Raw genomic sequence first — 72,089 nt, forward strand, 5'->3', positions numbered from 1 at the left:
TACAAACCCAAAGTGATTGAGCATCACTGAAGAGATTGATCCTGCGTGGATCCGATGCTTGTTACCTTTGAAGACTGTGCTTGTAACGACCTGACCAGAAATCGGTCAAGTCTCTGTGTAGCTGTACCATCCCAAGATCATGCTGGCACACACAGTACATTGATGCAAAGATTCAAAGTTCTGTGTGTGCCAGCATGATCTTGGGATGGTACAGCTACACAGAGACTTGACCGATTTCTGGTCAGGTCGTTACAGAGATGGTATTCAGAGCACACGCTGACCGTAGGACGTAACCCCTAGGATCGAAAAGCCATAGGAAGAGACTATTTTATTTTATGTCCTTATCATTCTGTAATTCTCCCCTGTTCATTTCTGACTTCTCTCCAATTTTCAACATTCTAGATGGCCGCCGAGTTCACCCCAGTTCTGCTACCGGAGTTTTGCCAGCCAGATGAGATGATGCTTCTCGGCAAGAAGCTGGTTTAGATCGTGAAGAAGCTGAAGATTGCCTTGCCTTCAATCACCGGGAAGCCTATCAATGCACTTCCGACGGATACCCGCTACAGGATTATGGTGCACATTCCAGGGAGGACCTTCGGAGGACATTCAGAGCCCATTGACTTTGAGTTTACCGATTTCACTTGGATTCTCGGAAGAGACATGGCGATTTATCGTGCACTTGGACATCTCCGAGAAGAGTACAGGGCCGAGCTCGACCCATCAGACCTCGCCATGATTTCTCGCAGAGCTAGGAATGGAGATATCATCCGTACCGTAGAGGACGACTCCATTCTTTCATATGTCCAAGAGATGGAGAGTCTCATCAGGAACCGGGAAATCCAGACGCGCCGAAACTCGAAGGTACACAGGAGGTTGTTGTTCCGTGAACTGGAACTGGAGGAGAAAGCACGCGCGGACTTCCTTCAACATGAAGAAGAAGTCAAGGATTTTATGGAGAGAATCGAGGTCCGGGATAAATATATTGCCACACTGGAGGAGAAGATAGACCTGGGAGAAGACCTTTTTCCGAGTGGAGATGATGGACCTCTCGTGAGAAACCACCAGGATTATGAAGAGAGCTCCACTGAAGGAAGCCGCAAGAGGAGACGCTGCACCAGAGGACGCCGCACCGGAGGACGCAAGAATAATTGATGAAGACATTTAGTCGACCGCCATGTTATTTTATTTTTTTCGTCGATCAGTTAAGCCGTTATTTTCGATTAGTCGTGAGATTTTTTTTGTAATCCCAGATTGAACCTTGTTTGAGATGAATGAATAAATGATTGGTGTGATTATGATTGTGCATTCATATGGGTAGTGCGATTTTCTCATTAGACCCTTGTTCTATTCTAATTTCTCATCCACTCCAAAACACCAGATGCCTCCGAGACGTGACCCCGGTTTCAACTTTCCGCCGGAGCTCACCCAGCTGATCCAGCAGCAGAATGCCCTGATGCAGATGCTCATCCAGAACCAGAACAACAACAACAACAATCCACCGCCACCACCCCCTCTTGACAACTTGACCCGCTTCTTAAGGCTGAATCCGCCAGTGTTCTCTAGCAGCACTGAGCCGATTGTGGCCGATGATTGGCTCCGCAAGGTCGGAAGGGAGTTAGCCACTGCTGGATGCATAGATGCAGAGAAGGTGCGCTTTGCTGCACATCAGCTTGATGGACCCGCAGCTTCTTGGTGGGAGAACTACACCGCCACTTATCCGGCCGCCACTGTGACATGGGCTGAGTTCCAGTAGGCCTTCCGCACCACTCATGTCTCAGCTAGAGCCATGAGTCTGAAGAAGCGTGAGTTCCGCAACTTACGCCAGGGGAACCGTACTGTGGGGCAGTACGTGGATGAGTTCAGCAAATTATCTCGCTATGCCCCAGATGATGTGGCCACAGATGCCGCAAAGCAAGAGAAGTTTCTCGAGGGACTCAATGATGAGCTAGGAATGCAACTAATGGTGGCTACCTTCAACAACTACCAGGAGCTGGTAGACAAGGCCACCATACTTGAAGGCAAGCAGCAGCAGATTGATAGCCGCAAGCGGAAATATGGCCAGGGAAAGTACAACTCCGGAGCTCAGCAGAAGCCCCGCTATACCCCATACTCAGGAGGACATACCCATCACACCCATGGAGGACATAATCATGGAGGACATAACCATGGAGGGAATGGGAACAATCGCAACCACGACAACAACTCCAAGTCAGGCAATGGAGGCAATGGCAACCAGCACCGTCCTGCTCCGGCTCAGAAGGATCTAAGTCATATCACCTGTTTCAAGTGCCAGAAGACAAGACACTATGCCACCGATTGTCCGGAGGCCAAGCAGAGGAATGGAAATGGCAACGGCAATGGAAGCTCAGCAAAGAAGCCCAACCCTTTTTCTCGTGCTCAGGTGAATCACCTTGACGTGGAGGACGTCTATGATCAGCCAGACACTGTGGTTGGTAAGTTTTATTAAATTCACATCCAGTATTGGTACTCTTTGATTCCGGTGCAACGCATTCATTCATATCAAGGGTAGTTGTGGAAAAGTACGGGTTGCCCACTAGAACCCTTAGAACCCCGCTTCAGGTCACTTCCCCAGGAGGAGAGATGACGGCAGGCTTAGGCTGTCATTCGACCCTCAGCATCGGAAACCATGATTTTCCCGCAGACCTCATAGTATTGGAATCCCAGAGTTTGGATGTAATTCTAGGCATGGACTGGTTGACCAAGTTTGAAGGAAACATCGACTGTGCTCGCAAGACGATTTTTCTCACCACCCCGGAGCAGAAAAGGATCAAGTATGTATCCAGACGCACACCGATGAAGAATTGGGTGAATTCCCTCACGGGTGTTGTTCCGGAGGAAGTGCCCGTAGTGCAAGATTTTCCTGATGTGTTTCCAGAGGAATTACCAGGAATGCCACCGAACAGAGACATTGAGTTTTTGATTGAGTTATTGCCCGGCACAGCCCCAATATCCAAGAGACCCTATCGGATGCCCCCGAATGATTTGGAAGAGATCAAGAAGCAAATTAAGGAGCTATTGGAGAAAGGATATATTCGCCCAAGCTTGTCACCTTGGGGAGCCCCAGTTCTTTTGGTAGAGAAGAAGGATGGAACCCTGAGAATGGTTGTGGATTATCGTTCATTGAACGATGTGACCATCAAGAACAAGTACCCTCTGCCGATGATTAATGATTTATTTGATCAACTAGTTGGAGCCAAGGTATTCTCCAAGATTGATCTTCGATCAGGGTATCATCAGTTGAAGATTTGTGAACAGGATATACCCAAAACAGCTTTCACCGCCAGGTATGGTTTATGTGAGTATACCGTCATGTCATTCGGATTAACTAATGCCCCTGCGTATTTCATGAGCATGATGAACAAGGTATTTATGGAATATCTGGACAAGTTTGTCGTGGTGTTCATCGATGACATATTGGTTTTCTCCAAGAGCGAGGAAGAGCATAAGGAACATCTGCGTCTAGTTCTGGAGAAACTCCGGGAACATCAGTTATATGCCAAGTTCAGCAAATGTGAATTTTGGCTGAAGGAAGTCGGATTCCTCGGACATGTTATTTCAGGAGAAGGAATAGCAGTCGACCCCACCAAGGTCGAATCGGTCACCAACTGGTAGTCCCCCACCTCAGTCAAGGAGATCCGCAGTTTTCTCGGACTCGCAGGATATTATCGGAGGTTTATTGAGAATTTCTCCAAGATTGCCAAGCCCATGACTGAGCTGTTGAAGAAGGAAGCCAAGTACATTTGGACCGAGGATTGTGAAGCCAGTTTTCAGGAGCTGAAGAAACGTTTGGTTACCGCCCCGGTGCTAATTTTGCCGGACATACACAAGGATTACCAAGTATATTGTGACGCTTCTCGTCAAGGACTCGGAGGAGTGCTCATGCAGGAAGGAAAAGTTGTAGCTTATACCTCCAGACAGCTACGACCTCACGAGATGAATTATGCCACACACGATTTGGAGTTAGCAGCCGTAGTGCACGCACTCAAGACCTGGAGACATTTCCTTGTCGGAAACAGTTGTGATGTTTACACGGATCATAAGAGCCTGAAGTATATTTTCACGCAGAAGGAATTGAACCTCAGGCAGAGGAGATGGCTTGAATTGATCAAGGACTATGACATGAGATTGCATTATCACCCAGGGAAGGAAAATGTTGTAGCAGATGCCTTGAGCCGTAAAAGTTATGTGAACACCCTCATAGCTGGAGGATTACCTCAGGAATTAGCCGACGATATCAGAGAGCTCCGACTGGAGATAGTACTGAGAGGATTTGTCGCCACCTTGGATATACAGTCCACTCTGACCGAAAGAATCCGTGAAGCCCAGAAGACAGACAAGGGAATTGCAGAGATAAAGGAAAAGATGTGTAACGGAAAGGCGAAAGGTTTTCGTGAAGATGAGCACGGAACTTTATGGTTTGAGGATCGCATCTATGTGCCTAATGACCCAGAGGTCAGGAAGTTAATTCTTCAGGAGGCCCATGATTCACCATACTCGATTCACCCAGGCAACACCAAGATGTATCTGGATTTGAAGGAAAGTTTCTGGTGGACAGGTATGAAGAAGGATATTGCCGAGTACGTAGCAGTATGCGATGTTTGTTAGCGAGTAAAGGCGGAACATCAGAAGCCGGCAGGGTTACTTCAACCTTTGCCGATACCCGAGTGGAAATGGGAAAAACTTGGAATGGATTTTATCACAGGATTACCGAGGACCCGTTCAGGTTATGATTCTATCTGGGTAGTGGTTGATCGCTTGACCAAGGTAGCTCATTTCATTGTCGTGAAGACCACATATACCAGCGCTAAGTTAGCCAAGATATACATGACCAGGATCGTATGTCTGCATGGAGTTCCGAGGAGTATCGTGTCAGATAGAGGAACACAATTTACCTCAAAGTTTTGGAATCAGTTGCATGAAACTTTGGGTACGAGGCTGGAGTTCAGTACAGCTTTTCATCCGCAGACAGATGGACAGACCGAGAGAGTCAACCAGATTTTGGAGGACATGTTGAGAGCCTGTGCGCTAGATTATGGGTCTAGCTGGGATGACAACTTGCCATACGCAGAGTTCTCGTACAACAACAGCTATCAGACCAGTCTGAAGATGGCCCCTTTCGAAGCTCTATACGGAAGGAGGTGTAGAACACCATTGCTGTGGGATGGTGTTGGAGACCGAAAACTTTTTGGTCCCGATCTTATCAGAGACTCCGAAGAGAAGGTCAAGCTGATTCGAGATAGACTCAAGATAGCACAGTCGAGACAGAAGAGTTATGCCGACAGTAAACGCAAGGAGATAACATATGAAGTTGGAGACCGAGCATATCTCCGTGTGTCCCCACTTCGAGGAATCAAGCGGTTTGGTGTTAAAGGAAAGTTGGCACCCAGGTTCATTGGCCCCTACAAAATCCTCGAACGTCGTGGAGAAGTCGCTTACAAGCTGGAATTGCCGGAAGGATTGTCTGGAGTTCACGATGTCTTCCATGTTTCTCAACTGAAGAAATGCCATGCTGAGATGGCCGAAATTCCGTTGAGAGACACAGTGCCCCTAGAGGCCATACAGCTCGACAGTGACCTGACTTATAAGGAGAAACCCGTCCGAATTCTCGAGACTGCAAACAGAGTCACCCGCAGCAAGATCATCAAGTTTTGCAAGGTTCTGTGGAGTCATCATTCCGAGGAGGAAACCACCTGGGAGCGAGAAGAAGACCTCCGCCGAGACCACGCGCACCTATTTGCTTGCCAACCCGAATCTCGAGGGCGAGATTCATCTTAAGGTGGGTTGGTTTGTAACATCCCAAATTTTCAATTTGGAATGTTTTACAATTATTAGATAAGCATCTATGCATTTTGATTGAAATTGAGTGGCATTTGAAAATTTCAGAGGCAGTTGAGTTTGTGTCGTGAATTTGAACTTGATTTGGCATTGAAATTTATTTCAAATATCCCTGACAAATACTTGATCAAAAGTATGAGAGGAGCTAACATGACACTCCAAAAATGTCAGAAGAAATGTATTGCCAAAAAGTTTGAATTCAAATCTGAATTTTATTTGGGATTTCCAGAAATTGTTTTTTTTAGTTTGAGTTTTACCTCTGGAAAAATGTCCACGTTGTAGGATTAATTCCCCTGAGAATTTTGATATATATATGTCCTATAAAAAAATATATTTTTTATATTTTTCCTTCCCTCTGTTTCAAAAAAAAAGGGGAAAGCCTCAGGCGCCAGCCAGGCCAACCGGCCCAGCCAGCGCCGAGCGCAGCCCACCAGCGGGCCAGGCGCAGCCCACCGACGCCGAGCCGGCCTGCCCCAGCGCGCCCGCACGCCCGAACCCTCTCCCGATCGGTCGCCCGATCCCCTCTCCCTCTCTCTCTCTCACTGAAGCGCTGGCCCCAGCTCTTCTCTTTCCTCTCACGCACGCAAACGCCGCCCAGAGCGCGACCACCGCCGCCGCGGTTCCGATCCTCTCGGGATCGTAATCCTGAGACGCCCCCTCCTCCAAGTTGATGCCCTATAAAAGGCCAAGCTCGACCTTCCTCTAACCCCCTAAAACCCTACGCTCCAAACCCACCACAGCGCACGCCATCGCCATTCGCATCTCGCCGCCGCCGCCTCGGTTCGCCGCCACGTTCGCCGCCGGTGAGCACCACCTCGAACCCTCTTTCCATCCAAGCACTCCCCTCGCCGTTTCCCACCTTTTTGACAAGGTTTGGTCGCCCAGGAACGACCGAAGCTTCCGCCCCGAGCATCACCGCCCGCCGCCGGGGTTGCAGAGCACCAGGAGCCCCGCCGAGCTCGTCCCACTCGCCTCCGTCATCTTCGACCATCACCGAGACCACCCTCAACCTCGCCACGCTCCGCCGCATCTCCCCGACGTCGGCGTCGCCGCCCAGGACCACCGGAGCAGCCGCGCCGTCCACGCCCGAGCCGCCGTCGTCGGTCGCCGTCGTCGCCACACTGTAAGTCGCCGGAGCCGCCCTCCACCGTTAGATATGCAATCTACGGCGCAGATTAGAAGTAGTGAACAGTTAGGTTTTTTTGTTGTTGTTAGATTAGTTCGGATTTTTTTCGGTTTAGTACGGTTTATTTTTTTAGATCGAACCGGTCGCTTTTCTGCTTAGCCGCGGGCACCACTAGGTTATATTACGCCTGAGCGTTAGATAGCCCAGCAGCGCTAGTTGTTTTTTTTCAGTTTCTTTTTTTAGCAGAATAGTTCTGTTTTTGTTTTTGCTATTTCTTTTAGTTGGTTCATTATTTTTAGTTGATTCTTTTTTTTTGAGTTTGAAAATTTGTTGTAGTTTCTGTAGAAAATATGTTCAGCCATGTTTAAATTATTAGAAATAGTTTTATATTAGATTTAGACAGATTAGTTTTTCTGCCACAAATTGAGTTAGGATTATTATTTTTTAGTGATTCTTTTTGCTACTGCTTAGTTTCGACCATGCCTAGCAGTAGGAACTTGTTTGGGTATTTTAGATTTAATAAACAATTAGTTTTATGTCGAAATCAAGTTTTTCTTGTTTATTTAGCTAGCTGCTGTTTTCCTACTGTTCTAGTTAGTAAATTATTTTATTTTTATTATTTTATAGTTTATTTTAGATTAGTTTCTGTAGCTACAGAGGATGAACTTTTATTTTCAGTAGAATAAAACTTTTATTTTATTTTCTTTGCTAGGATTGTTTTAGGCATAATAGGAGTTCTATAATAGCTTTTGATGTGATTCTTTTTGCTCCTAGTTTGTATGATGTTTTTCCTTCTGTTAGTTAGCAAAACCAATGCTTAGGTTCTGTTAAGAAAAGTTTTAGTTGTGTAAAACTATTTCTTAGTTGTTGCTTGATATGATGAAAACCTTGATTTGCTTTCTCCGAGTTTTTCTTTGGTTTTGGTTTGAGTACGTGGGTGTTTTACTTCAACTTGCTATTATGTTATATTGTGCTATACTTATTTGTGCTATTGTTTGACTCGGTAGAATTTCCGGAGTGCGAAGCCTGCTATTACGAGTCGCTAGCTTTCGAAGACCGTCAGCCAGGCAAGTCATTTGATCATGTTTTTACAATACCTATGATTTTATTGCATTAGAGTTATACCTCCCCACCATGCATGCAGTAGGAGAATTTTGTTAAGTTATGTTCTTGAGTAGTATCATGTGGTAGGATGAACCCTTCTCCCTTGTTACCAATGCCCGGGACGATGTAGTTTATTTTGCTATGCTCGCAGACGGGGTTGGTTGAGTGATTCATAAGGGAGATGCGAGAGTCAAGATGATGAAAACCCCATGACATCAAGCTCAAGATGGACTTCAAAATTCACTACTGGGTGGAGGACGGTTGACGGGCACCCTGGAGAACCCAGCGGATGGCCGGGATGCATGGAGAAGCGCCATGACATCTTGCGGAAAGCTTCACCCAGCCACGAAGAGACGGATGGATACCCCGTTGACCGGAAGCTTACCTGTGCAGCCGCAAGCCATTATGGGCTCTGGCTTGGTCGACCTAGGCGTGACTCTGGACGGACGGTGCTACGAGATGTAGAAGAACGGTAGGATTGGATGGGCACTGGCAGTGGCCCAGAGGAACTCTTCGGAAGACCCTGTTTCGTTCGTCACGTCTTCAAACACCAGGCAGTGCGAAGACTTAAAGGAGGGAACGATTCTTGCGGGTAAAGTGCACAAACCTCTGCAGATTACAACCTAATCGATTAGCTGTGTCCCCGGTTATGGACAAATGAGCCTCTAGAATTGGAGTATTTCGGATATCTCAACACTTAACTTAATAAATTAATTGAGGGGGTTATTTAATAATTGGGAACGAGACATTGGTTGGCGGAACCATCTCAATAACTACCAACAATTTTGTAGTAATTGCAAACAAGTCCTTGTTGTAGGGAAAAGCCGGCTTTTTCGCAAAACAATGAAACTTAGAGCCCCACAGCCAAATTGCATATAGTATTAGAAATTTTATTGTTGTTCTCTCTTCATGACTTGCCGGCATATTCAAAATGCTGACCTACACGGCTGCAACGTCTTATGTTGCAGAGGAGTTTTCCGATCAGGAGTGAGGCTTCGATTCACGCTTGGCGATTGCCCTATGGAGTCGGATGGACTCGCTATTCGTCTACGCTTCCGCAGCTTTATTTAGTTTATTTCTCATGAGTTGGCCTTCGGCCGAATTTATTATGATGTAATAAAGACTCGATATGAGAATCGTGTAATAAATTCAGGTGTGATTGAACTTTGAATCTTTGCATCAATGTACTATGTGTGCCAGCATGATCTTGGGATGGTACAGCTACACAGAGACTTGACCGATTTCTGGTCAGGTCGTTACAGTGCTTCTTCCAGATGGTTAGGCGTCATGGTCTAGCATCCAAGAGGAAATTGTGGATCGCTGAGTGACCGAGTTTGTGAAGGTTTGGAAGTCACCTGAAGACTTACCACGAGTGATTGGACGAGGTCTGGTGACCTTAGTTCAAGGAGAATACGGTGAGGACTGTTTGTCCGGGACTGGGTGTCCTCAGGTTTAAATACCTAGCCGCTCCAACCAAACGTACAACTGAAGCAGCAGTTGGAACTGGTCTACCAAGTCATTGTCTTCACCAAGCCAACTGGTTCTATTTCCTCAACTCTTTCATTTCCTCATTCCTGTGTTGTGCACTTGTTCATATCTGTGTTTGAAGACTTTGACTGAAGACTTTCTCAATTTCCTCAGTTCAATTTCCTCAGTCTATTTGTCTTCATCCTGTGTTATCCTGTGTTTACGCTTTCTGTACTCTGTGCTTGTTTTCATTTCATCATGATGACTATGCTTGTGCTCTGCTATGCATACTTTTGAGTAATTATTCCGCTGCAAGTAGTTCTTCGCTAAGGAATTTCCTCATCCACAAATTCCTCAGTGAAGAATTTATAAAAATCGCCTATCACCCCCCTCTAGTCGATATTACACACTTTCAATTGGTATCAGAGCAAGGTACTCCCTTGTTCTGTGTGATTTTGGTTTAACCGCCTGGAATTTTAGTTATGTCGACCGCAGGTACGAAGAAAGTGACATGTCCCATCTTTGACGGTCATGATTATCCCAAGTGGAAGGGCATGATGAAGAAGCGCCTCATGGCAATGAACAGCGAACTATGGACCGTCACTGAGATTGGTCTTACCGATCTGTGCAAGACGGCGGAAGCTGATGACATTCGCAAGTTCACTCTTCTCAACCTCACGGCGAAGGGCGTCATCTGCTCCCGTCTGTCTCAAAATCAGTTCAGGAACGTTATGCATCTCGATCATGCGAAGCTTATCTGGGACCGTCTCTCTGATGTCTATGAAGGTCATCGAACCCGTCATGATCCTTGGTTTTAGGACTTCAAGGAATCACTCAAATCAATGACATTCGAACCAGAATCATCATCCTCCTCACCATGCCTTATGGCAGATGGTGAAAAGGTAACTAAATGCTATCAGTCTGAATCTAGTGATGATGAATCTGATGATGAATTAGGACCCAGTTATGTCAAACTTGTTTCCCTTGCCGCTAAACAACAAAGAGCTTTGGAAAAGGTTCAAAACATTCTTAGTAAGAGCGATGATATGTTGGGTGAAGAAATGGATCAGTCAAAAGCTTTGGCTGAAAGTCTTCAGAGACTTCATACTAAGTATGACACCCTTCAAGGTCATCATAACACTCTCTTGTCTTATCATGAGAAGCTTTCTTCTGAATTTCTTCAAAGAAAGCAAGATCTTGAGAAGCTAAGAGTGAGTTATGAAGATCTTCAGAAGGAGCGCGATTCATTACTTGCTCAACAAATTAGCGCTGCTCAGGAAGAATTTGTTCCTTCATGTTTGAAATGCATTGAACGTGAATCTGCTAATTCTTCACCTGAATGTTCAAATGCTTCTAATGCTACAAATTCCTCAACTGTCTCTGCTATCATTAATTCCTCATCTAAGGACATTGCTGGTATCACTAACGATGCTGGGCTGGAGGAATTGTACATGACAGACATGTACAAAAGCCTCAAAGGGCATTAGACTCTTTGTGATGTGCTTAAAAAGCAGATCCTCAACAGAAACCCTAGGAAAGAGGGTATTGCCTTTGAGAGGAAACTCAATGCTGATGGTACATATTGGAAGCCTGAGCAGTACCCCAAAACCTCATGGGTTGCTGCTAAGGGACCTCCAGTTGATCCATCTAATTTATCTGGCTTTACATGTGAATCTTCTCATTCTTCCGATGAGTCATTTGACTCCAACTACAAACTGTTTAAAACTCAGAATGGTGAAGTATTTGCTAGATATGTTGGCACTAACTGCAGGAACGGTTCCCCTATGAAGAAAATCTGGGTTCCCAAAAGGTGCCTTGAAACTCTTCAGGTGCATGTCCTAATGACACCACCTATGAAGAATAGGAACCCCAGATCAAATTCTTCATATGGACCAAATTCTTCATATGGATCCAAGTCCTCATACAGACCAAATTCCTCACATGGATCAAATTCCTCAAGAGGATCAAAGTCCTCATATGAATATCATCGTGCCAACAACTCTGTTTCGCAGGGAAAAGCCAAGGGCTATGAGTATGAGCATTATTCTTCTAATCATTATGTTCATAAGTCCTCGAAGAATTTCTCTGCTTATTCATATGCTTACCCTAACTTCTCTTATGTGAAACGAAATGGATTGGCTTCTATGCCACCTTTTTCATATGGAGCTCGCAGAGTCATGAACTCTTTGCCACCCCTTCAGATGTGGGTGGTGAAGAAAAAGAACTAATCTTTTATGCAGGGTCAGGTCTCCAGACGTGCTCAAACGTCTGAAGAATTTGCTGGAGACCTGAGATATGCCTGAAAGGACGCAGGCTAATCATGAAGAAATGAACTTTCATTTCTCACGTCCTCATACTGCTTTATCTGTTCTATTGCTTGATGAAATTGATCTGATGAATTGATGTCATATTCTTCACTGATGAAGTATATGAAGTTTGTAAGCTGCACTAATTCATCTGCAGGATGATCAACCCAAAGCCACTGAGTGGGTCCTCGATAGTGGATGTACAAATCACATGACTGGTGACAAAAATCTATTGATTATGCTTCGTTATCACCATCGCATCTGAAGCATATCATCTTCGCTGACAAAGGCAAAAGACAGGTATTGGGTCTAGGTAAGGTTGCGATCACAAAGGATCGACACATGGACAAAGTCATGCTTGTCGAGTCCTTAGGATACAACCTCATGTCTGTGTAATGCTTTATGATCTTGATATGGTAGTTATCTTTGGCAAGTATCGTTGTGTTGTGGTTATGGAAGCTGACAATTCCAAAGTCTTCGAAGGCTTTAGGAGAGGAGACCTGTATATTGTTGATTTCTCTACAGGACCGCAACCAGCCGTGTGCCTACTCGCAAAAGCTTCAGAAGGTTGGCTATGGCATCGATGACTTGGTCATGCAGGCATGAGGAATTTGCACACGCTTGCAAAGAAGAAGCATGTCATTGGCATTGAGAATGTCAAATTCCTCAAGGATCACTTGTGTGGAGCTTGTGGAGCTGGAAAGATGACCAAGGCTAAGCATCCAACGAAGACTATAATGACCACTACTCAACCATTTGAATTGCTTCACATGGACCTCTTTGGTCCTAACCATTACTCAGCTATCACAAATGACACATCTCTCTATGGCCTTGTTATTGTTGATGATTACTCTCGTTACACATGGGTACACATTGTTACTTACAAACATGAAGTGCAGGAAGTCTTCAAATGATTTTCCTCGAGGGCTTCAACCAACTTTGGTGTGAAGATCAAGCACATCAGAAGTGATAATGGGACTGAGTTCAAGAATTCTGGTCTTGATGACTATCTTGATGAGCTTGGTATTACTCATGAGTTATTTGCTCCTTATACTCCTCAGCAGAATGGCATCGTGGAGCGCAAGAACAGAACTCTTGTTGAGATGGCTCGCACTATGCTTGATGAGTACAAGACGCCTCGTCACTTCTGGATTGAGGCAATTTATACTGCGTGCCACATCATCAACAGGGTATATCTTCACAAATTCTTCAAGAAGACTGCCTATGAACTCCTCACTGACAAGAAACCCAATGTGAGTTATTTCAAAGTCTTCTGTGCTAAATGTTGGATTAGAGATCCTCATCACAATGCTAAATTTGCACCGAAAGCACATGAATGTTTTATGCTTGGTTACGGAAAGGACTCGCACACCTACAGAGTCTTCAACATCGTTCTTCACAAGGTTGTTGAAACTGTAGATGTGCGGTTCGATGAAACTAATGGCTCGCAAAGAGAGCACCTACCCTTTGTGATAGATGAACCATCACCTGAGGAATCTATCAAGTTCAAGGCTACAGAGGATGTCATTCCTACCGAAGAATCTGCTGAAGAATTCATTCCAGAACGTGAAGAACGTCGAGCTAATGCACCTGAAGAAATTGCTCAAGAAAATGGTGCTGAAGAAAATGCTGATCAAATTCCTCGACGACAACCTACTCATCCTCGCGTTGCAAAAGAAGTGCAAGTTGAGAAGATCATCGATGACATTGAAGCACCAGGTCCTCTCACACGCTCAAAAGCTTCACATTTATCTAACTTTTGTGCGCACTATGCTTTTGTCTCTATCACAGAGCCCACTAACGTAGATGAAGCATTTCTGGAGCCTGAGTGGATTCAGGCCATGCAAGAAGAATTACATCAGTTCGAGCTCAACAACGTTTGGGAACTGGTCAATCGTCCAGATCCTCGCAAACACAATATAATTGGCACAAAGTGGATCTACCGCAACAAGCAAGATGAAAATGGCCTTGTGGTGAGGAATAAGGCACGGCTAGTAGCTCAAGGCTACACACAGGTTGAAGGAATTGATTTCGATGAAACCTTTGCACCTGTTGCTAGACTTGAAGCTATTCGCATATTACTTGCTTATGCTAACCATCATGATATCACTTTATATCAAATGGATGTGAAAAGTGCATTCCTCAATGGTAAGCTTGAGGAAGAAGTATATGTTGCTCAACCCCCAGGTTTTGAAGATCCTAAGCATCCTGACAAAGTCTTCAGACTAATTAAGGCCCTCTATGGCCTCAAGCAGGCCCGTCGGGCGTGGTATGATACTTTGAAGGAATTCCTCATGAAGAAAGGCTTCAAACCCGGTTCACTCGACCCTACTCTTTTCACTAAATCATATGATGATGAATTGTTTGTATGCCAAATATATGTTGATGATATCATCTTTGGCTGTACTGACCAACGTTATAGTGATGAATTTGCCTATATGATGAGTGAAGAATATCAAATGTCTATGATGGGAGAGTTGAAATTCTTCTTAGGTCTTCAAATTCGTCAACAACGCAATGGCATATTCATATCTCAGGAGAAATACCTCAAGGATGTACTGAGGAAATTCGGCATGCAAGATTGCAAAGGTGTCAAAATTCCTATGCCCACAAATGGCCATCTGTGCACTGATGAAAATGGGATTGACTTCGATCAAAAGGTATACGCTCCATGATTGGCTCTTTATTGTATTTATGTGCATCTAGGCCAGATATTATGCTTAGTGTTTGCATGTGTGCCCGATTTCAAGCTAAATCGAAGGAATCACACCATAAGGCTGTGAAACATATTCTTCGATATCTAGCTCACACACCAACACTAGGATTATGGTACCCCAAGGGCTCGGCTTTTGATCTCGTTGGATATTCTGACTCTGACTATGCTGGTGATAGTGTGGATCGCAAGTCAACATCTGGTACATGTCATTTCCTCGGACGATCTTTGGTCTGTTGGTCCTCGAAGAAACAGACCTGCGTATCACTGTCTACTGCTGAAGCTGAGTACATTGCTCCTGGTTCTTGCTATGCTCAATTGCTGTGGATGAAGCAAACTCTCAAGGACTACGGCGTCAATGTGAAGAATGTGCCTCTCTTCTGTGACAATGAGAGTTCCATCAAGATTGCTCACAACCCAGTTCAACACTCGAAGACAAAGCACATTCAGATTCGTCATCATTTTCTTCGCGATCATGTGTTGAAGGGCGACATTTCTATTCAGCATGTGAAGACTGAAGAACAGCTAGCCCATATCTTCACAAAGCCCTTGGATGATAAGAGATTTAGCAAGTTGCGGTGTGAGCTAAATATCTTAGAATCTTCGAATGTTCTTTGAAAAGGACACTCATCCTAACACTTATGCAAAATTGATGACTTAGATGTGCAACACATGAAGAAACGTTTTTCTTCAATCAGTGAAGAATAACACTCTAAGTGTGAAGAAATTAATGAAGAATTTGATTCTCAGAACCCTACGACAATTGTACGCGGTGTCTGAAATCATCATTCTTATACGGTGGGTCACGCCACCACAAAAGTTGAAAATCTTCAATTTGAGTTTTTCCTCAGTTTTTGAAATTCCTCAAGTATTCATTATTCTTCAACTTTGCGAAATCTTCATTGTTTCCGTCGTTTTTCTTCATTGGCTATATATATATGAGTTTATGTCCTCTACAGCATTCACTTATGGCTAATTCTTCAAATTGGTTTTTCTGCTAAGTGAATGTGATCGGACCCTTACCCCTCTACGCTATACTCAACCCAATCTATTCACAAATTCTTCATGTGCGTTCCATTTGAAACTCATTCAAAATCTTCACTGTGTCCTTGTCAGCTGAGAATTTGCGAACGAAACTTTTAACTTATTTTATCCAAATTTTCGGCTTTGCCGCTCAAACCGTTCCTCTTCCCACGATAGACTTATCTATTCACCCACGATCTAACACGATCTCCACATCTCAGTACGTGGGTGACACATGTCATGCGAATGAGAAGGGTCAGGGGCACGTTCGTCCAATTTCTTCGGGCGAACCGTTTTTCACCGTGGATATAAATACTCCCTCTTCCCTTCCTCACATCTTTTACTCCGCTCGACCTCTCTCTCCAGTTCGAGCTTCTCAAACCCTAGCGCCGCCGCTACATCATCGTCGCCGGTGAGGAAGTGCTTCACTGCCTCGACCTCGTCGCCGCCGTACTCGCGCCGGCCGCGGAAATCTTCACTCCGCCGCTGCCGTAGCCGTCTTCCTCCGCCAAGTTAGGGCGTGGAAGATCTGCACAGACGAGCTTCACTTCTCCACATCCCAGTTCGTCGTGTTCTTCATTCAGGGTAATTAAAAGTTACTTTTACTTTCCTCTTTGATTCAAATGACTTCTACAAAATCTTCAAAGGTGTTTATTCCTCAATTTTTTCACACACTGAACACCTCACTTGTCATCTGTTCTTGATTTGTTTCCCTAAGCATCATTTTTCTTCAAGATTCCTCAATTGTGTGGATCTTCGATCTATACAACTATGGAACCTAAGACAAAGAACGCTTAGTGAAATTCTTCAAGACTCAACTGGTCAAATTCCTCAAACTTGTACTTTTTGAAAAACCTTCTGAGAATGCATATGACCTCTCCCAATTCCTCGCAACTATACTTTGTTCACAGGTACTCATGTCAGCTGCTGAATCACTAGGTTCTCATCAACTTAACTCATTTGCAGCGTTCCTCGAAGAAAAGTTGCATACTTCTTCAGAGAGTTCAATTGTTCAAATTCCTCAACTGAAGAAAATGGCTGATGGAAAGAAGCCACAGAAAGGAGGAAAGAGGCCCGAGGTCAATACTGCCTTTGAAATCCCTGAGGACATTTATGCTGGGTACTGCACACCCCCTGAGGAAGATAAAAATCAGCGCAAGGTGCGCATTCAGAGGATAGAAAGGAGATGGGCAAAAGAGTGGAAGGAGTACAGGTATGTGACTCCAAAATACATGAAGAAATTCGCTGTTACTCCTCCATGCTCAAGACCTCCATTGGCACCTGGCCAAGAGGCAGATCCCACTAGCATCAAGTGCGGTGAGGATTTTCCTGAAGAATGGGCCAAGCGCCAGGCCAAGTTGGCCAAACAGGCTAAGGAAGCAGTGAAGAAATTCAACGAAGATTCCACTGCTGCTGCTGCTGCTGAGGCCTCTGTAAGGCCGAAGAAATCCATGGCAAAGAAGCCTGTGCACAAGCCAAGTGCCTCTTCTTCAATGCCCTCACGGCCAATTTCCTCAGCTAAGCCCTCACGACCAATTCCTCAAGCCGCTCCTGCTCCTCCAAAGTCCTCAGGTGCTCCGACAAAATCCTCAGCACTTGTGCATCTTTCCACGTGCCAAAGGACTATAGGCATCTCCATTGCCTCAGGAGCTTCAGCTAGTTCCTCAGCTGCACCAAACTCTTCAACAGGACCCTCACTACTGAAGACTAAGTACACTTCTGGACGAGGCTCTCGCCCAAGTCCTCAGAAGAAGCAGGTTGCCTTTCAAGTGCCGTCTGAAGAAGACGAAGCTGATGATGAAGAACTTGCTGAAATCATCAGAGACAGGCAAGTCAGGGCTCCTAGAGCCAAGGGCACAGATGTGCCACTGCTTTTGGATCCAAAGTTGATCCTCGACTATATTGATCTCTGGCACAAGGACCCAAACACTCCTATGCCTGATTTCAAGTTGACACCTGGCCAAAATCACATGCTGACCCATTTCATCAGTGAAGAAAAATGGAAATATGAGAAGGCCAAGCAGCTCAAGAAAGCACAGTACAGGAAGGAGAAGTTCCTGAAGAACAACGTTGTCTCTATGACAACTGATGAACTTGTAAAGATCCAGTCCGAAATCAAAGTCCTCAGCGATGATTTCAACGCTTACTATGCTGATTGGAAAGGAGCCAAGGTCAGGTTCGTCAATCTGACGAAGACACTCACTTCAAGTGCCGCTGCCCCTGTGCATATTGAAGTCACTCCGGCTGAAGCATCTGCTCAGCCAACTGAAGAACATGCCAGCACCGCTGATGACAATCAGGCTGCTGAAGACAATGTGAGTTCCAAGGCTGATGACTGCATTCCAGCCACCGAAGAAATTCCCAGGGCACCAACTAGTGGTGCGCCTGAAGAAAATGAACCACATTCCTCTGCTCCTCCTACACCTACTCCAACTCCAATCCTTCCATCTGCATCAGATGTGAAGAAGACCAAGGCTGTAGAGCGTGCAGCTGCGAATAAAAGGAAAGCATCAGCTTCTTTAGCTCCGAAGAAAATGAAGACTATGACCAGCTCTTTTGCAAACCCGATTGATGCTGTTCCAATCTCAACCATGCCATCAAAGGACCTTGTTCCTTTTGATGAAGAATATGTGATCCCTAGCGGATCTGATGAAGAAACTCCTTCTGCTGCTACTTCAGAGCAGATGGATGAAGAAATTGAAGTGGATGAAATCCCTTCAACCCCAGTTGTTTCCTCGCCTATGCCTCAATTTACTGCTGAAGAGGCCGGCGTTGAAGAAATTGAAGAAGAAGATGTGGACATTGGCTGTATCACACCTGTGCTGAATGATGACTTTTGGGAAAGTCAGCACCCCAATTCTCCACTCTTCACTCCATTGCAGCAAATTCCTCAGTCCCCAGTCACTACAATTCAAATGGGATCTGATGAAGCTCATGAAGACATTCCAGCCTGTCACGTCCCTAGTTCTGGTATGACCTAGACTAGCTTGTCACGTGTGCATCATGTTTAAATTTCATTTAAATTTGGAATGGGGATTTGTGAAACCCTCAGAAATCATTTCTGGAAATGACCCAGATAAAAATTGCTCCAAAAAGGTCCAAGAAAATGTTCATGTTACTCTCTGAAAATATTGGCCAGATTTAAAATTCAAACCAATATTTCTAGGATCTCATAAATATTTATTTTGGCCATTTGGAATTAATGCATAATTAATTGCATTGGATATATATATATATGTTACATATATAATATATGTCCAAAAACTATGCTAGTTGTTGAGGAGCTCTGGAATAATACCACTAGCTCCTACAAAAATTGGCATAAGAAAATAAATTGATTTAGTATTTTTACTAAATCAGAAACAAATGTCAAAAATAGAAAAGATAAACAAAAAGGAAAAAGCTTACCTGGCGCCTACCTGCAGCCATCTGGCGCCTCAGCCAGCCCAGTGGTGCGGCCCACTGGCCCAACCGCCAACCGTCATCCTCCTGGCGACGACAGAAGGTCAGGGGCACGCGCCGGCGCGCGCGACCACGCGACCGGCCACGGCCACGTCTCCCGCCACCTCCTGGTTCTCCCCCTCGTCGCCTGGAACACCCGCGCGACGCCACGCGCCGCCCCGCACCTCTCTCGCTCTCCCCCGTGCCCATTCCCTCTTCCCCTTTGCTCTCTATCTCGCGACCGAACGCGCCCGTCGCCGCTGTCCACAGCCACCGTGGCCTCGGCCACTGCCGCACCTCCCCGACATGCTCCACAGCTCCGCCGCGACCCCCTCTCCCTCCTCACCGAGCCAAGCAACCAGGGCGAGCTCCGCTTCGTCCTCGGCGGCGTCATCTTCGTATCCGGCCGCCCGAGATCGACGGCGACCCTCCGGCCGCACCAGCCCTTCGCCGAGCTCTCCGACGACGCCCCCGAATCCGCCGTGAGCCCATGCATCGGTTCCCCCTTCTCTTCTGCTTCCCCGTGCTCTGTAGCCCCCCCCGCAGCCGCTCGAGCCCGAGCTCCGGCCGCCACTGCGAGCTCCGGCCACCCCTCCTCCTCCTTCCTGCCCCACCAGATGCGCGAGAGCACGGGCTACGCCCCGGTGCTCTCAGCCGCCGACCCAGTGCCCTGCAGCGCGGACTCCGCCGCGACCAGAGGTCGCCGGCGACGACCTCGCCGGCCAGACATGCGGGCCCGGCCTGCCAGGTGATTAGCTTAAGGCTAATCACCATTTAACTAAACCCTGACACTGACAGTGGGCCCCTGCGCCCTAATCTTTTAATTAGATTAGTAAAAAACCCCTTGTTTAACACCGTGTCACTGACGTGTGGACCCCACACGTCAGGTTTGACCCCAGTCAGCGTTGTTGACTTGCTGGCGCAAGCATGACGCAGTGCTGACGCAGTTATTCATTTTCTGGATTTAAATTAAATCAGGAAATTTCAGAAAATGATATAAACTTCAAAAATTCATAGAAATTCAACCGTAGCTCAGATTGAAATAAATTATATATGAAAAATTATCAGAAAAATGCAATCTATCCATCTGTACCAGTTTCATGCATGAAAAACCAACTTATACCTGCTGTATATGTGAAAACACATAAATGGCATTTATAAGAGCTTATCTTGGAGTTGCATTTGAATCTTTGGTTCAAATGGACTTCAACCAAATGAATGCTAGTTGCATTAGCTCAAACAACATCACATCTTCATGCCATGTTCATGCATCATATTGTTGCATATGTTTGTGTATTGATTGTCGACACCGTTCCTTCTCGATAGGTCCTGCTCCGGAGAGTGTTCCAGAGTACCTGTCTGAGGAGCAGTGCCCCCCTGTTGATCTACCAGGCAAGCAACCCCCCTTGTTCATTCCGATACAATCCCACTCTCTCGCTCCTGCTCTCTTTTATTGCATTAGGACAACAACGATTCAACTACTACTTTATGCTGCGGTAGTTGAACCCATTCCTCTGCATGACCTGTCATTGCCATAGTAAATAGTTGAAACCCACTAGAATGTGTAGGAGTTGATTGAGCCTTGTTGTGTTCCTACCATGCCATGCCTGCTATTGCTTAGAGTTGTGTCAGTGCTAATTCATTGGGAATGGATTGGAGTGTTATGATATGTTCTGATGCTGAGAGTTAAGTGTGTGAACACGATTTGGTAAAGGTAGCGGTGAGAGGCCATGTAGGAGTACATGGTGGGTTGTCTCACTGGAACCGTCCTTAAGCACTGAGTTCTGTGTATGTTGTCTAATGACTAGCTACTACCACACATTGGGTTCCGGTAACTCAACCCCTCTCGACTTATTAACCAACTTGATCTCTGTCCAGGAGTTGCAACTAGTTTCTGGTGTTTGTAGGTAGTGCTATTTTTCTACCGAGTGGCACCCGGCAGGGTGGGCTTGGGACAGACTAGGCACACGTGGCCCAGTGTACCGAGTGGCACCCGGATGGTGGGCTCTGGAACCCTGTACACATCGTTTGGGGCCGTGAGCGACACCGCGGCTGGATCTCCTTGCGGATGGAACCCGAATAGGCGATAAACCTGGACTAGAGTCTTTTGTGGTTAGTTAGGTCGTGGCCGACACCCTCGCCAGGCTTCCGCTTGAAGGTTGCCGAGATACATGATGTGTACATGGTGATAAGTGGTGAGAGCGTGTGTGAAGAAGTACACCCCTGCAGGGTTATCATGATCTATTCGAATAGCCGTGTCCTCGGTTATGGACTTCTTGGATGCTTACGTGGTACATAGACAACTTGAAGTGGATACTCTAAAATGCTCAAGATAAGTGTGAGTGCTATGGATGGCTTCTCGTAGTGAGACGGGAATGAATCCATAGTGGTGTATCGAGGTGGTGATTAGTGGACTCGTGTGTGCCTTCTTACCTCAAAGAAGTTTCTCGTAGTCGTAGAACAGGATAGCCACTGAGTCAAAGCTGGCTTGCTGCAACTAAACCCCACACTACCTTCTTGATACAAATGCATGTATGATAGGATCTGATGTAAGTCTTGCTGGGTACCTTTGTACTCATGTTGCTTTATTTATGTTTTTGCAGCGGAGACTTCAGTCTTACTAGTAGTTCCGCTTGGACTTCGACGAGTAGCTTGTACCTCAGCTACGATCTTGTACCCTTGGGAGGGGCTTGTAGATAGTCAGGCTTCTCAGCCTTTTCTTTTGTAGTTGTCTGTACTCAGACATGTAATGCTTCCGTTGCTTGTATGCTCTAAATGATGGGTCATGTGACCCCTGTTTGTACTTAATGCTATGTGGCTCTTCTGGGCCTTTATCTATATGAGTTTGCATTATGTTGTGATGCCATGTTGTACATCACATACTTGCATGTTATGCGTACGTGTAACGTGTATTGCTATGTGTGGGATCCGACAACCTAGTTGTCTATCCTTGGTAGCCTCTCTTATGGGGAAATGTAGTCTAGTGCTTCCACCGAGCCATGGTAGTCCGCTACAGCCCGGTTTACCGGAGTCCTGCTAGCCCAGCACTACTACTCCGGAACACTTAGACTGGCCGGCATGTGATTCACTTCGTTCCTGTGTCTGTCCCTTCGGGGAAATGTCACGCGGTGACATCCGGAGTCCTGCCTAGCCTGCTACAGCCCGGGTTCCCGGAGTCCTGTTAGCCCAGTTGCTACAGCCCGGATTCACACGCAGCTGACCGACATGCTCGATGTTGTTTCATGTATGCCTGTCCCCGTAAGTTAGTGCCACTTTGGGTTCACGACTAGTCATGTCGGCCCGGGTTCTCTGTCATATGGATGCTAGCGACACTATCATATACGTGAGCCAAAAGGCGCAAACGGTCCCGGGCCATGGTAAGGCGACACCCGTGGGAATACCGTGCCTGAGGCTGCAAAGTGATATGAGGTGTTACACAGCCGCTAGTGCTGAAGGAAATGAAAATGAAGAATTTAAGAACCAGGCTGCCACTGAAGAGGAACCAGAAATTCCTCAGCCTGAAGAACCTGAGATTGCGATTCCTGAGGTTGTGATGCAACTCACTGACACTCCTCTGCCCAAGCCAAAGGATCCATTCTCAAGGAAGCAAACGTTCAAGACTGATGCCTTCTTTGGCGAGCATGTATTCTTCACTGATTACAACCCTTATGACTCTGCTCACATAAGGAAGAGGCGTTTCTGGACTGCCAGCCAGGCAAATTTCTATTCCCCAGTGCTGTTCGACGAAGACAAAGTCTTCGATCATGAGCATATTCCTCCCGTGGATATGGAATCTCTACCGTGCTTCGAGCCAGTCCTCAGTGTTCTTCACTGACATCTGTGATTGGAATGAAGAACTTATTCTTCAATTTTATGCGACGCTGCACATCACCGGAAATTTTGAAGATGTGAATTCATGGGTGCTGGACTGGATGTCTGAAAACACTCACTATAAGGCACCAGCTACTGAATTGCTTCGTGCCTTACCTCTCAGTCCGCCCCTTGAAGGTGCTTGTTGCGTCTACAATGAACCTGAGCTAACCGATCAGTACATGCAAGTGCTGATGAAGCCTTTGAAGTCAGGTCAGGCCCCAAGAAAAAAATTCCTTGTGAAGGAATTGCTATATGTGCCTCGGACTGTCTATCGCATTCTGACGAAGACATTGAGTCCTATCAAGGGCCATGACTCAAATGAAGAAGAAGTCGTTGGCATCATGAAGAATCTGCTTTTCAATATCATTCATGGCATTCTCGTCAACTTCCATGATTTCTTCATGAGGATTCTGGCCAATGTCGCCATGTCACCATTTGAGTTGAAGCCTTATGCACCTTGGATTATGAGATTCATCAGGACAAGGTCTTCACTCAACTATAAAGCTGATACACTGAACCATTGCAGCTACTTGCCCCTAATTGAAGTGCTCAAATGAACATTTTCCTCAGCTGATGAAAAGGGCAAGGCTACTGCTGTAATTGATGAAGGCATTCGTGCATTGGATGGGCAATGTCGCAAGGCTGCATCCTACTCCACCAATGATGACTCTGCCACCCATGAATTTGCCGCCAACGCACCCAAGCAAAATCCTCAAGGCACAGCACCCAGGGTGATGACTGACCGTGAGCTTCTCCTCAGTCTTCATCAGAAGGTTGATCGCAATCATAAATGGGTCAAGCGTCAGTTTGGTTCAATTCTTCACAACATGACTGCTACCCATAATGCAGTGAAGAAAAACCACTACTACCTTCACCTGGGCTGTTCTGTCTCAAGTCTATAGTGAAGAAGATCTGAAGAAAATGGGTCTCAAGGAAGATTTTGGCTGGGCTGCACCTCCTCCAAAGAAATACAAGAAGGTCAAGGTTCCTTCCTTGGTGGCCAGCTCCTATTCTTCATCATGTGACACTGATGAACATGAAGATTTGGACGACACTGCGGCAGGCCCTACATCAACAAACGACCCCAACAACGCTGACGCTCCTTCATCACCTTGATATTCTTCAGGGGCGTTAGTCCTCATTTTTGACCCTTTTGGTCATTTGATGACCAATGGGGAGAAATTTGAGTTAGTCTTCAAGCGGGTCTATCTTATGGGCAATTTTTTTCAAAGTTACAACTCTCGTTCTTCTGATGACTTTGTTGGATTGAGTTGTAAACTTAAACTCTATGGCGGCCTGATACTTTTGCTGTTTCTTCTGCATGCTTATTCCTCGTTAATGTTATTGCACGCATGCTGAATTACATCACTCACCATATTTTATCATGCATTTTAAATTCTTCATATATCATGTCAAATGCGTGTATGAATTACAAGATATAGGGGGAGATCTCCATGATTCAATTCTTCAAGTGTGCATTGCTTGAAAAGCAAATTCCTCACTATGCACATCTTCAGGGGGAGTTCTTCTATATCTTGCAATCAAATTCCTCAATATCAGTATTTACACTTCATATGTTTATCCCTGTTGAAAACTTAACCTATATTGTCATCAATCACCAAAAAGGGGGAGATTGTAAGTGCATCTAGTGCCCCTTAGTGATTTTGGTGTATTGAAGACTTATAGGTTAAGGGACTAATGCGTTTATGAGTGTACACAGGCCTATAAGTCTATGAGGAGTTTGATATTTACAGAGAAAGTCGACCCCTAAAAATGAAGTTCTTCGACTGAAGACTTTTGATTTCTGAAGACTTTGAAAGTGAAGCAATTGGTGTGACCTTGAAGACTTGGTATTCATTTGAGGAACATGAAGCGTGAAGACTTTTGTTTTCGTAGTTTCATTTCTCTTTCTTGAGTCATAGGAAACACCGTACTGTTAAAGGGGGTCGAGGAAATACTAATGAAAAATTTCCATGTGATGCTCAACTCAAAATCCTACACCTACCAATCCCTTCGAGTGAAGCCATTGGAAATCTCATACAGTTCAGTCATATTCTTCAGTGACAGAGACGAAGTTCTTCTGGTCTCTGAGGAATTTGTTCTGACTGAGGAGTTAGGAATTCGCCAGTGTGGATTACCTACACAGTGAGGAACATGATAGCCCTGAGGAATTTGATACTCAAATTTCCGACCGTTGCTGTGCTATGCGCCAGCTGTCCCAAAATATCTACCCACCTAACGGTCATATCATTGAAGGGCATTTATGTCTTATCATGACGGGCTGCTCCCTAGGCTATAAATAGCCGCCCCCCTACAACCACTAGTTGGTTGGCTGCTCCGAGAGAAACTGACACTTGTCATTTGAGAGCATCCCATCCTCCGAGGACTTTGAGCGAAAATCATCAAGTGAGGAAAACCCCAACCCCAAACACCTACAAACCCAAAGTGATTGAGCATCACTGAAGAGATTGATCCTCCGTGGATCCGATGCTTGTTACATTTGAAGACTGTGCTTCTTCCAGACGGTTAGGCATCATGGTCTAGCGCATCCAAGAGGAAATTGTGGATCGCCGAGTGACCGAGTTTGTGAAGGTTTGGAAGTCACCTGAAGACTTACCACGAGTGATTGGACGACGTCAGTGTGACCTTAGTTCAAGGAGAATACGGTGAGGACTGTTTGTCCGGGACTGGGTGTCCTCAGGTTTAAATACCTAGCCGCTCCAACCAGACGTACAACTGAGACAGCAGTTGGAACTGGTCTACCAAATCATTGTCTTCACCAAGCCAACTAGTTCTATTTCCTCAACTCTTTCATTTCCTCATTCCTGTGTTGTGCACTTGTTCATATCTGTGTTTGAAGACTTTGACTGAAGACTTTCTCAATTTCCTCAGTTCAATTTCCTCAGTCTGTTTGTCTTCATCCTGTGTTATCCTGTGTTTACGCTTTCTGTACTCTGTGCTTGTTTTCATTTCATCATGATGACTATGCTTGTGCTCTGCTATGCATACTTTTGAGTACTTATTCCGCTGCAAGTAGTTCTTCGCTAAGGAATTTCCTCATCCACAAATTCCTCAGTGAAGAATTTATAAAAATCGCGTATTCACCCCCTGTAGTCGATATAACGCACTTTCATTGCGAGATAGAGAGCGATGTGCGGGCCTTGAGGTGGGCAGGGGCCGGGTGAGGGTGTCAAAATGTGTACGTTGATGCATGTGTTACATGCGATCGTGCGAGGGACGGATGAATCGAGAGATATGGTTGTTTTGTTACGGATACTCCTCTCTCTCTCTCTCTCTCACACACACACACACAAGTAAAATAGAAGACTGTTCTCTCATGTATACACAATGTATCGGCATCTGTCTATGTCTCACTCATGCATGATCATTTGCACATTCACACCTCTCTATGTATCTATCACACGCACACCGTCTCCACATTGCCCTTCCGCCACAACACACATATGGACACATACACACGTTCTCTCTCAGTCACACAGACAAAATCAGTAGAAAAAAACTAGGGTGCACCTAAAACGTTCAAATCCAAATAAACACAAACTGGAGCTAAATTCAAATATATGGAAATATTGTAGCGTCAAGAACTTTTCTAGGAAATAAAGTTGAGTAATATTCGGGGATTGTTTTCACAAACACAAAAAGGTTCGGTGGATGTCCTTCGAGCACGACACGGTGATGCACCGTTCGATCGACCACGCGGCCGCGGGTCACGCGCTTGCACAGGATTCCGTATCGTGGCTCTCGTAACTAATATAAGCGCTGCCTCAGTCTAATGTTTATGTGTACTAGTACGGTTTTCTTTTAAGTTTGACCAACCCTATATAAAACTAAAGTAAGCTCCCATACGCGCACTCATCAATATGCCGCCGCCGCTGTTGCGCATGCCGGCGCCCGCCTGCTCTGGCCAACAATTTCTCGCCCATCACCGCCGTGTTGCCGCCATCCCTGTGCCATGAAGCTGAAGGCTCGCCTGCTCACGTCGTCTGCAGTCCCTCCTCGCGATGTCGCCGTGCTGCCAAGCACGCGAGCAGCTGGTGGAGCCGCGTCTATGCACGCAACATATGAAGAGGAGGACGAGCGCGTGCTCCAGCACGCCGACGAGGAGGGACTAGCGTGTCGTTGTCGTCTCCGCCCGCGCGGAGGAGGCGCGCATGGATCTACCTTCGAGACCTTGAATGCCACGTGGATCCAGCAATCTGAAGGAGCAATTTGGGTCAGTCGACTCTTGTGAGCCGTTGGATGCAACATGGATGGCTAGAAGGGCTTCTTCAACCTCCGAAACTGATGCACTGTTCATCTTCTCAGCCCGCCACACGCCTAACCGCCTGCCGCCGCCGCCCCGCCCTCCCCTGAACTGCCTGCCACCGCCATGCTCCGCCCACCCCCGCCATCCATTTAACCCCGGGCACGATCCATTTTTTCCGGCGAACTGCATTCCACACCCAACACTCATAAGATAGATCATGGGCACCCTGCAACCCTAATATAGATACTGGGGTAGCTTCTCTGCCGTCTTCTTCCTTCGCTCCATCAAACTTCTTTCACAAATCGACTGACCCAAATTATACTACTAGTACGAACATATTAAGTATAGTGGGAACACGAAGATACGAGCAGTAGTACCAACTGCAAGGAGAACAGTAGTAAGACATAGTACTAGTACTACTGTATGTACTAAAGAGTTCAAATAAAGAGAAAGAACATAAAGTTCAAATAACGAGAAAGAACATAAACACAGTTCTGCCCGGGGCTCAACACAACACACCCCTGAAATAAAACTAAGCAACTAGTCCGCTTGACACTGCAGTAGAACCAGCATGAGAGACGGCACTTCCACCTTACTCGGAGTCCGAGTCCGAGTCCATTGAGGGAGTCCTGGACTAAGGGGTCCTCAGGCGTCCGGCCTATTATCCATGGGCTGGACTGATGGGCTGTGAAGATACGAAGACCGAAGACTGCACTCGTGTCCAGATGGGACTCTCATTGGCGTGGAAGGCAAGCTTGGCGACCGAATATGTAGATTCCTTTCTTTGTAACCGACCTTGTGTAACCCTAGATCCTCCCGGTGTCTATATAAACTGGAGAACTTAGTCCGGAAAGGGAGATACACATGACCATAGTCATACAGGCTAGACTTCTAGGGTTTAGCCATTACGATCTCGTGGTAGATCAACTCTTGTAATACTCATATCCATCAAGATCAATCAAGCAGGAAGTAGGGTATTACCTCCATAGAGAGGGCCTGAACCTGGATAAACATCGTGTCCCCTGTCTCCTGTTACCATCGACCTTAGACGCACAGTTCAGAACCCCCTACCCGAGATCCGCCGGTTTTGACACCGACATTGGTGCTTTCATTGAGAGTTCCACTGTGACATCAACGACAGGATCGATGACTCGCCTCGTCCTTAAAGACAATGTCACCGCCGGAGGAGCGCTGGACCCGGGCCAAACCCTTCGGCTGGGCGGCTTTACCATGACCGCTCATTCGGCCGTTAAGCCGACGATGACCTCTCGGGCCATCGAAAATCCCCTTCGTATCGACGCCATACAGTCCAAGCAGATGGATCCAGCGGAGTTTTCGTCTTTAAACGAGCTCCTAGATCGCATCGCCGCCCTGGGAATCGCCACAGATTACGATCGGATCGGGCTTAAACCCGATCAAAGAGAAATCAAATCTCCACCGGTCACCAACCAGATAGCACTAGTCGAGGAGCAAGAAGGCGACTCTTCCCCTATACCGAAGACGGACCATGTTTGGATCGCCGACTATGAAGACCCGGATACCCTCCAGTGAGAGGATGTTACCTGCCTTCCGAACATAGAATCGGACGGTGGGCCTAAGCAATCAGAAGATACTTCGGAGCCCGGACTGTTAAGTCTGGAAGATCTTCAGACTCCGGATCATCGATCGGGTCAGGGTACGGATTTAATTCCACCCACCCACCCAGAGATAAGCGCTCTTATGAGCATACAACAGCAGTCTCAGGAAATGGTCCATCACTTCTAGGCCTGATTCCTCCTTGTCAAGGACAAGGTTAAAGATTGCCGCGACGAGGACGCGATATCAGTGTTCTGCAACAATTGGACGGACGAAGGAATCCTCAACGCCATCAATCGCCGCCGCATACTACACTTCGCTGACTTGGCAACTATCGTACAGAAGTACAGTCCAATGGAAAGCGCCTGGAAAGCTCAGGCAACTTGCTGGGAGCCGTCGGCCTCAACCCAACCTCTCGTCCAGGCGAAAAGGGCACATCCTCATGGCACGCCCAGTCCAATAGCCAAGAAATATAAACCCATTACGCGGCAAGGAACCGTTCTGGAGGGATGGCTCGATGGCCCATGCAAAATACACACAACACCGGACACCATATCAACCCACAGCCTTAGAGCATGTTGGATACTCCGGCAGGTACCCAAGAGCGGTGAGGACATCCTTACCAAAAACACCCCAGAGCAACACCCTCCAGAAGACGACGACCCCAGAGTATTGACGGTCTTCGAGACATTCGCTTCAGACAATAAGTGCAAAAGGTCACTCCGTGACCTCGCCGAAGTTTGCCAAATCGCTGTAATAAACCCTAGGAACGACACGGCTATAATCTTTAATGTCGGTGACGAACCAAAATACAGGATAGTCCGAGCGCCAGCCACATTAGTCCTCAGTCCTATCGTGGACAGCTTTCGATTCACCAAGGTCCTCATGGACGGCGGCAGCGGACTAAACCTCATCTATGAGGACACACTCCACAAAATGGAAATGGACAGGAGCCGCATCAAGCAAAGCAGCACGACCTTCTGAGGAATCATTCCCTATCGGGAGGCACGGTGTGTGGGAAAAACACACTTGACGTGGTATTCGACACGCCGGAGAATTATCGGTCTGAAGAAATCACCTTCCAAGTGGCTCCTTTCAGTAGCGGATACCACGCCCTGTTGGGGCGGGATGCTTTTACACGCTTCCAAGCTATACCTCATTACGGGTATATGAAGCTCAAAATGCCCGGACCAAACGACATAATCACTCTTGTCAGTAATCCAGACATAGCACTCCGCGACGAAAACAAAACCGCATCCCTAGCCCTTGAGGCATTATCTGAGGCCCTCACGGCCGAAGAATTAACCGCACTGCACTCCACGGTGGATAAGGATGATGTGATCTTAGACAAATGACCCAAATCCACCTCCTTCAAACTGGCAGAAGAAATAGTCAAATTCCGGGTCCACCCAACGGACCCCAAGAAGACAACATCTATTGGAGCACAACTAGACCCAACGGTCGAGGCCGCACTAAGGTATTTCCTTCGCGAAAACTGGGATATATTCGCCTGGCACCCTTCTGACATGCCCGGAATCCCACGTGAGCTGGCCGAACATAGCCTTAATATCTTAAAGGGATACAAACCAATCAAACAAGCACTGCGGCGCTTTTTCGAGCCCAAACGCCAAGTTATGGGGGAGGAGCCGGCCAAGCTAATTGAGGCCGGATTCATCAGAGAAATAAAACATCCGGACTGGCTGGCAAACCTGGTGATGGTACCAAAGAAGGACAAATCCTGGCGGTTGTGCGTCGATCTTAAAGACCTCAATAAGGCTTGCCCTAAGGATCCCTTCCCCCTCCCCTGCATTGATCAAATCATTGAGGCTACCGCAGGACACGACTCACTGTGCTTCCTTGATGCATATTCCGGATACCATCAAATCAAAATAAAGGAGTCCGATCAAGCTACAACAGCATTCATTACCTATATGGGCCATTCTGCTTCAACACCATGCCCTCCGGGCTCAAGAACGCCGGTGCCACATACCAACGCATGATTCAAAAATGCCTGGAGAAACAGATCGGCAAGACAGTTGAAGCTTATGTGGACGACGTCGTCATCAAAACTAGGTGCGTCGAAACACTAATAGACGATTTACGTCTCACATTTGATAACCTCCGCGCGTATGACATTAAGCTCAATCTAGAAAAGTGCGTTTTCGGCGTCCCCGCTGGAAAACTATTGGGCTTCATTGTTTCCAACAGAGGAATTGAAGCAAATCCAGCCAAAATCCGAGCTCTATCACAATTGGCTACGCTAACAGACCTTAAACAAGTCCAAAAGCTCGCGGGTTGCATGGCAGCTCTAAGCCGCTTTAGCTCCAGATTGGGAGAAAAGGCACTGCCACTCTATCGCCTTCTACGGCGTACCGATCACTTCGAGTGGACGGACGCGGCAACAGCCGGACTGGAGGAAATGAAAACCCTTGTTGCGAGCAACCCAATCCTGGCCGCGCCAAACGTCGGTGAACCGATGTTATTATACATATCGGCAACACATCGGGTGGTGAGCGCCGTGCTCGTCGTTGAACGAGAACAGGACGGACACAAACTCCCACTTCAGAAGACAGTATACTACGTATCCACTATCCTTACACCATGCAAATCCCGGTACCCCCATTATCAAAAGATAGCATACGCGGTCTTCATGGCATCCCGAAAGCTCCGTCACTACTTCTAGGAGTGTTCGATCACGGTGGCTTCCGAAGTACCACTCAATGACATTATAAACAACCGCGATGCCACGGGCCGGATTGCCAAATGGGCCATTGAGCTCCTTCCATTTGATATTACATACAAACCACGTCGAGTATTAAATCCCAAATACTAGATGACTTCGTCGCTGAATGGACAGAGGCCGAACTCCCTAAAGAGTACGGCACATATTCCAATTGGGTTATGTATTTCGATGGCTCCAAAATGCTGGCGGGGCTAGGGGTGGGTGGTTTTAATGTCACCTACTGGAGACGTCAGTACATACTCCAAAATCTATACACAGACTCCAACAATGCAGCCGAATACGAGGCCTTATTGCGTGGTCTTCGGATGGATGTCTCCATGGGCATACAATGCCTAGAAGTGTGCGAGGACTCAAACCTTGCAATATCTCAAATAAATGGAGACTTCGATGCCAAAGATCCGAAGATGGCAACTTATCGTAATGCCGTCATAAAAATGTCGGCCTGGTTCGAGGGGCTCGAGTTCCATCATGTGGCTCGAGAAAGTAATCAAGCGGTGGACGTTCTTGCTCGTATTGGCACTAAGCCCGACCCCGTCCCGCCTAATATCTTTCTGGAAAGGCTTTTTATGCCATCCGTGGTGTGGCAGGGGAAAACGGCAACACTAGTCTGGATCCGAACATAACCCCAGATTCCGAAAACACCGACATCATCGGAGGCTCAGCCACCGAAATAACACCATCGGCGCATCTCATCATGGCAGTCGTTGCCCCATGGACCGAACCCTTCCTGGCCTACCTTAACAGGAAGGAGCTTCCTGAGGACCAGAATGAGGCCCGCCGCATTGTCCGGCGTTCGAAGGCATACACGGTTCACAATGGAGAGCTCTATAACAAAAGCGCTACCGGAGTCCTTCAAAGATGTATCTCCGAGGAGGAGTGGCGGCATCTCCTGGCTTAGATTCATGCTGGTCTCGGCGGGCACCACGTCGCAGCTTGGGCCCTTGTTAGCAAGGCCTTCCGTACAGGATTCTATTGGCCGACGGCCCGAGCGGATGCACAGGACCTTGTCCAACGTTGCGTTGGATGCCAACTCTTCGCCAACCAAAGCCATATGCCCCCACCACCCTACAAACAATCCCCATCACTTGGCATTTTGCGGTCTGGGGACTGGATATGGTTGGACCCCTTAAAGGAGGAAGCCGTAAGAAAAAATATTTGCTAGTCATGGTGGATAAATTCAGCAAGTGTATAGAGGCCAAACCAGTTAAAACGGCGGAGTCCGGGCCAGTAATGGACTTTACATCCGGTGTCGTACACCGTTATGGTGTTCCATACAGGATCATCACTGATAATGGCTCCAATTTCACAGCCGACGAAGTAAAAACCTGGTGCGCTAATCCGGGCATCAAGCTCGATTACGCCTCTGTCTACCATCCACAAACAAACGGCCAAGTCGAACGAGCCAATGGTATTATTGTGAGCGGCATTAAGCCTAGACTAGTGCGGTCTTTGAAGGAATCACACAAGCACTGGGTTGAGGAGCTCGACTCCATACTCTGGGGGCTGCGGACCACTCCCAATCGCACTACCGGATACACACTTTTTTCATGGTGTACGACGCAGAAGCAGTACTATCCTGCGATATTATTCATGACTCACCTAGAGTGCGCATGTACGAAGAGAGAGAGGTCGAGCTCGATCGGCAGTACAGCTTAGACGCCCTGGAGGAGGAGCGCAACGTCGCAAAAGCCCGTTCCACATTTTATCAACAGCAGGCTCGCAGGTATCAAAGCAGAGAAGTGCGGACCAAAACTTACAACATCAGCGAACTCGTTCTACGCCTGCCGGAGAAGAAAAAGGACAAACTCAAGCCCAAGTGGTAGGGTCCCTTCATCATCGACGAAATTCTCACCGGAGGAGCGTACCGCTTGCGTGATGCGTTAGACAATCGACTAGAACCGAATCCCTGGAACGCGCCCAGACTCCAAAGATTCTATGCCTAGCGCCGAACTCTTTGTTAGTCTCCTTCCTCTTATTGTTTTCATCATTTTTTCTCTCTTTTCATTTTTCCTCTTTAGCCTTAAAGGCTTTCGTGCAGTTAGCCCGTGCACCCCCGATGCATACATCTTCAAGTATGTACGTCTATCATGCATGGGGGCTTCTTGGACAGAAGCTTGCTATTTCTATTCTCCGAGCATAAAGCTCATCACATATGCGTTTTCTCCCATATGTACCTTTTCTTTGCCATTATATGCATCGGTATGACTTAAGTTTTGGCCAAGCTGGGTTGCCAGGCTCCTGTGCTTATGCCCTACGTTCCCATTAGTTCGGCTAGGGCATAAAGGGAGCACCTCTGTGATTGTTACTACCGGGTCATCCGGATGTGTACCTCAGACTGGGTGAAGCCAAAAGCTAGCGTTCTTAAGGGAATATTCGGTCGGTGAACTAAAGATGTTTTTGCACTTGCTCCATTATGAACCCCCAGAAGTTATACACACTGCGATTTTTTCATCACAGTCCGGACATGCACATAGATGCATGCACACCCAGGGAAATGAACCCTTAACGGAACTATTCTCTCTGGAAGATGTTTCTTACAATTTCAATGTAATATAACATAACTAGCCGGATACAACTTGTCTGTTCAAGCACTTATGACCCCTACGCCTGGTTTCCATGCATACCCCGGTTTATTTTGCCGCCCAGGTTTTCAGAAACACTCCGCACCTTCGGGTCGAGAGATCGAAGCGAAAAGGTCGGCCATGACAATTGTTTTACAATCCAGCTAGAAGGGAAATACATAGTCACTTAGGACTTCAAAATTTCCTCCTCTATACCGTCCAATAGGCGGTCTAATTTACAATCCTATTGGGAGTATCTAGCAGCCACCTCTACTTGGCCATATACTAAACTAACGGGAATTTCTTCCCCATTTGACCCCAGCGGTCCGACCCAGGCCATGTGATTTGGGTCCAGCTTGGTATATCATGTTTTGACCATGGCCCAGGCCTCTCGCGCACCCTCTCGGCAGGCCGATATCTTCCATAGTCGGATACGCCGCCGCGCTCCCTTGAACAGCTCTACAAGCTTCTCCATACTCCCTGGAGGGGAGTCGGATGGCTATAAGGCCTTGGCTAAACTCCGCATTGCCTGCCGAGCTTGCTCGTGCAACTACGAAAGCCCTTGCAGAAGATCACTTGATGATCCGGACACCTCCTTTTCGGGACGGCTCGTCAATATACCTGTAATCACAGCTATATCGGCTACTTTTACTTCCAAACTGTTATAAGGTAAATACGACCACATACTGAATATGCCGCCTTGCAGTTTTTTGTTCTCCTTCACGGAGTCGGATAGCTGGGCTCGTACATCTTTCAGTTCTTCGCCCAGTTTGGTGTTTGAATCTTGGAGTTTGTTTTTCTCCTCTCTGACTTTGGTCAGGATGCGCTCGCCCACGGCACGTTGTCTCTTCTCCTCTCTTTCGCTCGCCTGCGCGGCCTTCAGTTCCTCTTCCAGTTGGTCCGATGACCCTGTCATGAGACAAGCAGCAGTTTTAATGTAGCTGGCGTATCATTTTTTGTTTCTCGATGGAGGGAAATATTACCAGAGGACGCCTTCTTGAACTTTTCCAGTTCGGTGGTAGCAGCAGTTAGCTATGTCCGGCACTGCTCCAGCTCTTGGGCTCGCTAGTCGTACTTCTCCATAAGAACCTGGTTACACAACGATCCTTAAAACATTTGTCCCAACTTCTTGAAGTCTCGGGGGCTACTGGCTCATGGTTATCAAATTCGGGAAGGTAAACTTACCTGCACATCTTTCAAATGTTGCTCGGTGGCTCTCTTAAGACCATCTCGAGCAGCTCAGATGTATGCACCAGCCGAGCTGAAGGCACCGAACGCCTCTTTTGAGAAGCGGGGATTTTATAAAACGGCCTGCCGGTGGTGGTGATCCATGGCGCTCTCCACCTCCGAATTGGTGACAGACATATTTTCCGAACCCTCGGCAGAAGGACAGTCCGGCGCCACTCCCATATCGGGCCCCTTCTCTTCGGCCGGGACCGAATCTTGGTTATTAGAAGCATGACTGGTCGGGTCCCTAGACATAGTCTGTCGAACAATTTTTCTGATACAAAATGAACATATGAGTCATGGTTGGACGCGACTTCTAAAAAGAGCATAGTTGCAAACCCATACCTCTTCAAGGAAGGCCCAACCGTGTCTCTGTGTGCCTTCCTCTTCGAAGGCCTGCCTGGCGCAGGACCCCTCTCTCCGGAGACGCCCCTGTGGCGGCCTGACGCGCCGAACGCCTCCCCTTTTGAGCACAGGATGCCGCGGTGAGCAAGAAAGAATGCGGAAACCCTCTCAGACAAAATGTCTCCTAATTACTTACATGAGAAGCAGGGAGAAGACCGGGATAGTCGGCGACGATGGCCACCTCTGCGCCGTCATAGCTCGTTTGGTAAAATGTCCCATTCTCCAACACCACAAATATATCCGGATCCTCTTTGAATCCAGGGTCAAGGTCCCGATTGTGGCCCTCGAGCTGCGGGGCGGGGCTGTAAAGCCCCTCGGAAGTCTTTCGCCAGTGCTGTTATAAATGTACGGGTTAATATTTTAGTGAACAATGCTCAGGGAGGGCAACGAGTGGAGCAAAAAAGTTGGGGGCTCCCCCAGCTAGGAGGATTGTACATGGAATATCCTTCTCTGTGCGTGATGCTCAGGAACTCCTCTTCCTCACCCTTGAATAGTTCGGCCAATATTTTGGCTAGGGCGGCAGGGGTGTCTGGACCTTTCCTGCCGCAGCGGGAGGTGTCATCTTCCCATTGTAATTCCACATGGGAAGTCCTCTGTATTGGAGTGGCCGAACTCCCCGTACTATGGAGGTCGACATCACTTCGACTATCATATACCCGGACTGGGCAAGCGTCCTGATCTTGCTCAGGAGTTGGCGAACTTCCGCACTATCTTCCTCCTCGAGGCTCCGGGGGCACCAGCTGTGGCGCTTCTTCAGAGGAACGCTCGCAAACTCAGGGAGACCTCTCCGGACTGGATCTGGAAGTACGACGTCATCAATGTAGAACCACTCGGAGGTCCACTCTTTGAAAGCTTTCTTCGGTGTGCCAGATAGGTATCTGGTCTCAGCAATATGCCATATTTCGGCCCCGCCCACTTCAAATATCGATCCCTCATGGTTGTGCGGGACAAGGCAAAACAACTTTCTCCACAGATCAAAATGGGCCTCACAACCCAGGAATAGTTCACATAAAGCGACATAACCCGCAATGTGCAGGATGAAGGCGGGGTAAAATTGTGCAGTTGGAGGCCATAATAGTCCAGAAGCCCTCAGAGGAATGGGTGAATTGGAAATCCCACGCCCCTCAGCAGATAGGGGGCGAAGCACACTCGTTCTCCCGCAGACGGATTGGGGAAATCCTCCGCCTGGGTTTTGCCGTTGAAGGAGGCCAATCCTGCTCGAACAGAGACCAGATCTACAGGAGGGAGAAATCCCTGTGGTTGCAACTTCTCCAATTGGTTGTGGGGCACAGATCACCTCTCCCACTTGCCTCTCTCCAGGTTGGAACGGGAAGAGGAGCTGGGAATGTTAGCCATGATGGAATGGTCTTTCCTGGCAGTCTCTGAGGATTTTCTCCACGTGGTGCCGAAACAATCTGAGATCCAATCACTTTAAATAGACGCTCTTTCTTGCAGGGCTAGGGTGTTATTTGCAAAAGATACCCTGACCGTCCGCATTCACCCGACACGTGGAATATGAAGTCATTGATACACAGAAGCCGAGGGATGCGACATTGAACTAAAGGCCGAATACACTACTTGGAAGCCGTCGGAGGGGAACCCGCCTTGCAATGCCGAAGACAATTTGCGCGCCGAACACCTTGTCCTTGAAGCCTGGTTCGGGGGCTACTTAGGGAGTCCTGGACTAAGGGGTCCTCGGATGTCCGGCCTATTATCCATGGGCCGGACTGATGGGCTGTGAAGATACGATGACCGAAGACTGCACCCGTGTCCGGATGGGACTCTCCTTGGCATGGAACGCAAGCTTGGCGACCGAATATGTAGATTCCTTTCTTTGTAACCGACCTTGTGTAATCCTAGATCCTCCCGGTGTCTATATAAACCGGAGGACTTAGTCCGGAAAGGGAGATACTCATGACCATAGTCATACAGGCTAGACTTCTAGGGTTTAGCCATTACGATCTCGTGGTAGATCAACTCTTGTAATACTCATATCCGTCAAGATCAATCAAGCAGGAAGTAGGGTATTACCTCCATAGAGAGGGCCCGAACCTGGGTAAACATCGTGTCCCCTGTCTCCTGTTACCATCGACCTTAGACGCACAGTTCGGGACCCCCTACCCGAGATCCGCCGGTTTTGACACCGACATCCATGTCCTCGACCTCGTCCTCGTCCCTCTTCCTCTTCCTCTTCGCCGATGCTTCTTTGCTTGAACCGGACACTGGGCTCTGCTTCTTCATCCACCCCTTGTAGATATTTAAACAAAGGTAGGCATCCATTGTTGCGTACAGGATGTGATCTTCATCTAATGTCTTCGACTCCCATGCATGATGAAACTCGTGGTGAGGTTTCTTCAGTTTAGCGTACGAAGGATCAATCATGGCTGCTGCTAGGGTCAGCATTGAAGGCTGAGAGGAGGACACCAGGCTTGCCTTCTGGAGATCGAAGGGCTGGCCTACAACGAGGCCTATCCTACCCAGGACATCCCTGTCGTTCCTAAAGTCTACAGTAACGAATTTCACTCTTTCGTCCTTGAGGAAGTTCTTAAAATCCTGGCACTCAACGTCAGCATGGCATATGTGGTACACCAAGCACATGTTATGGACACAAACCAGGATCACGGCGGGCTTCTTCTTCTCTGCCTCCTTTAGAATCTTATCTCTTTCCAGGTCTATGGTGTACCGAGCATCTAGCCCAGCGACCCACTTATCCTTTGAACTGTTGAACATGCGTACGAAGCGAGCAAGACATGCTTTTACCGTCGCGGATCCATGTGTGTAGATGACGATGAACTCATCGCTGGTGATGGCTCTAACCTGGTACTCAGCGGCAACCATGGAGATTTGGGAGGCCATGGATTTTGGAGGAGGGTTAGGAGAAGTTGAACTGGTGTAATGTGAAAGGACGGGACGACTGGGAGCGAACTGTTGTAAGGTAGTAGTAGAAGACGGGGACAAGTAGGGTGTGTGAATGGCGTGGGGTTGTTGGCTTGCCCGGTGGATAAACGGCTGCAAGCCCCCAAAGAGTTCTCCAGTACTATGCGGGACCCACTAGATGTCATGTCTACTAGACCCATATCATAGGCCTGACGGTATAGCTTCTGCTTGTTCGCACGCCATGCCGGCGCGTGGATGTAACTTCACTTAATTCCTTCAACCGTCGCGCCTCCCACGACCTTCGCCTCCCTCGCACGGTCGCGCCCTTTGAGACTTCGACCGGCTATAAATGAGCAATTTTTTTGCCTAGTCTGCATGTATCATACTCCCTCTGGTCCTTTTTACTTCCATCAACCGTTTGCAAAGTGTTTGACCAAATTTATACTAAAAATATCAATATCTACAATACTGATTATAATGAGTATAAGAACTACGTTTCATAATGAGAATAAAAATATTGATTTGACATTGTGAATGTTGATACATTTTTCTATAAGTTTGGTCAAAGTAGAGGTACATTGACTTCAGACAAAACTTAAATGCACAATGCAGACTAGTTCCTCCGTCTAGGTACGTGCCATGTCCTATCTAGTCATCACAACAAGGTTAGCTATTAGAGTACTACTACCTCCCTTCTACTTTAAAGGGCTCGATTCAAAAATTTCACCTACTCTTACCAAGATAGAGGCGATGGAATAGTTTTTGTAGTATGCAAAAGTACTCAACTAATGCTGTCGTTCTTCACAAAAAAAATGTGTTTACCAATGCATTATCGCATTGCATGCATGCATGAACACTAGTTACCTTAACCCCCCTCTCTTCTTTAATTCTTTGCCACATCAGCATGTTTGCTATTCCTGTGTGCATGATACCAGCTAAGATACCACCATTATGGCCAGCCCTGATATCGCATGCAATAATTTAGTCCACCTTGAAATATGAACATGTGTGGGGCGTGTATGTTTTTAATGACTTGAGACTATACCTAGCCTGGCATGCAAGATGACTTATTATGCATCGTTGCCCATAGCTGCAGGAAGCCCGTTCGTCTCCAAATATTTTCCTCTCCATGTGTGAAAACAATATGCCTGCTTGACTCTCCTTCTCCCTCCGACGGTCCCACCACTCCACCCCGTGCGGAAAAAATCTGCATGCATGACTCTCCTCCCCCCGCGCTCATCCAATCCGTTGTGACCAGCAATATTTCCACCCCTTCCCTCCCTCGTAATTTACTCCAACAAATATGCCCACGTAGCTGTTACATTAATCACGCAACATATCTTACGGGACACTGCTTCAGTTACTTAACTGCAGGTGCATTGGGTCACTGACATATGGGCCCAACAGGGGTCTGGCCCACATGTCAGTGACGCAACTGGACCTGCAGTTGAGTCAGTGCATCTCAGTTCATATCTTACATAGGTGTGCCATTGCTCGCTATAAATACTGCGCCTCCCACGGCATTCGGAAGAACGCTCACGTTCATCGCTATCTCCTCCCCCTCCCTCTCACGTCGACCACCATGGCATCGCCCCTCCCATGCCCTAGGCACCCCTCGCTGCACCGCGCGGACGGTCACGCGTCGCCGTTCCATTCCTCGCCGTGACGCGTCGGCGTTCCCAATCTCGCCAGCACGCGCATCGGAGCATGCTTCAGCTCCCCACTACGGGGAGAACGCCGCACCGCCCGCCGAGCCCCCCCAGCCTTGAGGAGCTTTGGAAAGAAATGGATGTCGCCTTGTGGGAAGCTTTGCCTCCGGCAGAGCGCGCCAAAATAGAGGTGGAGAAGAAGGTCGAGGAAGAGAAGCGCGCCGCGGGACAAGCTGCCTGTCAGGCCTATGTCGCGTCCGAGAGAGTCAGGCAATTGGCTCTTTGGCAGAAGGCTCGTGCGAGGGCCGTGAGGGTGGTGGAGGACGCCCGTGCAAAAGCCCTGAGTGCAGTCGGGCCCAAGAGCCTCATCTACGCTTGGCGGTACGTGGACCAGGTGCACGCTTCCAACGAGGAGAAGTACCTGTTGGCGCCGGATCACCACACCGGTGAGATCGCGCTCTGCCCGCCGGCAAGCCGCCATCAGCACCTCGCGAGTTGCGAGGCTGAGGAAGAGGCGTTGTGTCGGCGCGCTGGGAAACGGCTGCGCACCAGGGCACTCGTGGCATGCCGCAAGCACTCCTGTGAGCGCCGTGGCTTTTAGTAGGAGTATAATTTAGTTTCGTAAGGCGATCTCATTAGTTTTGGGATGCAAATGATAAATCCCGATCTCAGTAGTTTTAGTATGTAAAAGGGAAAGTTTGGAAACCTTGTGTATCCGTATGCATTTTGTAAGTACGTGCATATAGCACAAACTTTACTACTCCCTCCGTTTAGGTGAATAAATCATCTTAGATTGTGCACCATGGCCAAGGAGGAGGGGAAAATGAGAGAACTTAATGTTTATTTGCTAATTAATAGCATTGCATGCAATGAACTAACCACTGCATGTCGTGTTTGGTAATCTCAAGTCATTAAAAGCATGCACACCCCACATCTCTTATTGGTTGATATGTCAAGAAACAAGAAACAGGGTAGAATTTAATGTACCGTGCCTAAGTGTTTTGGGATCGTTTGGTTTTCGTAAGATGACTTACACACCTAGACGAAGGGAGTATATACTATTGCACTACACGTCTCTCTCTGTATATGCTTGCAGACTGTGCTAATCCCTCCGTCCAGGTGAATAAGTCATCTTTGGTTGTGCACCGTGACCAAGAAGGAGGGAAGACTTATACACCTAGGCGGAGGGAGTACTACTGATACTTATGTAAGTGCAAATGCACGTTTTAACATTACGATGCGGTTTTTGTAAAAGTAGAAAAACAGCACTAGTCAAGCTTGTGAAACGACTCAATGCAAAACAAATGAAAAAATGCTCGTTTGATTGTTTACTTTTAGCTTCCTTCTCTGTGGTTATTTCTCTATTGTACTTTGTACGGAGTATCTCACTGGTCGGAAAGGCATGCAAATTCCCAAACCGCTTCCTACACCCTGTATCGAATTTTTTGCCTAACAAGTTGTGTTGTGCAATTGGAATTCCAACTTGAGTACTACTACTAGTAGGAGTACCAGGGGCTAGTTCTTTTAGGCTTCTAGATTAGTAATCCCATAACTACTACCTCCGTCCTGGTTTATTGGTCCCCATTGTAATCTGTGTCAAATTTTAATCATAAACTTAACTAATGAAATGTTAGTGCATGTCACATGCACTAACATTTTATCAGTTAAATCTTTGGTCAAAATTTAGCACAAATTACAATGGTGACGAATAAACCTGGACGGAGGTACTAGTAGTAGTTTAGAGGCCCAAATAAATGAGTGAGGCACCTTAATGTTACTCTCCACTGTGACTAGTCTTATGGGAAAGCCGGGGAAGAGACGACTTATTTTTTAAGCCGCCAAAAGAACTGGCTCTAGGAGTAGTAGCTAGGGATACTAGGAGTAGTAGATAGGGATCGAGTGTGCGAGATGAACCGGGTAAATGCAGAGAGATGAAATGCAAAAAAGATGGAGGGATGTGATGGTTGCTTGTCCGTTTATTGTACCAGGCCACTTATTACTGGGAGTGGTTGGGTTTTGTGATATGACGGCTTTACTGCTGCGCCATGAGCGGGGTAAGACTCGCGTGCAGCTCGGCCCTCTACACTAGTACTACATCGGTCGTGGTTTATTAGTCCCCCATTGAATTTGACTGAAGATTTAACTAACGAAATGTTAGTGCATGTCAACAAAAACTATATCGTTGGATTCGTATTTGAACATAGTTTTCAATGATATAATTTTAGGTGACATGCATCAGCATTTATCGTACTATATAATGTTAGTTCAATTTTTGGTCGTACTAATCTATAGTAAGGTGTCCGTGCGTTACACGGAACAGTGAACTGCATTGATCGGGGAGTTGTTTATTTTGACAAAGGATGTGGGGGTCATCTCATGTGTAACGGGCATTGATAGGTTTCTTCGGATATTATTTCATCTCTAGAGCTCACAAACATCTTGGTGAAATAGATAAAAATGTATCTTTTGCAAACAAAAACGTTCAACTGTTCAACCTGCATCCACAACTTGTGAAGAAATAACACTTATTGTGCTTTGCAAGAAATGATCTTTAAGAATTATTTTTTGAGTATCGATTGTTATACATGTTGGTTACAGATGACATGGCACTTTCTTATAGTCAACAGTTGGCTATACCATTAAGTATTAACCATGCCCTTATACACCTAGATGGAGGGATTAAATCAGGATGACTTGGAAGGGGGCAGAGGAGATGTAAGAAATGGTTCATCATAAGTCTTTCACCAGTACTGTAGGAAAAATTTCATACATGGAAGGTTCTAGACTAAACCATAAATGGATACACTTTTATTCATGCGTGATACTCTAATAGAGCAAGATCATGCATGGAAGACTCCATATGCTTAGACAGCGGATTACATTGAGCGAAGACTAATGATCAACATTTAACTTGGTAATGCATATGTCGAGGTGAACCTCCTTGGAGTCCCCGTGCACCATGTTGGGGGCCAAATCATACCATGCGTCTTCCATGTCCACATCGGCGGGAAGGTCCCAGCTCGGCACAGTCCTAGTCAGCTTGATGTAGCCAGTGTTGCCACCCACGTAACTCTGAGGGGTAGTAACAGGGAGCACACACCCGTACATTGGCCTCGTGTCAGTGTCAGCGTCAGCGGCGTCGCCCCTGACGCACACTACAGAGACGGGGCGGCGGCCTGTGCGGGCCTCGCCGGTGCCCATGATCAAGAGGAAGACGCTGCCGTCCTCCTCCGAGACTAGCAGGCGGCAGTGATCCTCCAGCGACTCCGGCACGGTGAACGGGTAGCAAGTCTCGTACTTGATGTTCTCCGCCAAGGGCCAGTAGTGATCGCCGCACGCCCGCGTGAGGTGATGCACGATGTCCACCGGCGAGCCCCAAAACGGCATCGGGCACTCATAGAAGTAGACGAAGGGCTCCTTGCAGGCATCGACCAGGCCATCCATGAAACGGGAGTGGCTATAGGGGACGTTCCGCCAGTTGAATATATGAGCATGTTACTACGAGATTTAGTCCGAATAAGCACAAAATAAATCATGATGGCTATAACAGAGATTAAACTAATCACGTGGACTAGCATAGTAGATGAACAGATCGAATCTAGGACACAGACTAGAAACATGAATTCTACCACGATTTCGAACAGGAAGGACAGAAACACATACGGTGCAACGGGAGCAGCACCCATGTCGTTGAGGAAGAGGTTGCCGAGGTCGGGGAAGAAGTCGTAGTCAGTGAAGTCGTTGCTACCAGCAGTCGTGAGAGTGCGCTCCCTAAATTTCAACAGCGCCCGCCGAATGGAGCGCAGGAGGGAGTGGTTGTAGGGGACGTTGCGGCCGCCGAATGGAGCGCAGGAGTAGCCCACGAAGCAGTACATGGTGCTCCTCCCTAGTCTCTACTCTTATCTCTCTCTCTACTACTCTTCTTTGTTTTTTATAATATACTAGTTGTAGCTATCAAATCGAATAGTACTGTGCCGTCCGCTGCACGCCCGGCTGAACACACCTCCTCGCCTCCATCAAACCCCTCCGTTAAACCTGCATGCAAACCGAGAAACCTACTCCGGCCCGCGGGAGGAAATTTGTTGGTTTCCGTTGGAGAATAATAGAGTCGTGTCCAATCCATTTGAGTTAACTGCATGTATGATTCTCCCTCTATAAAAAAGTAAATCCATCCTTAATCTTGTATTCTAAGTACTCTGTGGGTTCCACTATCAGTACAGTGTACATGACTTGCAGGCTGGCTACAGATTCGTACAGAAAGTTAAAACGAAACAAATCCATCCTTAATCCTGTATGCTAAGTACTCTGTGGGTTCCACTGCTAGTACAGTAGCGAAAGAAGTATATATTAGAAAATATATAAAAAGCTAAAGTTTAGGACAGAATTCAAACTCAGGTCATCGCGCTGCGAGCATCCGGCCCGGACCAGTACACTAGGTGTTCGTTGCGGACAATGCAAGAGATAAACCTTTGTAACAATGAGCCCATCCGTTGCAACGGATCCAAAGGAGAATAATACATATTCACAAATTTGAAAGAAAACAGTTTAGTTTTGATATACATATCACTAAAAATATCTTATGTTTCACTCCAAATATATTCTTTGGGCTGTTTTGATGAAGTAAGGGAGTTATGTGGTTGGTTTCAAGATACTAAGGGGTTTGTGTAAACTGGAGCAGAGAAGTGGGAATTATTGCAAAAGACCACAACTTACATCACAGCCGTTAGATGCAGATCTAATGGTCAGAAATGGCGGATGGCAGACACACCATCATCACCAACTTAGTCTTTTATAGGAGCAGGAGTAGAGAAAAAACCGAGTTGGTGATGATGGTGTGTCTGCCATCTTATAATATAGACTGTCCGATCTATAGGTGACGGATAGAAAGCAAACAATGACAATTTTACAAAAGATACCCGCACCTCTCTCCACATTTAAAGATAAGGCATTGCCTCGTTCATCCTTATCTCCCACAACCTCATTGCTGAGCAATTAAAAATGGAAGTCTCTGGAACAACCTGGCATGGTGGCCGCTGCCGGCGCCGTCCATCCCCATGCCTCCGCCCAGTTCGACCACCAGTCACCACCACGCCCCACTCCTCCTCACCTTATCTATCATCTTTCTCGAGATATCATTTTTTCGATGAAATGGTCGACATACCATTTTCCGATAAAATTCTCAAGATATCATTAGTTTTTACACATGGGATTACTCCTGCATGGGTCAATCACAACAGGTGTTTTGTAAAAAAATGCATCTTGATGTTCCGTGCAATGCACGGGCATCTTGCTAATTTTTCTACATATAATTCCAAACACCACGTAGACACGGTCTTTGACCATTTTACAACTATGTTAGTATCATTTTTAGTGGTCAGCCGGTGCAAGTTATAGCCCTGGGTGTTTTAACATTTTTTTAGTAATGATATCTGGCGATTGTTCGCCACGCGCTCAATCCTGGCAAATCCCACGTAACCATCTGATTTCCATCCGACGGTGGCCTATTTTTAAGCCATAGTATTTGACAAAACCGCCACCCTTACACACATACTGTAACTGCGTCGCGGGCGTTTGCAACTGCCATGTCTCCCAGCGAACGTTTACTGGGGATTGGAGTTAGCACCGATGGCAGTTCGTAGTTATTCCACATTGGGCATTGAACTTTGTAACTATTTTAGATTAGAATATACTACTCTTCCAGTCCTACTCCACTACTACTCTACTCAAGTAAGTTAGGGAATAGTAGTATGTACTATAGAGAGTACCAGTACTGTGATCACTCAAGCAAGTTGTCTGGCATCGATATGACCCTACGCTGCACCCGGTGATTGATCCCCCTTCCTTCGATTAACATTGCACTGCTTTGGAACCGCGGCCCAGAATACTTGGAATCTTACAGTAGCCAACATGATACCAAGTTTGATTTGCTCAAGGTTGTAATCTGCCAAGTGCCCACAAGATCTGCGAATTATAAAGACTTCAGGCTAATTGCGTTCTTCAACCGCGGTCTCGCCTATTTGACAGGTCACTGCGGTAAGTGGATAAATCTGCACGTCCATCGCAGGATCATACAACCTACATGGTTCTCTGATGCCATTGAACACAAGGGCTTCATTTACGTTGTCGACTCGTTCTATGGCTGGACGTATTGCTGGCCTACTCCAGTCATCGCTAAAAATGGTTGTTATAGCAGTATGTTACTTTCCTATGATATCATGATGGCTTGCTTATATTACTGTCAACATTTACTAAAAAATATTCATGCTCATAACATGGTGTTCTTAAGATTGACTACATTAATAGCCCTTTTTTATTTGACTCCAACTTGATATAACCCTTCCTAATCCCAGAACCTTTCAAAGAAAAGCGGCATGGCAGTTGCAGGTGGTTCCTGGCTCGATCAGATGACGGTGAATGATTGATGATTGTTCGCACGTACCGGACGTGCTGTTTCGCGGAATACAATCACAGTCACTGCAAGGTCTTTGAGTAGGATCCCAGCTTCTCCGGGCCTTCAGGAATTTTTGACTGGAGGCTGGTAAGTAGCCTTGGTACACGCTCCTATTTCTCGGACTGAATTATTCGATTAACCAGGAGATAACCGATGACAAGGATCATGATGGCAGCGCGGTTTCGTTCATCAGGCAAAACTGTATGTACACAACGTACCATGCGTCTCTGCATGCACCAAACCCTAATATGTGCCGCCACGCTCTGCAGCCCAAAGTAGGAGAGAGGGTCGCAAGTATCAGACTTCGACCTGCTGGCTGGAGTTTCCCCTGTCAGGCACCCATCTGGTTCAAGCCATCAGCCAATCTTCACAGCTTAATAAATAGTAACGTCTAACTAAGCCAGTTGGTTAGATGCATACACTTGGTGTAGTGGGATCTTTATTTAGTTTTGTCGGGACCCCGATTCCAAGTCACACCGATCTAGCTTGTAACACCTCATATCACTTTGCGGCCTCACGCACGGTACACCCACGGGTGTCGCCTTACCATGGCCCGGGACCGTTTGCGCCTTTTGGCTCACGTATATGACAATGTCGCTAGCATCCATATGACAGAGAACCCGGGCCGACATGGCTAGTCGTGAACCCAAAGCGGCACTAACGTATGGGGACATGCATACATGAATCAACATCTAACGTGTCGGTCAGCAGCGTGTGAATCCGGGCTGTAGCACTGGGCTAACAGGACTCCGGGAACCCGGGCTGTAGCAGGCTAGGCAGGACTCCGGATGTCACCGCGTGACATTTCCCCGAAGGGACAGACACAGGAACGATATGAAACACATGCCGGCCAGTCAAGTGTCCAGAGCAGTAGTGCTGGGCTAGCAGGACTCCGGTGAACCGGGCTGTAGCGGACTACTATGGCTCAAGGAGGCACTAGACTACATTTCCCCATAAGAGAGGCTGCTAGGAATAGACAACTAGATTGTCGGATCCCACACATACCAAGCATTTCAATCATACACACAATATGCTCGATATGTGCAAATACAACATGGCATCACAACAAGACTCTACGACTCAGAGTATTTATTCATTTAGGCTCCGAAGAGCGAGATATTACAAACATGGGTCTCATGACCCAACATTCAGAGCATACAAGTCAAAGCACATGCGGAAGCTTAACATGTCTGAGTACAGACATCTACAAATGAAAAAGGCTACGAAGCCTGACTATCTACCAGATCCTGCCGAGGGCACAAGATCGTAGCTGAGGTATCAAGCTAAACGTCGAAGACCACACGGAACTACTAGCGAGACTGACGTCTCTCCGCAAAACATAAAATAAGCAAACGTGAGTACAAATGTACCCAGCAAGACTTACATCAGAACTATCTTCATATGCATCGGTATCAACAAAGGGGGTGGTGGAGTTTAACTGCAGCAAGCCAGCTTTGACTCGGTGGCTATCCTGAACTACGACTGCAAGTAACTCTTTTGAGGTGGCGCACACGAGTCCACATATTCACCATATCAATACACCACTATGGATCCGCTCCCGTCTCCCTACGAGAACGCCATCCATAGCACTCACGCTTATCTTGCGCATTTAAGAGTATCCACTTTCACTTGTCTATGAACTGTACAGGCAACCCAGAAGTCCTTTACCGCGGACACGGCTATTCGAATAGATGATGTTAACCCTGCAGGGGTGTACTTCGTCACACACGCTCTCGCCACTTACCACCATGTACACGTCGTGTACCTCGGCAACCTTCAAGCGGAAGCCTGGCGAGGGAGTCGGCCATGACCTGACTAACCACACAAGTCTCTCGTCCAGGTTTATCGCCTATTCGGGTTCCATCCGCAAGGAGATCCGGGCGGGGTGTCGCTCACGGCCCCAAACAATGTGAATAGGGTTCCCAAGCCCACCTCGACGGATGGATCTACGCTTGGTACACCGTGCCACGGTGCCTAGTCTGTCCCAAGCCCACCTGTACCGGGTACCACTTGGTAGACTACTAACACAACCTACAAACACCAGAAACTAGTTGCAACTCCTGGACAGAGATCGAGGCGGTTAATAAGCCGAGAGGGGTCGAGTTACCGGAACCCAATGTGTGGTAGTAACTGTTCATGGATCACAAACACAGAACTCAGTTCCTGAGGACGGTTTCAATGAGACAACCCACCATGTACTCCTACATGGCCTCTCACCGCTACCTTTACCAAATCGTGTTCACACCCTTAGCTCTCACACAGTAGGACATGTTCACCACTTTCCAATTCATTCCCGATGAATCAGACCTGACACAACTCTAAGCAATAGCAGGCATGACAAACAAGCATGAATGAGTAGGCACATCAGGGCTCAAACAACTCCTACTCATGCTAGTGGGTTTCATCTATTTACTGTGGCAATGACAGGTCATGCAGAGGATAAGGGGTTCAACTACCGCAGCAAGTAACAGATGAATCGTTGTTGTCCTAATGCAGTAAAAGAGAGCAGGAGCGAGAGAGTGGGATTGTATCGGAATGAGCAAGGGGGTTTTGCTTGCCTGGCACTTCTGAAGATATTATAGGTCTTCATCGGTGTCATCGAACTCATCGTCAGAAACACGGCTATCGAGAGGGGACAATACCGGCAACAAAGAGGAAACACGATCAATGCAATGCAACAATATGATGCATGATCATGACATGGCAATATGATGTGAGTTGGGCTAATGCAGCTAGCAAAGATTTAAATGAAGTTGGTTTGAACCCAAGGTTCAAATTCAAACTCCATGTAAGGCATTTCAAATGCCATTTATTCAAATTGTCTTATACAGCAACTTTAAGTTGTTCAAACATGCATGCAAATGGTACTGATGGATAGATTGGATTTTTCTGATCATTTTTCATATATAAATTATTCCATTTGGAGCTACGGTTGAATTTCTATGATTTTTAGAAGTTTATAGGATTTTCTGGAATTTTCTGAATTAGTTTAAATCCAGACAATTCTTTACTGCATCAGCACTACGTCACTGTGACGTCAGCTGGTCAACGGGGCGGTCTAGGTCAAACTGACCAGTGGGCCCCGTGTGTCAGTAACTAAACTAAACTAACTGGGTTTAGTTAAAACACTAATCTAGGATAGTTAGTAGGGCCAGGCCCACAAGTCATTGACCCAGTGGTCAACTAGGTTAGTGTTAATCCGGTGGTTAGCCGGAGTTACGTCGCCGGCGACGAGCTGAGACGGCGGACGAGCTCGGGATCGCTCCTCCGACGACCAAAAGAGCGGTGGGGACTACCTACGCGAAGCCCGGGTTCGTGCGCATCCAATGGAGCAAACAGAGCGAGCTGGGGTGGCCGTAATCCTTGCCGGCGTCGAGCTCAGCGGCTGCCGGACCTCGGACGTTGGCGGAAACGGCGCTACGAAGGACGGGAAGGCGCGGGGTTAGCTCCTACAAGCCTTAAGCGATGCGGTGAGTGCGTTAGACACGGTGGCGAGGCCGTTTCGTGGCCGGAGCCACATCGGCGGCGAGCTCAGGCGGCGGCGGGTTTCGGTCATTGGTGAAACAGCGGCTAGAGCTAGCAAACGTCGCGGAGACAAGGGGGAAACGGTGAAGGAGCTCACTGGGAGGTCGAAGAGCAGCTCCGTGGGCTCGAGGAGGCGCTCGGGGCGGCGAATCGCCGGTGAGGTTGCCGGTGGCCGAAGGTTGGCGATGAGCTCGGGGAAGACGCTACAGGGCTCCCGCGGTTGAATGGGTTGGTGTAGATGACGCAGAAGGCGATGGCGGTTCCTCTGGACCCATCGGGGAGGCACGGGATGGACAGTGGCCGTGGTAATTTGCGTCGGCGACGACGACCTCCGCTCGGGTGTGCTCGGGAGAGGGAGCAGAGGGCGAGGGAGAGAGCAGAGAGTGAGGGAGAGGAGCGAGGGGGAAGAGGGGAGGTGCGTGGCGTTCACAGCCGCGTCGGGGAAGCGGCGGGAAGGAGGTGTCGCCGTGGCGCGCGCGGCGGCGTCGCGGTGTCCCTCCTCTGCCTACTGGCAGAGGTAGGCGATGACTGGCACTAGGCCAGTGGGCTGGGCCGGCTGGAGGAGCTGGGCCAGGTGGCTGCCAGGTAAGTCAGGCAAGGCCCAGGTAAAACCCTTTTCCCCTTTTGTTTCTGTTTTCTATTTCTGACATTTGTTTTAATTTGGTTTTTGAACCAAATCAATTTATTTTCTTCTGAAAATTATTGCAGGAACTAGTTGGATTGTTCCAGAGCCCCACACTAAAAGTCAGAATTATTGGACATATATTAAATATATAACTATTATAAATCCAATGCAAATAGTTATTGCATTAGCTTCAAATGCCCAAAATAAATATTTATGAGCTCCTAAAAATATTGGTTTGAATTTTAATTCTGGCCAATATTTTCATAGAGAAACATGAACATTTTCTTGGACCTATTTGAAGCAATTTTTAACTTGGTCTTTTTCAGAAATGATTTCTGAGGCTTTCACATGTCCCCATTTCAAATTCATTGAAATTTAAACATGATGCACACATGACTAGCTAGCCTAGAGCAAACCAGAACTAGGGATGTGACAACTCACCCCCACTAAACAAAAATCTCGTCCCGAGATTCAAGCGTAGGGTAAGATGAAAGGGGAACGCAAAGTAACATAATCTTCACGATCCCATTGTTCTTCTCGAAGATGTTGATTCATTGCATCATCTTGATCTTGACATCTTTTCTTTCGAGAGCTTCATCCAACTATGATGACGGAAGAGAGGGAAACTCTACAGGATTGATCTTCTCGAAGATCGAGCTATACAAGATCAACTCGCGGAATGAGATGTTGACACATCTTGAGTTGAGACACAAAACACATCGAGAGGGATGGAAGAACAGATGACCGGGTTCAATTTGGTAGGCAACAATTCCACGCTTGAGGAGATGGTGAATGGTTTCAAGATAGCGATGAAATAATTGCCATGATTCCATAAACGGGCACCTTAGGGAAGGTGGCTCGTAGAAATATTCCCTTAAGTGGCAAAAAGAATTACTTTTGATTCAGAGATCATTGAAACTCTTTATACCAACCTAAGGCAATCACAAACGATCGTGTGAACGAATTCGAAAGAATGGCACACTCAATTTGGAAAGGAAACTATGGTTATAGAACAACTCGGCAAATGGAAGGCACATTCCAGTTGATACCAAGGATATAACCTAGTGACTGAGCGTGCTTTCAAGAACTTGAGCATTTCCATATTCATCAAGGTTTTACCAACATCCGTGCCGAGGATCCTGGCAACACATCATACTACCATGATGAACGGTGATGGAGGATGTAGGTGCAAAGGAGGACAACACTTTCTCAGATTTTTCCTTAGCAATGCCAAAGAAACAAATCTGGATGATCGACCGAGAGACATTTAGCACTCTGCTTCTAATGTTCTCCTTGATGCACTAGCATGCCCCGTTCATAGATATGGTTTGATATCTAGAACATCAAGTAAAAGGTCGGACTTCGGAAATATAAAAATCCATAAGGAACAACTTGTGGGATAAGTCATATGAAATCCTCATGGGAGGTGACCAAACGGCTTAGTCAAGATACTACAATAATGGAGCTTCCAGCTAGGTGCGTCCACTTCACTGGAACCTATATCATAGTTCTTGGAAGAAGTTCCAACCATCATATCTGCCTGAGATTCAAATCTGGTTGGTAACAGGATAATTCAGACAACGTGTCTAGAAAGAAAGTTTGCAACACAAACCGACAAGATGGCGTTGCGAGATTCTCGGGAGATGAGCTACGATAGTAAGCTCCAAAACATGAGTTGGTTCTGCTACAACTTGTGAACACACTGTGCAAGACAAGCATGACCACATGGTAGTCTTATAATAAAACACTACCGAGTTCAGGTGGGGAACCATCATCGCGGATAACGAAGTCCTTGCATAAGTCATATGATTAGCTCTTATGAAGGAACTTCTTCTCCTTGAAAAAATCAGTTAGTGGCTTGAGGTGCTAGGGAATACATGTGGAGTGGAGGTAATTAATCTACCAAACCATAGAATACATTCGCACATGCATAACCGACATGGGATGGTGCCAGAGGAAACAAAAACAATCTTTCTCAAATTCACGGCGGCAACTTACAACTAATGCACATGAGCTTAGACGAAGTCACTTCTTTCATCCAAACATATACTTCATGAGCTAGCACGAAGAAAATGCTTTCAAAAAGTTTCCAACACTAGCTGGATGTTCAACACGAGTCATGGAGAAGGTAGCACTGTTGCTGATGGGCTCAACAACAATTCATCCAGGTTTCCATGGAGATGGAATTCCATAATTATGTGAACAAGTGATAGCATTGGTCAGACCCAGAAGATATAATGGTGTATGCTCGAGGGATCAACCACGAGTAAGACAACATTATGAACATCGTTGGTTCTGATTTGATTTGACGATAGCCCATGTTCAAATCAAAGTTTTGACAAGATGATAGACCCATCAACTGATCACAAGGACCAATCGATGAAGATATCACCTTTCTTCGACACACACACACACACAAGGATATCCCTTTGGAAATTAACTAAGTTGGACAAGCTTTTATCTTCCAGCTCTCCAAGTTGTTGTTTAGCTTAACCAACTAGCTCAAGGTATCCAACACAGATTCTGGGAGAAAGAGTGGTTTATAGGAAAACCATTTGATCATGAGCTCAACATAGCGGTCAGGTGACAACCTGGTGATACTTCTGAGAAGATATTCGGAAAATCATGAACCACCGATATGTTACTAAGCTCGAGAACAATCTTGCTTTTCAGGGCAAGACGATATGATCAACTGAGCAAGGGTTTGACAAAATCCTAACTCATTGATTGAAGAGTGCACCAAAAATAAGGACTAGGTAGCACGATCAATCTTAGGATGATGATTCAATAACCAGCACGCTAAGAATGAGAGTATTGCCATTAACTACCAAGCAACGAGTTGCTCAGAGTATTGATTTCACACATCACGGTTCACTTGTCGTATTCCGGTTGTGACAACACGGGACCGAGGAATGAATAATGATGGCGAGAAGTATCACCGCGTCAAGAATTCATAGGAGGTGGTGCAATTCTCATGACACTCTTGACATAAAGATGGTAACGCTCCAAGGTAGAGCAGAGCAAAAGCTGGATTGGCATTTTGGTCTGCGGAATACGCTTGCTTTGAACCAATCCTAGATATGGACGAGGTTCTGAGGTTTGTTTCTCCTAGTCATTCTGAAATAGAACGGCTTGATGGACCACAAGGATAGTACGCATCGATAACACGGATGTACAGCTAGTCCTGACTATCAATTGATAGACAGAGGTCAGAATGCAACTAAAGAGAGACAACTCAAAGGAACATATAACTTTCTGAGTTATGGATGCATGGATTAGTATGTCGAACAAATTCAACATATTTCTTCGGGATAACCCATGCAGAGGAGGAAGGACTGGCAGAGTCACAATATGAATGGAGTACTCCTAAGAGCGCCCTGGTTGTGATCTTTTGGTTAAAAGAACTTCTGCCATGATGGTTCATGGTATTTGGAAGAAGGATATACCACGGAACTCGAGGACTAACGCAAAGGTTACTAATATCCTAAAGGTACGAGCAACACTATTAACACGAGGTAAGTAGAGTGAATCTTGGGTCAAGAACCCAAGAGTAGGATACCCACTACTAAATGGCATCACGGGATGCTTTCAAGAATGATGGCCAGAATCATCACACCGGGGATGCAAGCATTGCTAGATTACTAAGTGGTCCTCTAAGACACCTAGGGTCATAATAATAACTCCAACATATATGTCAAGGCAACAGAGTACTTCAACTCAACGATTAGTGTGGTTAATCTGGCCCAAAGGAACATCGAGAACGGAAAGAAGGGATTTGCAAATGCATCCGATTATTTAGAAGCCTGGGATGACTCGGACAACATAACGGCTGTAAATGCTCAAAAAGAATTGAGACATCGTGCAAAATGGTGGCATAACCACTCAACATCACAATATCAAGGTTCCGAGACCAACTATGATCACACAGAAGTAGTAGAAACTGAACTGAGGCTTCAGATCAACAATCCTACGAGTCTACGGATTAGTAACACGTGATCCTGATAGAAAGATGAGAAGCCTAGTTCTTAATCCCCGTAGAAGAGAAGAGGGTGACTCAGATCAGAAGGGCATAAGGTATAAGAAGTAAAAAGAGCCTTACGTTCCCTCCCACAATCAATTCCCTTACATAACTAAAGCATTTCAAGACTCAACTTCGACCAGTTTGGCTTGGTAATCCTACAGGCAGTCAGGCTCTGATACCAAAGCTGTCGGGACCCCGATTCCAAGTCACACCGATCTAGCCTGTAACACCTCATATCACTTTGCGGCCTCACGCACGGTACACCCACGGGTGTCGCCTTACCATGGCCCGGGACCGTTTGCGCCTTTTGGCTCACGTATATGACAATGTCGCTAGCATCCATATGACAGAGAACCCGGGCCGACATGGCTAGTCGTGAACCCAAAGCGGCACTAACGTATGGGGAAAGGCATACATGAATCAACATCGAACGTGTCGGTCAGCACCGTGCGAATCCGGGCTGTAGCACTGGGCTAACAGGACTCCGGGAACCCGGGCTGTAGCAGGCTAGGCAGGACTCCGGATGTCACCGCGTGACATTTCCCCGAAGGGACAGACACAGGAACGATATGAAACACATGCCGGCCAGTCAAGTGTCCAGAGCAGTAGTGCTGGGCTAGCAGGACTCCGGTGAACCGGGCTGTAGCGGACTACTATGGCTCAAGGAGGCACTAGACTACATTTCCCCATAAGAGAGGCTGCTAAGGATAGACAACTAGATTGTCGGATCCCACACATACCAAGCATTTCAATCATACACACAATATGCTCGATATGTGCAAATACAACATGGCATCACAACAAGACTCTACGACTCAGAGTATTTATTCATTTAGGCTCCGAAGAGCGAGATATTACAAACATGGGTCTCATGACCCAACATTCAGAGCATACAAGTCAAAGCACATGCGGAATCTTAACATGTCTGAGTACAAACATCTACAAATGAAAAAGGCTGCGAAGCCTGACTATCTACCAGATCCTGCCGAGGGCACAAGATCGTAGCTGAGGTATCAAGCTAAACGTCGAAGTCCACACAGAACTACTAGCGAGACTGACGTCTCTCTGCAAAACATAAAATAAGCAAACGTGAGTACAAATGTACCCAGCAAGACTTACATCAGAACTATCTACATATGCATCGGTATCAACAAAGGGGGTGGTGGAGTTTAACTGCAGCAAGCCAGCTTTGACTCGGTGGCTATCCTGAACTATGACTGCAAGTAACTCTTTTGAGGTGGCGCACACGAGTCCACATATTCACCATATCAATACACCACTATGGATCCGCTCCCGTCTCCCTACGAGAACGCCATCCATAGCACTCACGCTTATCTTGCGCATTTTAGAGTATCCACTTTCACTTGTCTATGAACTGTACAGGCAACCCAGAAGTCCTTTACCGCGGACACGGCTATTCGAATAGATGATGTTAACCCTGCAGGGGTGTACTTCGTCACACATGCTCTCGCCACTTACCACCATGTACACGTCGTGTACCTCGGCAACCTTCAAGCGGAAGCCTGGCGAGGGAGTCGGCCACGACCTGACTAACCGCACAAGTCTCTCGTCCAGGTTTATCGCCTATTCGGGTTCCATCCGCAAGGAGATCCGGCCGGGGTGTCGCTCACGGCCCCAAACGATGTGAACAGGGTTCCCAAGCCCACCTCGACGGATGGATCTACGCTTGGTACACCGTGCCACGGTGCCTAGTCTGTCCCAAGCCCACCTGTACCGGGTACCACTTGGTAGACTACTAACACAACCTACAAACACCAGAAACTAGTTGCAACTCCTGGACAGAGATCGAGGCGGTTAATAAGCCGAGAGGGGTCGAGTTACCGGAACCCAATGTGTGGTAGTAACTGTTCATGGATCACAAACACAGAACTCAGTTCCTGAGGACGGTTTCAATGAGACAACCCACCATGTACTCCTACATGGCCTCTCACCGCTACCTTTACCAAATCGTGTTCACACCCTTAGCTCTCACACAGTAGGACATGTTCACCACTTTCCAATTCATTCCCGATGAATCAGACCTGACACAACTCTAAGCAATAGCAGGCATGACAAACAAGCATGAATGAGTAGGCACATCAGGGCTCAAACAACTCCTACTCATGCTAGTGGGTTTCATCTATTTACTGTGGCAATGACAGGTCATGCAGAGGATAAGGGGTTCAACTACCGCAGCAAGTAACAGATGAATCGTTGTTGTCCTAATGCAGTAAAAGAGAGCAGGAGCGAGAGAGTGGGATTGTATCGGAATGAGCAAGGGGGTTTTGCTTGCCTGGCACTTCTGAAGATATTATAGGTCTTCATCGGTGTCATCGAACTCATCGTCGGAAACACGGCTATCGAGAGGGGACAATACCGGCAACAGAGAGGAAACACGATCAATGCAATGCAACAATATGATGCATGATCATGACATGGCAATATGATGTGAGTTGGGCTAATGCAGCTAGCAAAGATTTAAATGAAGTTGGTTTGAACCCAAGGTTCAAATTCAAACTCCATGTAAGGCATTTCAAATGCCATTTATTCAAATTGTCTTATACAGCAACTTTAAGTTGTTCAAACATGCATGCAAATGGTACTGATGGATAGATTGGATTTTTCTGATCATTTTTCATATATAAATTATTCCATTTGGAGCTACGGTTGAATTTCTATGATTTTTAGAAGTTTATAGGATTTTCTGGAATTTTCTGAATTAGTTTAAATCCAGGAAATTCTTTACTACATCAGCACTACGTCACTGTGACGTCAGCTGGTCAACGGGGCGGTCTAGGTTAAACTGACCAGTGGGCCCCTTGTGTCAGTAACTAAACTAAACTAACTGGGTTTAGTTAAAACACTAATCTAGGTTAGTTAGTAGGGCCAGGCCCACAAGTCATTGACCCAGTGGTCAACTAGGTTAGTGTTAATCCGGTTGTTAGACGGAGTTACGTCGCCGGCGACGAGCCGAGACGGCGGACGAGCTCGGGATCGCTCCTCCGACGACCAAAAGAGCGGTGGGGACTACCTACGCGAAGCCCGGGTTCATGCGCATCCAACGGAGCAAACAGAGCGAGCTGGGTTGGCCGTAATCCTCGCCGGCGTCGAGCTCAGCGGCTGCCGGACCTTGGACGTTGGCGGAAACGGCGCTACGAAGGACGGGAAGGCGCGGGGTTAGCTCCTACAAGCCTTAAGCGATGCGGTGAGTGCGTTAGACACGGTGGCGAGGCCGTTTCGTGGCCGGAGCCACGTCGGCGGCGAGCTCAGGCGGCGGCGGGTTTCGGTCATCGGTGAAACAGCGGCTAGAGCTAGCAAACGTCGCGGAGACAAGGGGGAGACGGTGAAGGAGCTCACTGGGAGGACGAAGAGCAGCTCCGTGGGCTCGGGGAGGCGCTCGGGGCGGCAAATCGCCGGTGAGGTTGCCGGCGGCCGAAGGTTGGCGATGAGCTCGGGGAAGACGCTACAGGGCTCCCGCGGTTGAATGGGTTGGTGTAGACGACGCAGAAGGCGATGGCGGTTCCTCTAGACCCATCGGGGAGGCACGGGATGGACAGTGGCCGCGGTAATTTGCGTCGGCGACGACGACCTCCGCTCGGGTGTGCTCGGGAGAGGGAGCAGAGGGCGAGGGAGAGAGCAGAGAGTGAGGGAGAGGAGCGAGGGGGTCGAGGGGAGGTGCGTGGCGTTCACAGCCGCGTCGGGGAAGCGGCGGGAAGCAGGTGTCGCCGTGGCATGCGCGGCGGCGTCGCGGTGTCCCTCCTCTGCCTACTGGCAGAGGTAGGCGATGACTGGCACCAGGCCAGCGGGCTGGGCCGGCTGGAGGAGCTGGGCCAGGTGGCTGCCAGGTAAGTCGGGCAAGGCCCAGGTAAAACCCTTTTCCCCTTTTGTTTTTGTTTTCTATTTCTGACATTTGTTTTAATTTGGTTTTTGAACCAAATCAATTTATTTTCTTCTGAAAATTATTGCAGGAACTAGTTGGATTGTTCCAAAGCCCCACACTAAAAGTCAGAATTATTGGACATATATTAAATATATAACTATTATAAATCCAATGCAAATAGTTATTGCATTAGCTTCAAATGCCCAAAATAAATATTTATGAGCTCCTAAAAATATTGGTTTGAATTTTAATTCTGGCCAATATTTTCATAGAGAAACATGAACATTTTCTTGGACCTATTTGAAGCAATTTTTAACTTGGTCTTTTTCAGAAATGATTTCTGAGGCTTTCACATGTCCCCATTTCAAATTCATTGAAATTTAAACATGATGCACACATGACTAGCTAGCCTAGAGCAAACCAGAACTAAGGATGTGACAACTCACCCCCACTAAACAAAAATCTCGTCCCGAGATTCAAGCGTAGGGTAAGATGAAAGGGGAACGCAAAGTAACATAATCTTCACGATCCCATTGTTCTTCTCGAGGCCATCATGGAGGTACAATGTATGGGACAAAGCAAAGTAATTGTCATGAATAACATTACTTACACATAACTCCTGGACAAACACCTACAACTGGCATTTTCCTTCATCTTTAGTATAATATTTCCATGATGGGAAGATACGCACATAGGATTTAACAACATCAAATGCGATAGATGCTAAACTATGAATGGCTGGTTGTGCTTCCTGCACAGGAATAGGTGTACTAACTGGTGGAGTTGGGGTTCGCCGTGGTAGTAATGGCGCTTTGGGCACTGGAGCTGCCTTACTAACTGCTCTTGTTTCGGAGCTCTGTGGTGAAGATGGTGCTGTGTCAACAGGAACTGGGTTACTATCTGCTGGGGTTGGGGTTAGATTGGGTGAACCTAGTTCTCTGATCATCGCAGTAGGGGTACAATCTGTGAGAGTCTGGGTTATGTGTGGTAGGGCTGGTTCTCGTGCATGTACAACCGGGGTGCTATCTCCACCAAGAGGTAGCATTGTTTTATTTGAAGACCGTGTTTTTACTCTGCTAGATACTGCCATCACCCGCTCCAGTTCAAATGGCTGATAAACAGGAAACATAGTTGAATATACAGACATTGTATGAGAGACAGATGCAATAGATAGTGTGGAAAAAGAGGGCATGAAATAGTTGACATGTATATTGTTTAACTAAAACGGATAGCATGACATAATTTCACATATATGATGTCTATCTAAACTAGATAGCATAGCATAACATAATTAAAAGATATGATGACTAACTAAACATGATCACATGACATAATTCACATACATGTTATCTAAGTAATCAGGACCGCATGATTTAATTCACATATGTTATTTATATGCTAAGCAGAGGGCATTCGCATATATGATGTCTGAATTAAGAACATGGTGTTGAATATTGTGTATATGATATCTAAACTAGCAATGCAAGACACCATATGCATGATATGAGCACTATAACCGTGCCAAGTTACAGCATACACCTCGGTGGGGGAATAGGACTGGTCATCTATCTCTGAATCCATCTCTGAGGAGCTATCGGGACCTAGCAAGAGATTTGCTTCGACAGGTAGCACTGTCTGCTCTGAAGGCCTTGTTTTCACTCTAGATTTTTCCATCACCCACTCAAATGGCTGATTCACAGGAAGAGTAGTTTAATGTACAAACATTGTTGACAAACAGAAATGTAATGAAGAAAAGGATGGGCAAGATATCATTAAAATATATGATGCCTTGTTAAATAGGATGGCATTGCACATTTCACATATATTATGGCTGGCTAAAAGACATGAGATTGCATAATTCCCATATATGGTATTGAAACTAAACAGGTGGCATTACAGAACATTTCTAAACTAAGCAGATGACATATATGATGTCGAAAGTAGGCACTGCAAGGCAACATATGCATGATATGACTAACATCATCATGCCAAGTTAGAGCAAACACCTTGGGGGTAAATATGAGTGGTCAGCTGGATCTGAATCCGCCTCAGAACAGATATCTTCCTCTGGATTACAATCTGGAGAGGGGTGGGGGTGGGGAGGGTTTGCCATTGAACCCACCATGGAGCGATGTCTGCATGACATTGTATTGCCGCGCAAAACTCATCTCTTTTTCTCTACATGTTCAACATGACTGTGTACAATATCTGACATGCATACAAAAAATATAGTGAGATTATGTAAGGAGAGCATGCAGAAATCTGGAGTGATGGTAACAACCAGTGGATGGATCCAAAAATAACGATAGCAGGCTGATGATTTCTTTAATTTAATAAAAAAACAGATGATGATTGCTTTACTATTTGTTTCCCACCCAAGATGAACAACATAGGCATACCCTAGGTGAACCAGATATTAGACAGAGATACTATTCATTACAGCCTCGATATGTGCCCCACAACTAATTTAGAACTCAAGTTTGAACATTAATTTGGACCAGACTTGGAGTCTAAGAGGTGAACAGGACGATAAAGTAGCAGGTAATATTAAGCAATGCATAACATAAGCAGAAACAAAAGTGTGCGACCTCTCTTGTGGACCCGTGTACTCCTCAGGTTCATGTGCTGAGTCGATGATGGTGATGCCATTGCGGTGGGTGCTGGCGGCAGGGAAGGAGATCTGAGGCGGTGAAAGATGGTCAGTAGTCGTGATGTCTGGTTTGGTGGATGCTTTTGTCGATGGAGCAGCTCAGGTGAGGTGGACGACGTCGCGGCAGGAGCAGGACAAACCACACAAAGTTTTCTTCGACACCTACCTGTAACTAAAATAATTCTGTAAGGGCTCATTTGGCTTGCAAGATTCTAAAAACGCAGGGATAGGAAAAACACCAGAATAGGATAGGAATGCACATGGGAAACAGAGCATTTGTGAACATAGGATTTCTGTCAACTTGGGTGTTTGGTTCACAGGAATTGGAACAGCAGAGGAATGCGAAGAAACATGGCCAAAATAAAGTAAAACCATATGAAAGCGTGTACAGTTAGAATGTTATTCTGCCACTAATGCACTTGGTCTTGTTTTCATGCATAGGATTTTGAAAAGTAGGTCCAGGTGGATGTTTTGCTCCATTCCTTCAACAAAAGGCATGGATAATTGAATAGTATAGTGCCATAAGAAAATTGCCTATTGCTATGTTTTTTCGTTGAAGCAAAGTAGCCCTAATGGATCGACATGAATGTAGAGTAATAAGTGATGCGACAAGTGTACAACCTCTTTGCCGTAGCCGTCTCGACCTCATCATTATTGGGTTGGTCGCTGAAGAAGTTGAGGCAGAGGTGGCTGTCGAAGGTGTGAAGGAAGATCTAAGGAATCTGTAGACGGCGTCCAGGGAACTGCTCTGTTGAGATGGATAGTTCCGTTGTTGGAGCAGCTCCGGCGAGCCGTAAGACGTTGAGGCTGAAGCAGCACAAGACAGACATCATTAGTCTCAAGTGGGATTCTAATAGAATCTCCAATAGATGATGTAAAATACATTAACAGAAATTGATAGATGTAAAATTTACATCACCAAAAACCACCGGACTACAACAGATGAGGTAAAAACTGTTGACTCTGAACTTAACTGTCGAAACTGAAATTTATGTGGAATCTGAATGTTACTGTCGAAACTGAACGCAATGGTAGCAGAGAGGCACTTCACATGTAGTTTAGGGAGGCCCCGCGGTTTATCTTCAACCTGCACCCCCCTGAGCCGCCAACCACCACCGGCCGAACCGCCGGCCCCCGCCGCCCCGAAACCACTCCCCACCGCCGGTCCGCCGCCGCCCCGGCCAGCCCTCTAGGTCACACCCCCCCGCGTCGAGCTTTTTCTCCGGCGATTCCCACGCCACCGCCCCACCACCGCACCCCCCACCGCCGGCAACCACCACGCCCACCTTGAACCCTAAGATAGATAGTGGGGTACCTCTCCGACGAGCCCCCCTCCCCGCTGCGGGTGGTTCTTTCGTAACTCCGGCGAGCCCCCATACCCCCTGAAAATTGACTGACCCAAAATTCGATTCAGTCGACTGAAGTGTAGCTAAATCAGAGCAGAGCAGCAGCACGAGCGAGGGGGAGAGCAGCAGCAGCAGCGCAAGCGAGAGCTAGAGCAGCAGCATATCTGGCTGGTATGGACCCATTACCGAAGGGGCCTCGCACTATGGGAGAGCCTCCATGGAGATGTCGCCCGCGGCGCCGGCTTCGAGGTAGCCACGCCATGGGGGTGCGGGATGGAGCACCGTCGGCGCCGAGAGGTCGAGTTAAGGAGAAGGTGCAATGCGATGAGTGTACAACCTCTTTGGTGGCGCCGAGTAGGCCTCAGCTTCGTCCGAGGAGTCGGTGAGGATCCTGCGGTTCTGGTGGATGTGACAGCCTGGTTTTTGCCCTCTTCTCCTTGCTTGATTTTCAGTTGGTTTGGATTTGAATTTGAAATTTTTGAATCATTTCAGATGGACTTAAACACTTGGGTACCCCCTTGACTTTCACCCAAGTGACTTATTTCTCTCCCTAAGCCATCATTTCTTCTCTGATCCATCTCAAAGTAATATTATGAATATTTTTCTCTAATGAAAAATATTCATTTTCTCTAAAACCCTAACTAGCCCTTGTGTTCCAAAGCAACCCCAATTTTTCTTGCCCACAAAAATCTGAGAAAATTCCCAAATATTCGTTGAACCCTAGGGCACCTTCCTGAGCAAAAATATTTCATCACTTTTTGGAATATTTTTCTACAGAAAATATTTTCTATTCTGGACAGAAATGGTAGTTTCTACAACAACTACCATTTTACTTGCTCAATTGTGGGTGAATTTTCTTGTGCATCATCACCTTAGTAGATGATTGCTAACCTCCAAAGCCCAGCTCCCAACTCTCAGTATTTTGACCACAGTAAGCTCTCAAAGTTACTGTCTAGAAACTTACCAGGAAGTTGAATCCATGTTACTGCGCTTGAGCTCAAACCAAAGTTTGGTTACCTCTCAATCTACCACGGACTAGACGCCATACATGAAGTTTAGTCTTAGCTCGGCCTGAGGTCAGAGTTTTCGTGGTGACCGCGTTCGTCCAGGCGTGCTGGCATACGGCCGACGCGCTCTGCGTCGCGCCCGCGCCTCTGTGGCTCGCGTGACCGCTTCCCCAGCTGCCAACCCTTGCCAAACTTCGGCCGATCATCGTCCCGACCCTCATAACTCCCTCCTAACACTCGCCGACGCCGGAGCTCATCGCAGCGAGCACGGGTGCGGTCCGGCAAACCCAACAGTGTGCTGCGCACTGTGTTCGTCGCCACCCCCTCGTTCCTGTGCTCGTCTCCGCTTGCCCACAGTGCCCGCGTGAGCTGAGTCGCCTTCCCCCTCGCTCACTGGCGCCGTTCGTCGCCGTGCGCCGTGTCCATGTGTCCTCCGGCGGAGCCCGAGCCCCTCTCATTGCTCGGCTATAAATAGAGCTCTCCCCGGCCTCCTCGAGCATCATCCACTCCTCACACACACTCCACAAACTCGTAGAAAGCCGTAGCCCGGCCGGGCAGGCCGCGGGTGAGGGAGTCCAGGATTAGGGGGGTCCTCGGACAGCCGGACTATATCCTTTGGCCGGACTGTTATACCATGAAGATACAAGATTGAAGACTTCGTCCCGTGTCCGGATGGGACTCTCCTTGGCGTGGAAGGCAAGCTTGGCGATACGGATATGTAGATCTCCTCCCTTGTAACCGACTCTGTGTAACCCTAGGCCCCTACGGTGTCTATATAAACCGGAGGGTTTAGTCTGTAGGACATCAACAATCATACCATAGGCTAGCTTCTAGGGTTTAGCCTCTACGATCTCGTGGTAGATCAACTCTGGTAATACTCATATCATCAAGATCAATCAAGCAGGAAGTAGGGTATTACCTCCATCGAGAGGGCCCGAACCTGGGTAAACATCGTGTCCCCCGCCTCCTGTTACCATCCGCGTTAGACGCACAGTTCGGGACCCCCTACACGAGATCCGCCGGTTTTGACACTGACATTGGTGCTTTCATTGAGAGTTCCACTGTGCCGTCACCATAAGGCTTGATGGCCCCTTCTTTCATCGGCAACGATGCGATCCAGGGTGAGGTTTTCCTCCCCGGACAAATCTTCGTATTCGGCGGCTTCGTACTGCGGGCCAACTCGCTTGGCCATCTGGAGCAGATCGAGAGCTACGCCCCTGGCCATCAGGTCAGGTTTGGAAACTTGAACTATACTGCCGACATCCGCGGAGACTTGATCTTCAACGGATTCGAGCCCATGTCAGGTACGCCGCACAATCACGACGAGCATGATTTAGCTATGCCGTCGGACAGTGTTCAGGAGATCACACCTGCAACTCCTCCGGCCCTCAATCTGGAACAAATTGCGCCATCTGAGGACGGGTGGATGGACCCCGCCACGGAGGCCGCACACTCAGCGCCGATAGAGCCAAATACTGACTTCACCTCCTCTGAGACACGTGTTGCCGAACCGTTGGATTCGTCCCCGGCCATGGACTCCAAGCCGCCTGCGTCCGTGCCTATCGAATCCGATTGGGCATCGATCATGGAGTTTACCTCCGCGGACGTCTTTCAGCAGTCTCCTTTTGGCGACGTGCTAAACTCGTTGAGGTCACTCTCCCTGTCAGGAGACCCTTTGCCGAACTATGTCCGGCTAGTATGGGATGCGCACGACGAAGAAATTCGCTCCCCACCCACCACCCACTTAGTAGCCACTGTCGACGATTCAACCGACATGCTCGACTTCGACTCCGAAGACATCGACGGTATGGAGGACAATGTAGGAGACGAACAAGAACCACCGCCCACAGGGCGCTGGTCTACCACCTCATCGTATGACATATAAATGGTGGACACCCCCAAAGAAAACAATGACGAGGAACGGAAGGATGCAGTGAAGGATAGCTCCCTCGAGAAGCAACCGAAGCGACTGCGTAGGCGCTGCTCCAAATCCCACCTCGGCAAAAACAACGATAACAGCGCAAGAGAAAATAATACCCCATTCGACTCCAGAGGAAACGACGACCACATTAACCAAGTGATAGAGCAGGATGAACCAGGGAACGGCGAACACAGTACGGATCCGCTGTCCGAACACGGCGACGCCGAGGATAAAGCTCATCAACCTCTCTCCGGAGAGGAAAACAGTCCGGACGAGGATGCACACATCATCTCGGAAAGGCACTTGGAACAAGAAAACCTCCGTAGAAGGATTATTGCCACCGCAACGAGTCTGAAGAAGCAGAAGCAAAGGCTTAAGGCCACGCAGAATACGCTCAAGAGTAGATGGAACAAAGTGCTTGACACTGAAGAAAAGTATGGTGGCAGTCGCCACACAACGAGCTATCCAAAGCGCAAGCTGTTGCCCGAATTCGATGATGAGGCCTTAGAGTCCACACAGCCGAAAAATAAAATGGCCGACCGGTCGGATCGACCACCTCGTGGCCGCGATAGGGTGGCTAACAAGGCCGCACATAAGTCAGCACACGATCCAAGCAAGGACTTGCATCAAAAGGCCGGCATGACCAGATCCACCTACGGATCTAGGAAGTGCGCTCCAGCGCATAATCAAAACCGAAGTCTAGAACCAGCAGAACGCCATGACACATCCAAATACAGGGGTGCCGCGCACCCCCTATGTTTCACTGATGAGGTGCTGGATCACGAATTTCCAGAGGGATTCAAACCCGTGAACATGGAGGCGTACGACGGAACAATAGACCCTGGGGTCTGGATTGAGGACTTCATCCTCCATATTCATATGGCTCGCGGGGACGATCTCCACGCCATCAAATACCTGCCCCTCAAGTTGAAAGGACCAGCTTGGCACTGGCTGAAGAGCCTCCCTGAAAATTCAATTGGATGGTGGGAGGAGCTTGAGGATGCTTTCAGGGCTAACTTTCAAGGGACCTATGTCCGACCTCCGGATGCAGATGATTTAAGTCATATAATCCAACAGCTCGGAGAGTCAGCCCGAAAGCTTTGGAACATATTTCTCACTAAGAAGAACCAAATCGTCGACTGCCCGGACGCCGAAGCCTTAGCAGCCTTCAAACACAGCGTCCAAGACGAATGGCTCGCCAGACACCTCGGCCAAGAAAAACCAAGGACAATGGCAGCCCTGACAAGCCTTATGACCCGCTTTTGCGCGGGCGAAGATAGTTGGCTGGCCCGTAGTAGCACCAGCGACCCAGGCACATCTGAAGTCAGGGATGGTAATGGAAAACCACGACGCAGTAAAAGCAAGCGTCGAAATAACGAAGGCAGCCCAGACAACACGGCGGTAAACGCTGGATTTAGGGACTCTCGACCCGGTCAGCGGAAAAAGCCTTTCAAAGGCAACAGAGATGGACCATCCAGCCTAAACAAGATTCTAGACAAATTATGTCAGATTCATGGCACCTCCGATAAACCTGCAAATCACACCCATAGAGAATGCTGGGTCTTCAAGTAGGCCGGTAAGCTAAACGCCGAACACAAGGGGAGGGAGACACCAAGCGAAGACGAGGATGAGCCTTGTCAGCAAGACACTGGGGGACAGAAAAAGTTTCCACCAGAGGTCAAAACAGTGAACATGATTCACGTGACGAAGTGGGGAAGCAAACATGCACTCCGAGACACACGCGCCGTAGAACCTGTCACCCCTAAGTTCAACCCTTGGTCGGCCTGCCCGATCGCTTTTGATTGCAGGGATCACCTGACAAGGATCCGACACGGAGGACTAGCTGCCTTGGTGCTAGACCCAATTATTGACGGATACCATCTCACCCAAGTCCTCATGGATGGCGGCAGTAGTCTTAATCTGATATATCAGGACACAGTTCGCAAAATGGGGATAGACCCGACAAGAATCAGCCACAGTAATACTACCTTTAATGGAGTAATACCAGGCCCAGAGGCCCACTGTACGGGCTCTCTAGTACAAGAGGTTGTATTCGGTTCTCCTGACAACTTCTGAAGTGAAAAGTTAACCTTCGACATCGCTCCATTCTGAAGCGGCTATCAAGCACTACTCGGAAGAACATCTTTCGCTCGTTTTAATGCAGTACCGCATTACACTTCTCTTAAGCTTAAGATGCCCGGTCCACGTGGCATCATCACAGTTAGCGGAAATGTTGAGCGCTCCTTACGCGCGGAGGAATGTGTGGGGGCTTTAGCAGCCGAACACTAAACAGCCTCTCCAACCAGAATAAATGATCGGTCACCAAGACCGTGGACGGGGCTAGACGGGTCCGGCGTATCACTAGCTGTAACAGCTTAGTTAAAAATGAGATTGGTTTGATGGATATACCCCCATAGGCGGTACTAGGGGCTCCCCGCATGAACAAAGGACTACAGTTCGACTCGACCTTACTTATCTTGAATTTTAATGGTTTATTAAGAATAACCAATTTTTCGCACGACAACTTTCACCTAAGTTCTTCTCTTTTACAGATGATAATCGTGCTATACCCTTCCAGGATACGGCACAACAGAGACACATGCGCAGATGTGTAGCAGGGCCCCGCTCAAAGGTTTCTTTTTAGATTAAGACCCTGTGTAAACCTTTTTTACTATTTCTTTTTGCTTCACATCCTCCGGATACTCAGTACAACCGAGAGGGATGCTGACGTTATTGGCATTTCGCCACGTCAGAATAATGCACGTACCTGGACACTCGGGGTTCATTATCAAGGGCGTTACTCAGCCCGGTATATGTTGCAAAGACCGAATACCTTAGGGAGTGTTCGGCGTCGCGAGTTTGGCCTTATATGCATCAGTTCCGAATCATGTCTTTGGTCAAATGTTGGGTTTGCCCGGCTCCCGCGTTTTGCTACCTTACGTTCCGCTCTATCGGCTAAGGTGGCACCAGGAGAAATACTGTGATTGTGCCCTGGTTCATCCGGACGAGCACCTCAGTAGAGAAAGCCGAAAACTGACTGTCATGATAAAGCGTGAGACTGGTCAACCACTCGATGACTCATCGGACTCTTCAGGATTCCTCCGCATTAACGAAGGACCGGTTTCCCCGGTCATGTACGTACGCGCACCGTATTCGGATAGCCGCGGAAATACCAGGGGCTATATAGTAGTCCCACTGTCAAACTCCTATGGTTAAGTGAAAGTGTTAAAGCAATATAGTCCGATTGCCTCGTTCGCCGCACTACCACCTCCTTAATGGACCAAGACGTTGGATCAAGTGTGAAGACGCGCTTTTGCGAACACCCCCGCATTATATGCGTGGGGGCTGAAGCCGACGACTGCAAACTTTCAGGATATATATCTATACATAAATGACCGCACAGGAGGCACAATAATACTTTCAGGCAAAAGTATAAACACTGCCTTTATAATTCAAATAACATTGTTCTTACAATTGGGATACATGTCACTAGAACATGATACTGTTCGAGCACTGAGCCTCTATTAAACGAACGCCTTCTAAGACTTCTTCAAAATAGTGCTCAGCCGGTACCCGGCCTACCGCCGAACTCCGGGATGCAATAGCGGTGGCCTCCATCTCCCCCCAGTATGTCTTGACATGGGCAAGAGCCATCCGCGCACCCTCTATGCACGCGGACCTCTTCACAGCGTCGTATGCGGCACGACACCAAGGAATTGTTGCACTAAGCCAAAATAACTATTCGTCTTTGGTCCTTCCGGCCAAAGATGATCCACAACAGACCTCATGGCAAGCCCGGACAACCTACGGAGCTCGGCCCACTCGGCCATTTGCTCATTTAATAGCAGCGGACGTGCCGGAGCATTGAATTGCGACCAAATCATCTTTTCCACTTCGTGATCTTTTTGATCTTCGAAAAACTTGGTCGCATCAGCAGCACTTGCTGCCAAATCCAGGTACGCGTCCGCAGAACTCCATAATTTATCCAGAAGGGCATACTTAGGATCTTCGAACTTTGTCCGCAACAAAAAGGGCATCCCAGCCGTGATATTTCCGGCTTGACGTAGCTCCTCCTTCGCCGCTCGGATTTTAGAGCGGGCTTCCTTGGTTGCTATCGTGGCTTTATCCAGGTCCGCCGTCTTCATTTGGTTTTTCTTTTCAAGAAGCTCATAACGGTCGGCGGCATCTTTCAGCTCAACAGCCATCTTGGCTATTTTCTCTTTGCTCTGGCAATGGGCAGCCTGTTCGGCTCTTAGCTCTTCTACCGCCTTTAGGGCGGCCGCATCACTCCTCCTGGCTTGTTCCTTGGCTGGGGCAAGTTCCGCCCGAAGGGTCTCCACGGCGGCAGCTCCATCTGCAGTCACAACATATTACAGATACTAGCATCATGCTCCTCTTAATATGTGTTGATCATAGGAGAATACGTACCCTGTGGCTCGTCAAACCGCTTGTTTACAAGAACGATGTCGGCATCTGCCGCATCAAGTTGCTGCTTCAGTTCGGCAAACTCACCAGTCCGGCTAGCCACCGTACCCTCAGCCGCCTGCACATGAAGGCAGCACGGTTATTAGCTGGGACTATGATCCTCTATTTGCTGTATTTTTTGACAGCAACCAGAGTCTCAGGGGCTACTATCTGCATAGGACACACCTAGCGTGTGTGGTACCGTCAAAAAAATACATATTACTTTGCGTACCTCAAAGCCTCTCAGCAGGCTCATAAAAGCTTCATGCAACCCGCTTTCGGCGGATGAAATCCTCTCAACCACCGTACCCATTAGCGTACGATGCGCTTCTGAGATAGCCGCTTGCTCCAGAAGATTCATCAATGGGTCTGGTCGCACACTGGGCAGTCCCGGACTCTTTCCATTGTTCTCCTTAGGAGCCGAATACTCCGGACTTCGGGTGGCCGAAGGGTTAACCTCTGGCCTGGGCGGATCAGGAGAAATCCTCCGTGACGACACCTCGGGGTCGTCCGCTTCATGAGGCGGGGAGGCACGGGGAGGCGTTTCGCTCTCCATCATCTCCGGAAGAAGATCCCCCGAAGACGAACTTTGTCGAGAAGGGATACGATCCAGACTACAAGACATATGTCTCGGTTATTTTTCTTAGAAATAAAGCAGGGTATATTTACTATGAAGTACTTTTGTTTACTTACAGCTCGGTGGAGGGCTGGTCCCCTTGCGGGTACTGTGCGGTAAGGATGCCCTCCGGGGTAGGGCCCCCTGACGAAGGTTTCTTCCCTCGTTTGGAAACCATTGTTTCCAAGTCTTCAGAGGCAGCCCTCTTCCTTCCTTGGGGAGAAGGAATTTTAGATTCTTCTCCCTGGTTATCCTCCTTCGCGGAGGCACTAATTCCCCCGGTTTGGATGAATAATGAGTGAGGCTCGCTTTCGGCTTCTTTATTCCCCCCTTTATCTTCCCCTGATGGCCAGTACGGGATCTGTTGGGCCTTCGGGAAGTGGGGCCGAACACCTGATCATCTTCACCTTTTTTACCCAGTCCTGGTCAAAGAGCGACTTCTCAGAATGATGTTGTGATAAATAAAAAGACAGCATGTTCAGCCGAAGAATTATTTACTTGGGTATCTGGACGATTGCAGCTCAGACCCGCATCCTCGGTGCTGTCCGGACACTTTATTTGTGATCTGAAGAACAATCCGTACATCTCTTCGTGCGTCATGCCGAAGAAGTGCTGAATAATTCGCGGTCCTTCCGGGTTGAATGCCCACATACGGAGAGGTCAACGTTTGCAAGGCAAGACTCGAGGAACTAGCATGACTTGCATTACCTTGATAATGCTGACATCTCTCTCGAGGAGATCTCGGATGCGGCTCTGCAATGTCGGCACATCATTTACTGGCCCCGAGTCCAGCCCCTTGTTGACCCATGACGCCAGTTGTGGCGGGGGGCTCGAGCAGAAAGCAGGAGTGGCAACCCACTTAGTACCACAGGGAGCGGTGATGTTAAACCACTCCCGTTGCCATAAGCTGGACACCTCCGGGAAGGAACCCTTTGGCCATGGAGCATCGGCGCCTTTGCTTATTATCGCACCTCCACATTCTGCGTGTCACCGATTAATCATCTTCGGCTTCACATTGGAGGTCTTGAGCCACAAGCCGAAGTGTGGGGTGACGTGGAGGAAGGCCTCACACACGACGATGAACGACGAGATGTGAAGGATGGAATCCGGGGCCAGATCATGGAAATCGAGCACGTAATAGAACATGAGCCCTCTAACGAAGGGATCTAGACTAAACCCTAGCCCTCGGAGGAAGTGGGAAACGAATAAGACACTCTCGTTGGGCTCAGGAGTAGGAACGACCTGCCCTCGAGCAGGCAGCCTGTGCGAGATTTCGGCGGTCAGATACCTGGCTTCTCTTAACTTGTTGATGTCCTCCTCTGTGACATAGGAGGGCACCCACCGACCTTGAAGGTTGGATCCGGACATGA

This window comes from Aegilops tauschii, chromosome 7 (genome assembly GCF_002575655.3).
Source record: "Aegilops tauschii subsp. strangulata cultivar AL8/78 chromosome 7, Aet v6.0, whole genome shotgun sequence".
Taxonomy (NCBI): Eukaryota; Viridiplantae; Streptophyta; class Magnoliopsida; order Poales; family Poaceae; genus Aegilops; species Aegilops tauschii.